Below are 68,793 nucleotides of genomic sequence, written 5' to 3'. Positions count from 1 at the left end.
CGGCCAGATGAGTGATTTTATAAGCTAGTAGTACGGTTTATTATTTCTTTAGCAGATAAGGTCATTTTACTAAGAGCGCCTAAAATGCAGTAAGCAAATAAGAAAAAAATGAAAACATCACATGTCACTGTGAGTTGTTTTCTTGAACAGAAGCTTATGCTGAGGTGACATTAATTGCCTAATGTTTTGGGTCTTGGCTGCTTTTGGACAGGAGCCTTAGATCCTCCAGTGCTTCATAGGAATAGCTTGGAGTCTTTGTATCAAGTTTCTGTGATGACTTAAAAGGAATCATTTTTTATTTTTGATAAACACACCAAAGGCCTATACTCCTAAGTTTTACTGCAGCAGAAGTTGGTCAGCTGCGTGGTAGAGTGAAAATCCTAGTTTGGAATTTGTTATTAACACCAATGACAGTGACGTGTTTGGTAGACAGAGGCCCAGGGCAGAAAGTGAGAACTGACAGGCCAGCCTCTGTCTTTAAAAGGATATTGAAATTTTTGCCTGTCATGTCCAGGGTCACCTGAGGCTCCATTGCTGTGACTGGGACTGATGGCCACATAGCTGTTGTTTGCCTTTGGTCTCTTTAGTCTTTAGCCAGGGACAATAAGGAATTAGGAGTCCCTCCTCCCTTCAGAGTTGGAGACAGTCCTTCTTCCATTCATTGCCCTTCTTTGTCACATTGATGATAGGCTCCAGAGGGTTTGCAAGCCTGAAGGCCTTTGTTACTTATTTAGCTCCAGTGTCCATGCTTTTTATAAATGCAGCAATAGGTCCGGGTGCGGTGGCTCAAGCCTGTAATCCCAGCACTTTGGGAGGCCGAGACAGGCGGATCACGAGGTCAGGAGATCGAGACCATCCTGGCTAACATGGTGAAACCCCGTCTCTACTAAAAAATACGAAAAACTAGCCGGGCGAGGTGGCGGGCGCCTGTAGTCCCAGCTACTCGGGAGGCTGAGGCAGGAGAATGGCGTGAACCCGGGAGGCGGAGCTTGCAGTGAGCTGAGATCCGGCCACTGCACTCCAGCCTGGGCGACAGAGCGAGACTCCGTCTCTAAATAAATAAATAAATAAATAAATGCAGCAATAGCCTTTGGGTTCCACCCAGGATAACCTGGAGGTGGGAGTTTTTGCATAGTGAGTGAAGGCCAACAATTGGGCCTGTCTTTTGTCTCTCTTTTCTTCCCTTTGGTCTCTATGTGCCTTTTCCACTCTGTCCTTGGTAACTAAAGACACCAAAAGTTATGTTTAGCAGTTAATTTATTAGGACTTGGGGATTTATGACTAGTTTTGTGACTTTTTCCTGAAATCTAGAACAGACTAATGAAGTAGGTTTCTAAGAGGATTTGGTTGTTTCTCTATGTTACCTGAGACAGGGAGACACAGACAGTGAGCGTAGGTTGCTTTTTGTTTTAGGTGGGCAATAGGATACCCTGCTATGAGTTGTTCCAGCAGGACTGGACTCTTCAGGGAGTGTTTGGTGAACAAACTGATATGGATGGGGTGCAGAAGACTGTGTGTCAAGTGAGGAAAGACTACTAGGAGTACAAGCTTTAAGAGGTTTGAAGAGTAATCCTGGACTAGATTGTAAGGGAGGAAAGTTGTTGGTAGGAGGTCTTTTTTTTTTTTTTTGAGACAGAGTCTCACTCATCACCCAGGCAGGAGTGCAGTGGTGTGATCTCAGCTCACTGCAACCTCTGCCTCCTGGACTCAAGTGATTTTCCTGCCTCAGCCTCCTAAGTAGCTGGGATTATAGGCCCGTGCCACCACACCCGACTAATTTTTATAATTTTAGTAGAGACAGGGTTTCAACATGTTGGCCAGGCTGGTCTCAAACTCCTGAACTTAAGTGATCCACCCACCTTGGCTTCCCAAAGGGCCACTGCTGCACCCAGATGGTATATTTCTTATTATAGAGTCATTAATTATGTTAGATTTCCCAAAATTCTTTTTTTTTTTTTTTTTTTTTGAGACAGAGTCTCGCTCTGTCGCCCAGGCTGGAGTGCAGTGGTGCAACCTTGGCTCACTATAACCTACGCCTCCCAGGTTCAAATGATTCTTTTGCCTCAGCCTCCTGAGTAGCTGGGATTACAGGTCCAAGCCACCATGCCCAGTCAATTTTTGTATTTTTAGTAGAGATGGGGTTTCACCGTGTTGGTCAGGATGGTCTCAAACTCGTCACCTCATGATCCACCTGCCTCGGCCTCCCAAGGTGCTGGGATTACAGAACTCTTTTGAATAACATGAGCATAATATATTTGATATCAGTCTTTAAGAGACTTGTCTTAATATAGAGGTGTCTGGTTAGTAAGGGGAATAACGTTAGGTTCCCTCTGGGCCCTTGGGGAATCCCTGATCATCCTCTTTTTTTTTTTTTTTTTTTTTTTTGAGATGGAGTCTCTCTCTCTTGCCCAGCCTAGAGTGCAGTGGCTCGATCTTGGCTCACTGCAACCTCCGCCTCCCGAGTTCAAGTGATTCTCCTGCCTCGGCCTCCTGAATAGCTGGGACTACAGAAGCGTGCCACCATGACCAGCTAATTTTTGTATTTGTAGTAGAGATGGGGTTTCACCATATTGGCCAGGCTGGTCTCAAACTCCTGACCTCGTGATCCCCCCGCCTTGACCTCCCAAAGTGCTGGGATTACAGGCATGAGCCACCACACCCGTCCTTCCTTTCTTTCTATTAAAAAACACAAAAACAAACAAATCTCTAATTGTAAAACAGTACTGTTTGGGACCATGCACTGTTGAAAAGACCTAATCATGGAACATTCATTTATCTTTTTTTTCAGGTTAGTAACGGCCAACCTTATATGTGCCCTTAATGTTTTAATTTCGGCCTTAAAATAACAGCTTAGGACATGTAAGTAGCTATGTCCATTAGGCTTTCTAGGTCTTATAAGGGGAATTTGGTGGAAAATATATTTCACCCTGCAATTAAAGTTTTCTTCCAGGGCCGGGCGTGGTGGCTCACACCTATAATCACGGCACTTTGGGAGGCTGAGGTGGGCAGATTGCCTGAGGTCAGGAGTTCGAGACCAGTCTGGCCAATATGGTGAAGCCCTCATCTCTACTAAAAATATAAAAAAATTAGCCAGGAGTGGTGGTGCACACCTGTAATCCAAGCTACTTGGGAGGCTGAGGCAGGGGAATTGCTTGAACCAGCGAGGTGGAGGTTGCAATGAGCCGAGATCAGGCCACTGCACTCCAGCCTGGGTGACAGATCAAGATTTCATCTCAAAAAAAAAAAAAAAGTTTTCTTATGGGTAAAAACAAAACTCCCTTTGCTCTCACCAAAGGCAGAGGAGCCCTGACATACACAGCATAAAGAAAGAAACTTTAGGATAATTTTTATGAGTCTTATGGGTTAGAGACAAAAGGAAAGCAAATGCAAATCTATGAATATAGATGGATCAAAAAGGACAATAAATTTTCATGGGAGGACAGAATTCAAAGGGGGTGAAATGCAAAGAAGTGCAAGCATAACAAGATGGCTCTTACTAGTTAGAAAAATGAAGATCTCCAGACATTGCAAATGAGGATTCCCATACTGCACAGCCTGGACCGAAGCCCTGCCAACTTCACAAGCCCCCTGTCAGGGAGGGCCACAGTGAACTAGATCTACTTGGTGTGGACTTCGAAGTCCTCACCTCTGCTTGTCACCCATCAGGCCATCAGGATGAACTGATAAATCAGCCGAAGGGAGCAAAGTCACAGTGGGTGAGGAGAATTGTTATCGAGATTTATAAGTGGAAGAATGAGAGGAAAGGGAGAGACTCGGTGATGGAAAAGAAAACTTTAAGCCTTAAAATGGTGACGATTGTATCAAGAGTTTTATTCTTTGGCCACTGTTTATTATCTTTTATTTTTTTTTTTTTGAGATGGAGTTTCGCTCTTTTTGCCCAGGCTGGAGTGCAATGGCATAATCTCGGGTTACTGCAGCCTCCACCTCCTGGGTTCAAGCGATTCTCCTGCCTCAGCCTCCTGAGTAGCTGGCATTACAGGAATGCACCACCACAGCCGGTTAATTTTGTATTTTTAGTACAGACGGGGTTTCTCCATGTTGGTCAGGCTGGTCTTGAAATCCCAACCTCAGGTGATCTGCCCACCCCAGCCTCCCAAAGTCCTGAGATTACAGGTGTAAGCCACCGTACCCGGCCTATTATCTTTTAACTTATACTGTTTCAAAATATTTCAATTTTTAGTATATACCCTAGAGGCGTTTCAGTGACAGTAGAGGAGGTGGCTCTCTAGGTACCAAGAGAATCCTGCAACCACAGAAACATGTACCAAAATCCAGGAGGTCACACGCATCCCCGTGAGCTGAGCTGGACAACAATGGAGTCCAGGCTGTTCCTTTGAATCCCCAATGAAACTGAAGTCCTGGGAGGTCATGGGCATTTGCCATGCACCATTCTAGGTCTCACATGGTGCTAGACTGTCTCCAAGCTGAATGAAGTGGTTCTTGCTGCCAGGCAGAGGGCCTGGATGTCTCGCCAATAAGCCCTTCCTTATTTCACTGATCTGCCATGTTTAATGTCCAGTCATCATGCTTGGAATGCCTAGTTGTAGTCCCCATGAAGACACATCCATGTGGCCACACATCCTGCACTCAACATGGAGGGCCTCTTGGAACGTCTCCTGAAGGAGTCTCGGAACACACACAGCCTGGAGCAATGGGCACTGCTGGCAAAGTAGATCTAATGTGTCCCTCAAGGTGAACAAAAATCTTTGAAGAGATTAGTTGATTAACAAGTGCTAGGCGCAGTGGCTCACGCCTGTAATCCCAGCACTTTGGGAGGCTGAGGCAGGAGGATCACGAGGTCAGGAGTTCGAGACCAGCCGGGCCAACACAGTGAAACCCCATCTCTACTAAAAATGCAAAAATTAGCTGGGCGTGGTGGCACACGCCTGTAATCCCAGCTATTTGGGAGGCTGAGGCAGGAGAACTGCTTGAGCCCGTGAGGCGGAGGTTGCAGTGAGCCGAGATTGAGCCACTGCACTCCAGCCTGGGCGACAGAGTGAGACTCTGTCTCAAAAAAAAAAAAAAAAGTTACAGTAGCCAATAAGTACTGATCAGGTGCAGTCCTGGGAGGGACAGTAAAACAAAAGGTGAAACAGAAGCAGCAAGAGTCCAAAGGCTGAATAATCAGGGTGTTCCATCCAAATAAGGTAATTGTAAACATTGCAAAAGCAGCAGCCAAATGGAAAGCAATCACAATCAGTTGCTCAAATAATGTGAGTGATTTAAAAGGTCCTCCCCCAAAACCTTAATAGAATAGATCTGGGGAAAGCAGTGATAGTCAATCAGGGGTCTGGGGCTGCCACAGGACTCACCAGGAGTGAAGGGGAACTGAAACCAATGAAGCAGACAAACCTCTGTCTGAGTCATGGCACCAGAAATGTTGATGGCTGTTGTAATACTTTGGTTCGTGACTTCTTCATTTAAAAGAATTTAAACAAGAAACATGCAGCAAAGGAGAAGTACAAAGCAATTTATTACAAAGGAAAAATACTATTTTGAAAGTTAAGTGCAAAATAAACTGTATACCCTGAGAGAGAGGATTCAGGGCGGGCTGCGCCTATGGATGAGACAGCATTGATTATTGCTAGAGAAACTCCCTTTATGGGAGTCTTACATGGTTATTCATAGGAGGTGGGTGGGAAGAGGGGTTACTAGTAAGCATGTTCTGGGTGGTCTTCTGGGTGCACATGTGCAGTAGCTGTACATGCATGTTCATACATCTCACGACTCATTAGTATCTTAAATCTCCACCCAGGGCTGTATTTTTTCACTATTGTCATGAGCAAAGGGTCAGTCAGAAAAGGTGAAATCAAAATGCACATGTTCTGTCAGGGTAAATTCCCTATTGGAGATAGCTTTGCTTGAATGAACTGGACTACAATGCAAATGCTAGAGCTTATTGTGTTGATTCTGTGGTCATCACTGTCACTGTGCCCCAAGCACATGGTTACTTTTTTCATTACCTATCCTTCCTCAATTCCAACACCTGCCTGAGCTTACACAGGCAAATAAATGGCTGTCATTTCAGCACCTCCTTAGAGCTTATTCAGTGAAGCCTTTGATACCCCTCAGAGGAGAAGTTTTCCAAACATGATTTTATTTTGTAAAGATTGTTTTTTCAGTCTGCAGAGCTGAGACATTGATAATTTTATTCTCAAATATTTAGAGACTTTCTTATAATAAGATTTTCACATCTTGGTAACAAATTTCACTTACAAAATTTGCCAGAATAGACAAAAGGAGAGAGACAGCAGGAGGGATCACTAAGATTTTTCTTTCCTGTGGCGTATTTCACTGTTCCTGCTTCTTTTTTCACTTCCCTGGGCCTGGAGGAAGGACAGCTCCCTTGAACCATGAAAGAAAAATGGTGATATGGAAACATCTGTCTTTATCGCCTCCCCCAACCTTTTCACTTCTGCTCTGGCTGTGCCCATTCTCCCTCCCATCCCCTGGCCCACAAGCCTTTTCCTTCTCCCAACCTCACCGAGAGCCCAGACTCTCACCTAGAGCTGCCTCCTCAGTGGGAAAAGAGTCATTACCGGCTAGACGGTAGAAAAGGAGAGAGAGAGGCCAGAGCCTGGGGCTGGGGCAGAAGGTGCAGCAGGAAGGAAGGAGGTTAGAACAAGAAAAACTTCCAAATAAGGGATGATATGTGAGTACTCAGAGGGTGACTAAGGACATCCCCAGCATCTCCATTGAGGAGGGAGGGAGGGGGGGCCTTGGGTCCTGGGGCAGAGAGGGGGGCAGGGTCTGGATGAGATGCCCCCACCCTCAACCCTGGTCCTCTGAAAACACCTCACCCAGTTACACTGAGGAGCCCCTCCAGGCCCTGGGGCCCCTCCAGGTAGGTGTATCTCAGCTCCTCTCTGGAAGGACCCCCACAACTGCCCAGCCCTGGTATGTCTCATCTCTCTGGGTCTGGTCCCCTTGAATCTTGAGTCCAGAGTTGGCTCCTTCCCTTCCTGCAGCCAGGTCAGAGTGAGGTTGGCAGGTGAGAAGCCAGCCGCTCTGCATGGCAAGGTATGGTTGCCCTCAGGGTCCTCCTTATCAGTGACCACAACTCTGGGGAGGGAGGCACTCGATATAGGAGAGAGAGAGCAGAGAGGTGGAGTGAAGGTGGGACACACTGTGACCTCCCCCTCCTCTCCTAGTCTTCCTCCACATGCCAGTGACTTCCCCTCTCCAACTCCAGGTCCTCTAAGAGCCACAGCAGGAAGGGGAGACCTGGGTCGCCACCATTCTTTGAAGAAGTCTTTCTTTCCATAAGTGTATCCACCTCCATTCCCACTGCAGCTTTAGGGTCTGCCTCAGTGCAAAGCGCTGGGTATGTACAGAGCATAGGGGTACATGAGGGTGATTCTGGAAGGTTCTTCCTTTGCACATATCTGCATGGCTCAGTTTCTCTCCTCTTCAAGTCTGTTCAAATGGCACCTTCATGAGGCCCACCATGACCACCCTACTTAAAATGCCACCTGTATTACCTTGCATTGATTGTCAACTTTCAACTTTGTATTTTCTTTTTTTTTTTTTTTTGAGACCAAGTCTTGCTCGGTCACCAGGCTGGAGTGCAGTGGCACTATCTCGGCTCACTGCAACCTCTGCCTCCTGGGTTCAAGCGACTTCTCCTGCCTCAGCCTCCCGAGTAGCTGGGACTACAAGTGCGTGCCGCCACGCCCAGTTAATTTTTTTTTTTTTTTTTTTTTTTGAGACAGAGTCTTGTTCTGTTGCCCAGGCTGGAGTGCAGTGGCGCGATCTCGGCTCCCTGCAAGCTCTGCCTCCTGGGTTCACGCCATTCTCCTGCCTCAGCCTCCCGAGTAGCTGGGACTACAAGTGCCCGCCACCACGCCCAGCTAATTTTTTGTATTTTTAGTAGAGGCGGGGTTTCACTGTGTTAGTCAGGATGGTCTCGATCTGCTGACCTCATGATCCGCCCGCCTCGGCCTCCCAAAGTGCTGGGATTACAGGTGTAAGCCACTGCACCTGGTCGACGCCCAGCTAATTTTTCTATTTTTAGTAGAGACGGAGTTTCACCATGTTGGCCAGGATGGTCTTGATCTCTTGACCTCGTGATCCACCTGCCTCGATCTCCCAAAGTGCTGGGGTTACAGGTATGAGCCACCTGCGCCTGGCCTATTTTTTCTTTTTATCACATATCACTTTGTAACTATAAAAGTCCTTTTCCAAAGATGGCCTCAACAATATCTCCCATCCCCCATGCTCTTTAGCAATGTGACCCTGCCATCCCCTATCAAGAGCTGATCCTAATCCCCCTCTTTTTGGATTTGGGACTTGCTTTGGTGACTAGAACATGAGGAACGTGATGCTGCCTGACTTCTGAGGTTCCAGCATAAGATGCCTTGTGGTTCTAACTTGGCCACTTGAAATACCCAGACCCCAGATGTGGAGCCAGAAGCAGCCAGGGCACATGGAGGAGCAGGTGGATGAGAACCCAAGTCACCTGATTCACAGCCTCAGTGAGTTCCTAGTCAACAGCCAGCACCAACTGCAGCCCTGTGCAGGAGCCTCTTGAATGTGTTGGACCAGCTGGGCTCCAGATGATGGCAGCCCCAGCCTCTGTTATATGGAGCAGAAGAGCTGCCCAGCTGAGCCCAATCAGCCCACAGAATGAGAGATAATATAAAGGTTCTTTATATATATATATATATATATATATACACACATACAAACAATTTTTTTTTTTTTGAGTTGGAGTCTCATTCTGTCACCCAGGCTGCAGTACAATGGCATGATCTTGGCTCACTGCAACCTCCGCATTCTGGTTTCAAGTGATTCTCCTGCCTCAGCCTCCCAAGGAGGTGGGATTACAGGTGCCCACCACCACGCCTGGCTAATTTTTGTATTTTTAGTAGAAACGGGGTTTCACCATGCTGGCCAGGCTGGTCTCGAACTCCTGACCTCGTGATCCGCCCACCTCGGCCTCCCAAAGTGCTGGGATTACAGGCATAAGCCACCATGCCTGGCGTTTTTATATCTTAAAATCATTTGTTATCCAGCAATAAATTGCTGGAACACATCCATATAATCCACTACTGTTATTATATTTTTCTTTATTGTCTGTCTTTCAGATTGTAAGCATCAGGGAGTAGGTGCTAGTCTCTTTTCATTAAATGATCACCAGGCCTAGAAAAATGCCTGGCACAGAAGCACTTACTAAATATTTGTTAAATGGATGAATAAACGCTGTGACCAGAATTCCTTAATACTGGGTCCGAGACTGGAAAGGGGGAGTTACTGGTTTGGTTTTGGTGCTTGTTTAGTCAGCTTGCGCTGCCATAACAAAATACCATCGATGGATTGGTTAAACAGCAGACATTTGTTTCTCACAATTCTGGACCCTGGAAGTCTGAGGTTAGGGAACCAGCAGATTCAGTTCCTGGTGAGGGCCCTCTTCCCTGCCTGGCAGTCAGCTGCCTTCTTGCCATATCCTTAAGTGGTGAAGAGATTGGGAGCTCCAGTCTCTTCCTCTTCTTAAAAGGACACACTAATCCCATCATAGGGGCCTCAATCTCTCAACCTCTTCTGAATCTAATCACCTCCTAAGATGCCAGCAGTCTCAAGGAGTTTACTGTTACGGTGGGAGCAAAGATGCTAGAGCAGGTTATAAAATTAGGTGTCATCCCAGTCAGTGGGGAGAGGACAGGAGTAATTCAGGGAAGGGGACCTGGATAGAGCTCACTCAGAGGATATGACAGGTCTCAGAATTCTATTGATAAATTCAAGTCTGGACAAAGTCAGTAATATTCTTCTGACCGAATTCCTTTCAGTCTTCCTGAGGGATGGGCAGGCTCATTCCAGAACAAAGAAGATGCCTGGGGTGAAGAAGACTAGTCCCCAAGGCCACTGGCCCAGGACACCTAGGTTCTACTGGTCACCAATGCCCACCCAGATCTCTCCTGGGTGGAGCCTTTGTCCAAGCCTCTCACAGCCCTTGCCTGCTCACCGTGGATAACAGGGCCACAGCCAGCCTCAGAGCCAGACTGTTAAGTGAAACCACTGACCCTTGCTGAATTACTTCCTTGCGGTTGAGATAAACTTCACATTTCAGCCTCATTAAAAAGAGTAATGGTAAATCCAAATGGCCTGCAAATCTATGAACAGTGGCTCAATTGATTAGCCAGAACATTTAGGACTGATAATGATACAGGAAAAAAGGCATTTTGGAGGTGAGAAGCTGAGGAGCCTGGAAACTGTTTCCATTGTTTGTGAAAGTAATCTGAGACTATGAATGAAAATACCCACCATCCCCTGACCCAGCAATCCAAGGTGGAAAATATCTTTTTTTTTTTTTTTTTGACACAGGGTCTCGCTTTGTGGCCCAGGCTGGAGTGTAGTTGTAGATCAATCATGGCTCATTGCAGCCTTGACCTCCCCAGGCTCAGATGATCCTCCCACCTCAGCCTCCAGAGGAGCTGGGACTGCAGGCACGAGCCACCCCACCTGGCTAATTTTTTGTATTTCTGGTGGAGAAAGGCCTTCACCATTTTGCCCAGGCTGGTCTTGAGGCTCAAATGATATGCCTGCCTCACCCTCCCAAAGTGCTAAGATTACAGGTGAGTCACCACACCCGGCCAACTGCCTTTATTTCTGTAAGAGATATTTCCCGGCCGGGCGCGGTGGCTCACACCTGTAATCCCAGGACTTTGGGAGGCCGAGACGGGTGGATCACCTGAAGTCAGGAGTTTGAGACCAGCCTGGCCAACATGGTGAAACCCTGTGCCTACTAAAAATACAAAAATTAACTGAGCATGGTGGCGTGCACCTGTAATCCCAGTTACTCAGGAGGGTGAGGCAGGAGAATCCCTTGAACCAGGGAGGCGGAGGTTGCAGTGAGCCCAGATGGCGCCACTGCACTCCAGTCTGGGTGACAGAGCAAGACTCTGTCTCAAAATAATAATACGTAAGGTTTGTTCCAAGGCACTTTGTGGTGGTGACAGGCACAAATAAAGCCAATCCCACACTTTCTGGGTTAGGGGAAACCGAGATGGTCTTCGGCTCTGGGTGAGTCACTCCCCATGGTCCAAGCCTGAGTGCCCCTCCCCCTCCAAGCCTCCGAGGTCTTCTGCCCAAAGCCCTCCCCCTCCACCCCACCCTTTCTGCTCCGCCCCAACAACAACGTTTTCTTCCTCAGCACTCGCCTTAGATTCCTGGACTCACGAGCATAGAGGCGACTTCCTCCTCGAAGACTTGAGGCGCCTCTGCTGGGTCCGGAAAAGAAAGAGAAACGGCCCAGCGCGGTCATTTACATAACCCAGGGCGGGGCTGCGCTCGGCGCACGCAAGCGTTTTGAATTCTGCGGCCCGGAGTTCACTGCGAGGACTGAGATCATCGGTCACCCCGCCCCGGGCTACGGAAAAATGACAAGTGTTTACTGATATAGAAACGGAATAACGGCGCTGTGGGCTGGGGAGGGCGGAGCTGCCTTTAGGCTTCTGGTCTCCAGCTGCGGGTCACTCACACCTGCCGCTGTGAAAATGCAGACCCGCGGGGCAGGAATTTCGAGTCCGGGCTGCAGTGCGATCTGGAATCTGACTCGCTTGAAACAGCACTACGGTGGATTCGGGGCCGGGTGAGTAGGGAAACGCGCCTCAGTCCCTCCCACAGGCCGCCCACGGATTCTAGGATCCGTAAAAGCTTCCTGCTGCTGCGTCACTCCAGGAATGCAGAGGCCGCCTCTGAGCAGTTCTGATGGAAACGGGCTCCGCCGCCCAGAAGAAAACCCATAACCAAGGGGCCAAGAAAAAGCCCCCCATGGTCCCACCCTTTCAGTGAGGATCCTAATTTATAATCCGAGTGTGGTCCCCATCAGTCTGCAATGACAGCCGAGCGCGGTGGGTCACATCTGTAATCCCGGCACTTTGGGATGCCACTGGCGGGCGGATCACTTGAGGTCAGGAGTTCGAGACAAGCTTGGCCAAGATGGTGGAGCCCCTTCTCTACTAAAAATACAAAAATTAGCCTGGCGTGGTGGTAGGCAACTGTATTCCCAGCTACTCTGGAAGCTGAGGCACGAGAATCGCTTGAACCCGAGAGGCGGAGGTTGCAGTGAACCGAGATCGCGCCACTGCACTCCAGCCTGGCCAACGGCGAGATTCCATCTCAAAAAAAAAAAAAAAAAAAAAAAAAAAAAAATCTGGAGTGACGTTCACTGAAATGATAGAAGATCAGCTGGGCCCAGAGCGCTGCGGCTTACAGAGTGCGGTAACAGCGCCACCTCGCGTCCTTCCCTCACCTGCCCCAGGCGGACGCGGTCACCTGTGTTGGCCTCGAGGTTGGCATACACTGGGGATCAAATGCGGAGAGTGGAGAAAGGAGGGAAGCCTGGGAGGATGTGTTGAAGAAAGGCAGAAAGAGCCGGCGCTATGGTTCATACCTGTAAAACTAGTGCTTCCGGAGGCGAGGCAGGAGGATCGTGTAAGACCAGCATTTTGATGTTGCAGTGAGCCATGATCACACCACTGCACTCCAGTTTGGGCAACAGAGCGAGACCCTGCTTTTATATACTTTTCACATTTTCTGTAATTAAGCAAGTTTTACTTTATTTTAGGGTAAAATATCTATTGTGAATTTTAAAAACATTTAAAATGTTAATTAAAAAGCCCAAATGCTCTTTTCCAACTTATCCTGAAGGAAATTCCTGTTGATGGCGCCTTTAGAAGGAGGAAAGGAGCTCTTCCTCCACAAGGCCTATCCCATCCTTGGGTTCTAGGCATTGGCCGAGTAATAAAGGCAACACTGAGAATACGATCAATGTACAGATTACTGGTTGTCATATAAAATTAATCTCACCACACCTGAGAAATGGGATGGATTGTCTCATTTTCACAGTTTGGGCATCTGAGTCCCTGAGATATGAACACCTGACATAGATTACCAAAAAATGTAGGTCTTTAGACTTAAAGGGCACACAGCCTCCTGTGAAGCTCCCCTATGCATGCGTCACACCCACAGAGGCTCTACAACATCAGGAAGAGCACCCAGGGTCAGAGCTCAGGCGAGTTCACACTCAGGTCATCCACATCCAGGGCGTGCAGAGAAGAGACGGAGGTGAGAGCCCATTCACTGCCTAGGCTGTGAGTGACAGGTGGGCGGAACAGTCAGCCAATGAGCGCAGGTCCCAGTACTCCTGGAGCTATCGACCTCATTTATCCCCTGAAGACCTGAGCCCTGCATATATCAAAAGTGTACATTCCTTGTGGAGCAGTCTTCTCTTTTGAAATGTAAACACTACTTCCCTAACTTTAAAGCCAGCCATTGTCACTCCTAGTGACACCTCCATTGGATAAGCTCCTGACTCCCACTGAAATGGGCCTCAGAGTTGCAGCTGAGCACTGGGAGCCATGGCAGGAAGTCATTGTGGGTTTGCATCTGGCCGATGTGGATGGTAGTCCTGAAAGGTAGTGTGTGACTAGGTGGGCTCTGGAGGGCAGGGATGTGCCTGGTGAGAGGAGAACAAGACAGATAGGAAGGTTCCAAAAGCAAACTTCAGGGGGCCCTGTGCCCAGCACCAGGATTTAGAAAATCTTTTTCCAGCCACTTTTGGACTGCTTTCATTCCACTTTCCTGTCCATCAGGCCATTGCAGGCGGTTCCTTCATTGAGTAAATATTTATCAAATACCTACTGTGTGCCAGGCATTGTGTTTAAGGAGCTGGGGCTGAGGTGAGAGGAACCAAACCCCCCTTGCGCTCAGGGTTGTCCCAGTCTTGCTCAGGTAGAGATCAGTAAGGAAACTGTAACACTAATGGTTGGCAGGACGTGTACACATACTTTGCAAACTCACAAGTAGACCATCATCTCTGACCTAGGAGTCACAGAACGTTCACAAGAGAGACAATGTTCAAGCTATGTTTTGAGGTATAAGTAGGAGCCCAACAGGCAGCTGGGACAAGAGAGCACTGCTGAGAATCCAGGATGTGAATTTATTTCCCTGGGCCAGGCCAAGAATCAGACTCAGCTGACTGAGGAGCCGGTGCTTCCTGGCAAGAAAGGGTGTCCCACATCTGACTATTCCAAAATCACAGCTACTCAATATTGAGACTTAAGACAGAGAGACAGAAAAAGAGAAAGGCCTGATTTGAAAAACAGAATTCTCCAGGGGTAGGGGGAGGTCAAACTGAAGTTTCTGATATAGTATGTGTGGGCAAGGCCAGAGAATTGCATTTCTTTTTTTTGTTTTGTTTTTGTTTTTGAGATTAAGTCTTGCTATTGTCCCCCAGGCTGGAGTGCAATGACGCAATCTCGGCTCACTGCAACCTCCACCTCCTGGGTTCAAGCGATGCTCCTGCCTCAGCCTCCCAAGTAGCTGGGATTACAGGTGCTTGCCACCACGCCCAGCTAACTTTTTGTATTTTTAGTAGAGACGGTGTTTCACCGTGTTGGCCAGGCTGTTCTCAAATTCCTGACCTCAGGTGATACGCCCTGCCTCGGCCTCCCAAAGTGCTGGGATTACAGGCATGAGCCACTGTGCCTGGCTAAGAACTGCATTTCTAACAAGTTTCCAGGTGATGCCAGTGCTGTTTGTCCCAGAACTACATTTTGAGAACCACTGACCTAAGGCAACCTGGTTTGATCTCTAATATCAGAAGAGGACTGGAAGAGCACTATGAGGCAGAGGAGACCCTCGGATCTCCTTGTGTACCTTCTGATCCAAATACAAGGTGACCCAGTATGACAACTATTAGCAAACTCACAGGGATAACAGAATGGGCTAAGAATGAGAATCTTTGGTGGCTCACGCCTGTAATCCCAGCCACTTGGGAGGCTGAGGTGGGAGGATCGCTTCAGCCAGGGAGGTGGAGGTTACAGTGAGCAGAAATCAGGCCACCAACACTCCAGCCTAGGCAAAAGAGTGACACTCTGTTTCAAATAAAATAAAATAAAATAAAATAAAAAGGACCGGGGCGTGGTGGCTCATGCCTGTAATCCCAGCACTTTGGGAGACGAAGGCTGATGAATCACTTGAGGCCAGGAGTTCCAGACCGCCTTGGCCAACATGGTAAAACCCTGCCTCTACAAAAAATACAAAAACTGGTCGGGCATGGTGGCACGCACCTGTAGTCCCAGCTACTCTAGAGGCTGAGGCAGAGAATCGCTTGAACCAGGGAGGCGGAGGTGAGTCAAGATCGCACCACTGCACTCCAGCCAGGGCAACAGAGCGAGACTCTGCTCTCCAAAAACAAAACAAAACAAAACAAAAACGAATGAGAATCTTGAAAAGTTGGCAAATGGCTTCAATTACGTGTCCCCCAGAATTACAAGTGTTTTTCAAAATATCACATCCTTGAGCCCACATGGACACCAGAGGGCATCCTGAGCTCACTAAAATCACAACTGTCGTATTAGACCATTAGAATCCCATGTAAAGGCCAGGTGTGGTGGCTGACACCTGCAATCACAGCACTTTGGGAGGCCGAGGAGGGTGGATCATCTGAGGTCAGGAGTTTGAGACCAGCCTGGCCAACATGGTGAAACCCCATCTCTACTAAAAATTAGCTGGGCGTGGTGGCATGCACCAATAATCTCAGCTACTGGGGAGGCTGAGGCAGGAGAATCGCTTGAACCTGGGAGGCAGAGGTTGCAGTGAGCAGAGATTGCATCATTGCACTCCAGCCTGGGCAACAAGAGCAAAACTCCATCTGAAAAAAAAAAAAAAAAAAAAGAATCCCTTGTAAAGGTTGGGTTTTGGATGGAAGCAGTGGCTCACGCCTGTAATGCCAGAAATTTGGGAGGTCCAGGGTGGCACCAAGGTGGATCACTTAAGGTCAGTTCAAGACCAGCCTGGTCAACATGGTGCAACCCCATCTCTACTAGAAATACAAAAATTAGCTGGGCATCGTGGCACTCAACTGTAGTCCCAGCTACTCAGGAGGCTGAGGCAGGATAATCGCTTAAGCCCTTAAGGCAGAGGTTGCAGGTGAGCTGAGATCGCACCACTGCACTCCAGCCTGGGCAACAGAGCAAGACTCCATCTCAAAAAAAAAAAAAAAAGAGTGATATAATTTTTAGACAATTTTTGTTTTCTCTTAATGAAGGTAAGAGAATTCTATCAGGGTGAGTTTTTTTTTCCTTAAGTTTTCACTATGAGTTTTTTTTGTTTTGTATTTTTCTCCTCGGAATTATCTTTTATTTTATGTTTTCACTTGGTTCAAAATTCAAAGGTTCAAAAGGTTAAAAGTCTCTGTCTTGGTCAGGTGTGGTGGCTTAGGCCTGTAATCCCAGCACTTTGGGAGGCCGAGGCATGTGGATTACAAGGTCAGGAGTTCAAGACCAGCCTGGCCAACGAATACAAAAATTAGCCAGGCATGGTGGCAGGCACCTATAATCCCAGCTACTCGAGAGGCTGAGGGAGGAGAATCGCTTGAACCTGGGAGGCAGAGGCTGCAGTGAGCTGAGATCTTGCCATTGCACTCCAGCCTGGGCGACAAGAGCAGGACTCCGTCTTGATAAACAAACAAACAAACAAACAAATTTAGACATTCGGATCAGGCTCGGTGGCTTATGCCTGTAATTCCAGCACTTTGGGAGGCCGAGGCAGGTGGATCACGTGAGGTAAGAAGTTCGAGACTAGCCTGGACAACTTGGCAAAACCCTGTCTCTACTAAAAATACAAAACATTAGTGGGCGTGGCGGCAGAAGGCTGTAATCCAGCTACTCGGGAGGCTGAGGCAGGAGAATCACTTGAACCCGGGAGGTGGAGGTTGCAGTGAGCTGAGATTGCACTGATTGCACTGCAGCCTGGGTGACAGAGTGAGACTCTGTCCCCCCTCCCCCCAAAAAAAACCTTAGACATTTTATGCATATGCAAGCAAATATGTGTGTGTGCGTGCATGTGTGTGTGTGTGTATATATATATATATATGTATGTGTATAATTTCCCTCTTTTCACATAAATTTTAGCAAACTACATAGGCTTTCCTTCATCTTGCTTTCTTTTCTCTTTTTGATACAAAGTTTCACTCTGTCGCCCAGACTGGAGTACACTGGTATGACCACCACTCACTGCAGGGTTGAACTCTTGGGCTTCCCACGAGCTGGGACCACAAGTGTGAGCCACAACACCTGGCTTTGTTTGTTTGTTTGTTTGTTTGTTTGTTTGTTTGTTTGTTTTTGAACAGAGTTTCACTCTTGTCAGCCGGGCTGGAGTGCAATGGTGCGATCTTGGCTTACTGCAACCTCCGCCGTCTGGGTTCAAGTGATTCTCCTGCCTCTGCCTCCGCAGTAGCTGGGAAATCCCATCTCTACTAAAAATACAAAAATTAGCCAGACGTGGTGGTGCACACACCTGTAGTCCCAGCTACTCAGGGGGCTGAGGCAGAAGAAATGCTTGTACGTGGGAGGTGGAGGTTGTGGTGAACTGAGATCTCACCATTGCACTCCAACCTAAGACTGTGAGACTCTGTCTCAAAAAAAAAAAAAAAAAAAAAAAAAAGAATGAACTACTGATAGGTGCAACAACATGGATGGATTACATAGGTATTATGCCAAATACAAAAAGCCAGACACAAAGGAGGCCATACCCTATGCATGCATTTATAGGAAGTTTTAAAACAGGTGGCCCAGCGCAGTGGCTCACACCTGTAATCCCAGCACTTTGGGAGGCCGAGGCAGGTGGATCACCTGAGGTTAGTAGTTTGAGACCAGTCTGGTGAACATAACAAAACCCCGTCTCTACTAAAAATACAAAATTAGCTGGGTGTGGTGGCCCATACCTGCAATCCCAGCTACTCAGGAGGCTGAGGCAGGAGAATCACTTGAACCTGGGAGGCAGAGGTTGCAGTGAGCCGAGATCGCACCATTGTACTCCAGCGTGTGTGACAGAGTGAGACTCTGTCTCAAAAAAAAAAAAAAAAAAGGAAAAACTGCTCTATAGTGATAGTCATCAGATCCATGGCTACTCGGGGTAGGGCAGAATCAAATATGGCAAAGAGAACTTTCTATATCTTGACAGGGGTGTGGGTGACATGGCTGTATTTGTCAAAATTCATTGATGGATTTGCTAAAGATCTGATCATTTCACTATATGTAAATGATGCAATTTAAAAATAAAATTTTAATAAATTTAATACATTTTAAAATAAAAATATTTTTGCTGGGCACGGTGTCTCCTGCCTGTAATCCCAGCACTTTGGGAGGCCAAAGTGGGCGGATCACTTGAGGTCAGGAATTTGAGACCAGCCTGGCAAAACCCTGTCTCTGCAAAAAAATACAAAACTCAGTCGGGTGTGGTGGTGTGTACCTGTAGTCCCAGCTACTTGGGAGGCTGAGACAGGAAAATCGCTTGACCCTGGGAGGTGGAAGTTGCAGTGAGCTGAGATTGCACCATTGCACTCTAGCCTGGGCAATAGAGAGAGACTGTCTCAAAAAAATAAAATAGTGTAGGGGAAAAAGGGAGGGAGAGCATTAGGACAAATACCTAATGCATGCAGGGGGTTTAAAACCTAGATGGCAGGTTGATAGGTGCAGCAAATCACCATGGCACATGCACACCTATGTAACAAACCTGCACATTCTGCACATGTATCCTGGGACTTAAAGTAAAAATAACAATAATAAAGAAAATAAATAATTAAATAAAAATATTTTAATATTAATCATAAAAAGAAGCCGGGTACAGTTGCTCACGCCTGTAATTCCAGCACTTTGGGAGACCGAGACAGGGCAGATTACCTGAGGTCAGGAGTTTGAGACCAGCCTGGCCCACATGGAGAAACCCTGTCTCTACTAAAAACACAAAATTAGCCAAGGGTAGTGGTGGGGGCTTGTAATCCCAGCTACTTGGAGGCTGAGGCAGGAGAATCACTTGAACCAGGGAGGCGGAGGTTGCAGTGAGCCGAGATTGCACCATTGCACTTCAGCCTGGGCAACAAGAGCAAAACTCCGTCCCAAAAATAATAATGAGGGAGAGGGAGAGGGAGAGGGAGAGGGAGAGGGGGAGGGGGAGGGGGAGGGGGAGGGGGAGGGGGAGGGGGAGGGGGAGGGGGGAGGGGGAGGGGGAGGGGGAGGGGAGGGGGAGGGGGAGGGGGAGGGGGAGGGGGAGGGGGAGGGGGAGGGGGAGGGGGAGGGGGAGGGGGAGGGGGAGGGGGAGGGGGAGGGGGAGGGGGAGGGGGAGGGAGAGGGAGAGGGAGAGGGAGAGGGAGAATTGGGCCAGGCGTGGTGGCTCACACCTGTAATCTCAGCACTTTAGGAGGCCAAGGTGGGAGGATCACCTGAGGTCAGGAGTTCAAGAGCAGCCTGGCCAACATGGTGCAACCTCATCTTTACTAAAAATACAAAAAATTGGCTGGGTTGGTGACTCACGCCTGTACTCCCAGTATTTTGGGAGGCCGAGGGAGGTGGACTACGAGGTCAGGAGATAGAGACCATCCTGGCTAACACAGTAAAACTCCATCTCTACTAAAAATATAAAAAATTAGCCAGGCATAGTGGCATGTGCCTGTAGTCCCAGCTCCTGGGGAGGCTGAGGCCGGAGAATCACTTGAACCTTAGAGGTAGAGGTTGCAGTGAGCCGAAATCCCACCACTGCAGTCTAGCCTGGGCAACAGAGCAAAACTCTGTCTCAAAAAAAAAAAAAAAAAAAAATTAGCAGGGCATGGTGGCGCACCCCTGTAATCGCACCTACACAGGAAGCTGAGGCAGGAGAATCACTTGAACTCAGGTGGTGAAGGGTGCAGTGAGCCAAGTCAAGCCTGGGCAACAGAGTGAGATTCTGTCTCAGGAAAAAAAAAAAAGAGAGAGAGAGAGCAATAATTAGAGGCAAGATAATGTATGAAGACATCTGTCACAACATTGTAAAGGCAAAAATGAAACAAGCAAACATTCAAATTCATTAATAAGGGACTGGTTAAGTAAATTAGAACACAATGGATTTCTCAGTTTATGTATCTTCTTTACTTTCTTTTTTTTTTTTTTTTTTGATAAGAGACAGGGCCTCGCTCTCTTGCCCAGGCTGGAGTGCAGTGGCACTGATCATAGCTCACTGCTCAAGGGATTCTCCTGTCTCAGCCTCCCCAGTAGCTGGGACTACAGGCACACACCACCACGCCTGGTGCCTGCCACCACACCCAGCCAAATCATTTTTCTTTTAAGCTTCAGGACACTCTCTGGACCCCTAATCTACTCCCTTTCAATCTATCAAATACTATCTATAGAATACTGAAGTTCATGGCCGGGCGTGTTGGCTCATGCCTGTAATCCCAACACTTTGGGAAGCCAAGGTGGGTGGATCATGAGGTCAGGAGTTCGAGACCAGCCTGGCCAAGATGGTGAAACCCCGTTTCTACTGAAAATACAAAAATTAGCCAGGCACGGTGGCAGGCGTCCTATAATCCCAGATGCTCGGGAGGCTGAGGTAGAAGAATCATGGGAGACGGAGGTTGCAGTGAGTCGAGATCACACCACTGAACTGCTAGCCTGGGCGACAGAGCAATACTCCATCTCAAAAACAAAAGAAAAAAGAAAGAAAAAAAGAATACCGAAGTTCCAAAGGAGGGTAAGCAGGCTGCACAAACAACTTTCGCAGAGTGGATACATAATCAGTGACTTGAAACACCTGCTGGGCACTCAAACTAGGACAAAGGAAAGAGAAACAGAATGAGTATATGCTACAAAAACTGGAGATAAGTAAGATTCCTTACTCATATCCTTATCTCCAGTTCTTGGCACATAATGGGCACTCAGTTTATTGTTAAGTGAATAGGCTGCTGTGGAGAAAGGTAAATAAATGGTGGAAAGAATTACAAGGTGATTAACAAATCTGTACACTAAACCCCCGTGACAGGCAATTTACCTCTATAACAAACCTGCTCATGTACCCCTGAACTTAATATAAAAGTTTTTTGGCCAGGCGAGGGGCTCACGCCTGTAATCCCAGCACTCTGGGAGGCCGAGGTGGGGGGATCACCTGAGGTCTGAAATTTGAGATCAGCAGGCTGGGGGCAGTGGCTCATGCCTGTAATCCCAGCACTTTGGAAGGCCAAGGCGGATGGATCACGAGGTCAGGAGATTGAAACCATCCTGGCTAACACGGTGAAACCCCGTCTCTACTAAAACTACAAAAAAAAAAAAAAAAAAATTAGCGGGGCGTTGTGGTGGGCGCCTGTAGTCCCAGCTACTCAGGAGGCTGAGGCAGGAGAATGGCATGAAAAGGGGAGGCGGAGCTTGCAGTGAGCCGATATCACACCACCGCACTCCAGCCTGGGCGACAGAGTGAGACTCCGTCTCAAACAAAAAAAAATAAGAAAAAAGAAGTTTGAGATCAGCCGCGCCAACATGGTGAAATCCCCATCTCTACTAAAAATATAAAAAATTAGCCAGGCATGGTGGTGCCTGCCTGCAGTCCCAGCTACTTGTGAGGCTGAGGCAGGAGAATCACTTGAACCCGGAGGCAGAGGTTGCAGTGAGCCGAGATCTCACTCCAGCCTAGGTGACACAGTGAGGACTCTGTCTCAAAAATAAATAAATAACATCAGTAAGAAGCTCACTCCCTAACCCAAAAACCCTCCTCAGATAATCACAATTGTCTACTCTCATCTACCCTGCACCCCATACTCTTCCTCTCTCCCACAGTGGCTGAAAGAATGGTGGGGAAGAGAGGAAGAAATTGCCTTAGGCCTTCTCCCTCTTCTAGGGTCTCTACCTTTCCACTATTTTCTTTTAAAAACTGTTTGCTTCTTTTTTTTTTTTTTTGGACATTGTCTTGCTCTGTCACCCAGGCTGGAGTGCAGTGGCGCAATCTCGGCTCACTGCAATCTCCCCCTGCCAGGTTCAAGTCATTCCCTTGCCTCAGCCTCCCAAGTAGCTGGGACTACAGATGCGTGCCACCATGCCCGGCTAATATTTGTATTTTTAGTAGAGTTGGGGTTTCACCATGTTGGCCAGGCTGGGCTCTAATTCCTGACCTCAGGTGATCCACCCACCTCGGCCTCCCAAAGTGCTGAGATTACAGGTATGAGTCACTGCGCCTGCCGAAAAGCTTTTACATGAGCAGGTTTGTTATAGAAGTAAATTACTGCCGGGCGCGGTGGCTCACGCCTGTAATCCCAGCACTTTGGGAGGCCGAGGAGGACGGATCACGAGGTCAGGAGATCGAGACCATCCTGGCTAACACGGTGAAACCCCTGTCTCCTACTAAAAATACAAAAATTAGCCGGGCAGTGGTGGTACGTGCCTGTAGTCCCAGCTACTCAGAGGCTGAGGCAGGAGAATGGCGTGAACCCAGGAGGCGGAGCTTGCAGTGAGCCGAGATCGTGCCACTGCACTCCAGCCCAGGCGACAAAGCGAGACTTCGTCTCAAAAAAAAAATTAGCTGGATGCGGTGGCACCACCTGTAATACCAGTTACTTGGGAGGCTGAGGCAGGAGAATCGCTTGAACCCAGGAGGCGGAGGTTGCAGTGACCTGAGATTGCACCACTGCATTCCAGCCTGGGCGACAGAAATAAAATAAAAATAAAAATAAAAATAAATAAATAAATACATTTTAAAAATGGGCAGGAAGATGTCTGAACATAAAAACACTTGACTCCACAGCGACCAAGGAGAGACAACTTAAACCTCAAATTCTCCTTTTTTCTTTTTGAGACGGAGTCTCACTCTGTCGCCAGGCTGGAGTGCAGTGGCTCTAGCTATATCCGCTCACTGCAAGCTCCGCCTCCCGGGTTCAAGAGATTCTCCTGCCTCAGCCTCTCGAGTAGCTGGGATTACAGGTGCGCCCCGGGGTTTCTCCTTGTTGGCCAGGCTGGTCTCCTACTCCTGACCTCAGGTGATCCGCCCGCTTCGGCTCCCACAAAGTGCCTGGGATTACAGGTGTGAGCCACCGAGTCGGATCTCAAACCCCAAATTCTTCAGTATGGGTGAGCCCAATCACCCCTCCCACTGCTGAGGAGAGATGCTTGGTCGGACTGGATTTAACCCAATGGGATTCAAGAAAAAGGTAAAGTCCCGCCTCCATAGCAGCTCCGGTCCAATGGGAGCCTCCCGGTATGCTCAGCTGGGAGCTGAGCCGAACTACTGCTGGACTGGGAGCACCACCTGTGATATCCACGGGACTGGTGGCCGGGGACCTGGACCTGAGCGAGAAGCACCAACCCCGGCCGCCCACCCTCTTGCACCCGCCCCTCGTCCTACTGCTGTCCTTGCTGGTGACGGTTCGTTCCGAAAGTCAGGCCAGTGAGTGCGGGACTCTGCTCCGCCCTCCATACCTGCTACTAAGTGTACCCCTCCCGGATAACGTCTGACCCCTGCAGCCTGGCAGCGAGAGTCCAGCCCTCCGGGGAGACTGAGGCCGGGTGCCACCACCACCACTGGAGGCCTGACGATGCCTTACGCGGGTGCTGAGTCGTAGGGGGACTTAATTACGTAGCACCTCTCCCCTTCCCCTGAGCCATAACCTTCCCCAAACTGTGGCCTTTCATGAGGCCCCTTGGGAGCGGTTTTTGGAGCCCAGGGAGGTCCTGGGGCGATGGAGGTTGCACTGATAAGGTCAGGCTTAGCGGGTAGGTAGGGCTTCCTCCTGAAACTGGTTATCTCTGGTAAGTAATTGTCTCATGTCTCACACTTGAAGATTAAACTTGGCTGTAGGAGTTCCTTATGCCTATAATCCTAGAACTTTGGGAGGCCGAGCTGGGACCGAGGATTGCTTGAGTGCAGGAGTTTGAGACCAGCCTGGGGAACATGACGAAAACCTAGTCAATACAGAAAATACAAAAAAATTAGCCAGGCGTGGTGGTGCACGCCTGTAGTCCCAGTTACTCTGGAGGCTGAGGTGGGAGGATCATTTGAGCCTGGGAGGCAGAGGTTGCAGTGGGCCTCATGATTGTGCCACTGCACTTCAACGTGGGTGACAGAGTGAGACCCTGTCTCAAAAAAAAAAAAAAAAAATGCCAATGATAGCAGCTATGTTTGTTAAAAATATACATATATACACATATACGTGTGTGTGTTTATATATACATACACATATATATATTTGGAGACAGAGTCTCATTCTGTCACCAGGCTGGAGTTCTGTGGCACAATCTCAGCTCACTACAACCTCCGCCTCCCAGGTTCTAGCGATTCTCCTGTCTTCAGCCTCCTGAGTGGCTGGGATTATAGGCATGCACCACCAGGCCCAGCTAAGTTTTGTATTTTTTTAGTAGAGATGGGGTTTCGCCTCGTCGCGGTTTTTAATCTGGACTTAAAAATATATTTTAACATGGCCGGGCGCGGTGGCTCACGCCTGGAATAGACTTTGGGAGGCCGAAGCTGGAGGATCATGAGATCAGAAGATCGAGACCATCCTGGCTAACACAGTGAAACCCGGTCTATACTAAAAATACGCCGGGCGCAGTGGCGGGGGCTGTAGGCTGAGGTAGGAGAATGGTGTGAACCCAGAAGGCAGAGCTTGCAGTGAGCGGACATCGTGCCACTGCACTGTAGCCTGGGCGACAGAGTGAGACTACGTCTCAAAACAGACAAACAACAACAAAATATATATATATTTTTTAACGTAACTACCAGGTGTGTTTTTTGGTATGACCTCTAATCCTCTGAGATTGGTGTAATTTTCTCATATATGAAGAACGTGAGGCCCAAAGAGTGAAAACCTTGTCCAAGGTAGTATGTCTTAGAAGAATCATCTGAGGTGCTTGTTAAAAGTAGATTATGGGCCGGGCACGGTCACTCACGCCTATAATCCTAACACTTTTAGGAGGCCGAGGAGGGCAGATTACCTGAGGTGGGGAATTCGAGACCAGCCTGACCAATGTGGAGAAACCCCGTCTCGTCGCGGTTTTTAACCCGGACTTAAAAATATGTTTTATGGCCGGGCGCGGTGGCTCAAGCCTGTAATCCCAGCACTTTGGGAGGCCAAGACGGGCGGATCACGAGGTCAGGAGATCGAGACCATCCTGGCTAACACGGTGAAACCCCGTCTCTACTAAAAAATACAAAAACTAGCTGGGCGAGGTGGCGGGCGCCTGTAGTCCCAGCTACTCGGGAGGCTGAGGCAGGAGAATGGCGTAAACCCGGGAGGCCGAGCTTGCAGTGAGCTGAGATCTGGCCACTGCACTCCAGTCCGGGCGACAGAGCGAGACTCCGCCTCAAAAAAAAAAAAAAAAAAAAGTTTTAACGTGGCCGGGCACGGTGGCTCACACCTGTAATAGACTTTGGAAGGCCGAAGCTGGAGGATCATGAGGTCAGAAGATCGAGACCATCCTGGCTAACACGCCGTCTCTACTAAAAATACAAAAAAATTAGCTGGGCGTGGTGGTGCATGCCTGTAATACCAGCTACTCAGGAGGCTGAGGCAGGAGAATCGCTTGAACCCGGGAGGCGGAGGTTGCGGTGAGCTGAGATCGCGCCATTGCACTCCAGCCTGGGTAACAAGACCGAAACTCCCTCTCAAAAAAACCAAACCAAACCAAACAAACAAAAAATCAGATTCTTGGCCGGGCCTGGTCGCTCACGCCTGTAATCCCAGCACTTTGGGAGGCTGAAGCAGGCGGATCACCTGAGGTCAGGAATTCCAGACCAGCCTGGCGAACATGGTGAAACCCCAACTTTACTAAAAATACAAACTTCAGCCGGGTGTGGTGATGCACACCTGTAATCCCAGCACTTTCAGGGGCCGAGGCGGGCAGATCACCAGGTGAGGAGATCCAGACCATCCTGGCTAACACTGTGAAACCCTGTCTGTACTAAAAATACAAAAATTTGCCAGGCCGTAATGTCACACGCCTCTAGTCCCAGCTACTCGGGAGGCTAAGGTAGGAGAATCGCTTGAACCCTGGAGGCAGAGCTTGCAGTGAGCCGAGATTACGCCACCATACTCCAGCCTGGGCGACAGAGCGTGACTCTGTCTCAAAAAAAAAAAAAAAATACAGATTCTTGAATGGACGAGGTGGCTCACACCTGTAATCCTAGCACTTTGGGAGGCCGAGGCAGGACAGAACACTTGAAGTCAGGAGTTTGAAACCAGCGTGGCCAACATGGTGAAACTCCATCTCCCATCTCTACTAAAAATCCAAAACAATTAGCCAGGTGCGGTGGCTGGTGCCTGTAATCTCAAGTACTTGGCAGGCTAAGGCATGAGAATGGCTTGAATCCAGGAGAAGGAAGTTGCAGTGAGCCGAGATGGCACCACTGCACTCCAGCCTGGGCAATAGAGCAAGACTCCGTCTCAAAAAAAAAAAAAAAGACCAGTGCAGTGGCTCACGCCTGTAATCCCAACACTTTGGCAGGCCGAGGTGGGCGGATCATGAGCTCAAGAGATCAAAGGCATCGTGGCCAACATGGTGAAACCCCATCTCTACCAAATATACAAATATTAGCTAGGGGGTAGTGGTGCATGTCTGTAATCCTAGCTACTTGGGAGGCTGAGGCAGGGGAATCGCTTGAACCTAGGAGACAGGTTGCAGTGAGCCGAGATAGCCCCACTGCACTCCAGCCTGGTGACAGAGCCAGACTCCGTCTCTTGAGCTGGGTATGGTAGAACGTCCCTTCAGTTCCAGCTACTCAAGAGGCTGAGGTGGGAAGATCACTTGATCCCAGGAGTTCCAGGCTGCAGTGAGCTATGATTGTGCCTCTGCATTCCAGCATGGGCAACGTAGCAAACAAGACCCCATCTTTTGTTTTGTTTTGTTTTTGAAATGGATTTCACTCTGTCTCCCAGGCTAGAGTCACAGCAACCTCTGCCTGCCAGGTTCAAGCGATTCTCCTGCCTCAGCTTCCCAAATAGCTGAGATTACAGGCACACACCACCATGCCCAGCTAATGTTTGTATTTTATTTATTTATATATTTTTTTGAGACGGAGTTTCAGTCTTGTCGCCCAGGTTGGAGTGCAGTGGCACAATCTCAGCTCACTACAACCTCTGCCTCCCGGGTTCAATCCAGTTAATTTTTGTGTTTTTTTGTTTTTTTTCTTCGAGACAGAGCCTTACTCTGTTTCCCAGGCTGGAGTTCAGTATCGTGATCTCAGCTCACTGCCACCTCCTCCTCCCAAGTTTAAGTGATTCTCCTGCATCAGCCTCCTGAGTAGCTGGGCCTAGAGGTGCGTACCACCACGCCTGGCTAAATTTTATATCCTTAGTAGAGATGAGATTTACTGTGTTATCCAGACTGGTCTCGAACTCTTTTTTTTTTTTTTTTTTTTTGAGACGGAGTCTGGCTCTGTCGCCCAGGCTGGAGTGCGGTGGCCGGATCTCAGCTCACTGCAAGCTCCGCCTCCCGGGTTCACGCCATTCTCCTGCCTCTGCCTCCCAAGTAGCTGGGATTAGAGGTGCGTGCCACCATGCCTGGCTAAATTTTGTATCCTTAGTAGAGACGAGATTTACCGTGTTGTCCAGACTGGTCTCGAATTCTTGACCTCATGATCCACTCGCCTTGGCCTCCCAAAGTGCTGAGATTACAGGCGTGAGCCACTGTGCCCGGCCAAGACCCCATTTTTGAAAAACAAAATATAGGGCTGGTCACGGTGGCTCATGCCTGTAATCCCAGCACTTTCGGAGGCCGAGGAGGGTGGATCACCCGAGGTCAAGAGTTCAAGACCAGCCTGGCCAACATGGCGAAACCCCATCTCTACTAAAAATACAACAAATAGCCAGGTGTGGTGGCACGTGCCTGTAATCCCAGCTACTCAGGAGGCTGAGGCAAGAGAATCACTTGAACCCGGGAAGTGGAGGTTGCAGTGAGCTGAGATCACACCATTGTACTCCAACCTAGCGACAGAACCAGACTCTGTCTCAAAAAAAAAAAAAAAAAAAAGGCTGGCACAGTGGCTCACACCTGTAATTCCAGCACTTTTGGGAGGCTGAAATGGGTGGATTGCCTGAACCCAGGAGTTTGAGACCAGCCTGGACAACATGGCAAAACCCCACTCTACAAAAAATATAAAAATTAATTGGGTGTGGTAGCACATGCCTATTGAGGTGGGTGGATCACCTGAGGTCAGGACTTCGAGACCAGTCTGACCAACATGGAGAAACCCCCTCTCTACTAAAAATACAAAATTAGCTGGGTGTGGTGGCGCATGCCTGTAATCCATGGGAGGCTGAGGCAGGAGAATCGCTTGAACCAGGGGACAGAGGTTTTGGTGAGCCGAGATTGTGCCATTGCACTCCAGCCTGGGCAACGAGAGCAAAACTCTGTCCCAAAAAAAAGAAAAAAAATTAGGCAGGCAGATCACCTGAGGTCAGGAGTCAGGAGTTCGAGACCAGCCTGGCCAACATGATGAAACCCTGTCTCTACTAAAAATACAAAATTACTCCAGCCTGAGTGACAGACCAAGACTCTGTCTAAATACATACATACATACATACATACATACATACATACGTAAATAATTTTAGACCCAACCCTTCTGAGTCAGGCTCTTAAGGGAAAAGGCCTGAGAAACAGCCCAGGTGATTCTCAGGCTCCTGGGAGCTTGGAGAGCACTGCACTGTACCCTTTTACCTCTGTCAAGAGCTGGTTTTCAGGACTTCCCTGCTGAATAGAGGGAAGTAACCAAGGGATCAAGGGAGTTGGAGGAATCAGCTCTGAACAGGAAGAGAGATGGCCCCCAAGAGGGAAGCACTAGCCATAGACAAGTGGTAGGGTGAGTGTCAGGGTTAGCCCACCACCTCTAAGTGAAAGTCAGAGCCATCTCTGAAATAAAGGAGTAGAGCAGCGTGGTAGATGGTTTGAGGCCAGGGTAAGGGTTTAATGAAAGGGTTTAAGTGGTGTTTGGAGAAGGGAAGGATGGGTCTTCCCTCCAGTGGACCATCTCAGGAAGGCACTGGGTGGTGGAACTGCAGGAGGAGTACAGAAGTGCTCCAACCTTCCTGTTCCAAGTGGGTCAGGTGAAGGCAGGGTGTGGCGGGAGATGAGGGTGGAGACAGCAGCCTTCAAGGGTCCTTGTTTAGCTTGCTAAGGAGCTTGGAAACCATCCTGAGGACAAAAGGGGAATCCTTAGAGGAGGAGCAGAGAGAGGTATGTGGTCTGATATGTATTTCTGGATAGATCACTCTGATTATATCAAGGAGGGCAGATTTTAGATGCTTAAGACTGGAGGGAGAGAGACCAGTTAGAAAGACTCTGGCTATAATCCAAGCAAACTATACTATGGGCTGGTTTGGTGGAGGTAGAGGGAATGTCCAGATTCAAGAAACAGGAAGTTAAAAATCAGCAGGGCTTGGTGACTGTTTGAAACTAGGGGATGTGAAGGGAGGCAGCACTCTAGGATAAACACCAGATTTGCCTGACTGTTTGGGAATATCCAATTCTGTTGTAGAAGACAGGAAAATAAACAGGCTGGAGGGGACTCAAAAGAAGTGTTACACATAGATAACTAAATTAGTCATCTGTAGATAGTACAACATATTCGTGTGTACAGAGATTGAAAGGGACAGAAGGACTGAAGTAGGCACTAAATATTCACAGTACCCTAAATACGTGAGATATGAGGCACTCAGGATTCATGAAGTCTCAATTTGATGGGACAGATGCACACTGCATGACCCACAGTTCAGCTGGTGTGATCATTCCACCCAACTTGCACCCTCTCCCGTGTGTTGACCCAACCCAGCACTTGGCTCCTGCTTCTCAGAATGTGTTTTACATTTATTTAATAAACCATGTTATTTGAGTATTTAAATTTGGTCCATGAGCCTTTTTGTTCCATGACCTCTCAGATTGCTTCATGCTGTTGTACCAGGAGGCTACACTGAGGTAGTTGCCCACACCTCAACCCAGTTCTGGCTTGAGTAAGCAGGCAGGTGAGAGGATGATGCCACCCAGCAGGGGTATAGGATGAGAGGCAGGTTGTTCCATGGCCAGGGCCAAGAGGAAATACTCAGTTTTGGATGTGTCAGATTTGAGGCCATATGGAACCTTAGGTGCAGATGACCAACAGGTAGTTAGTTAGTTGGATATACCCGATGTGAAGAGCAGGGATGTAGAGATTTGGGAGTCATTACTATTTAAAACAATGAGTCTAGATGAGGCCCTGCAGGGAGACAAGAGGATTCCCTTCCCATTGTTCAGTCTGCATTCCCCTTACCCACTCCTTTGGTGTCCCTAAAAAATAGTCACACAGCCTCACCACATAGGCATCCATGTGCAGTGTCTCCCAGGACAAGACTCCTGTTGGAAAATAACCCTTTCCCATCATTCTCTTTTCCTCAGCAACCCACTCTCTGCACTACGACTTCATTGCTCTTTCCCAGTCCCGCCCTGGGCAAGCCCCTTATGAAGTCTCAGGCCATCTGGATGACCACCCTTTCTTATGGTGCTGCAAGGAGGGCAGGTGGGCAGAGCCCCGCACATCCTGGGCTCAGGCCTAGGGACCTAAGAGCTTGGGAGAAGCTGGTTCTCAGACTGAAGGCCAGAGCCCAGCACCTTGTCACCATCCTGAGGAGCATCATGGCACACAACAACCAGAGCCAAGGTGATTAGGCTTGGGGACTCAGGAGGAGGCAGGAAAGAGAGAAGAGCTCAATATAGGCTTGAAGATGTGCAGCTGCATTCGTTATTGTTCAGCTAAGATGCATTAAGCTCTGCGTGGGGCACTGTGCTAGGCACTCAGATACCACCCTGCTTCACTGAGATCCTGATGCTGTCTCCTCCTGCCTGGGGAATTCATCCCTGACCCAGACCTTGTTTTCTGTACCCAGTGGTGCCAAAAGGACTGGGTCTTAGGTATTAGCAAGAGTAGGACAGAAGTATAAGACCCTCACCCTTTCCCCTAGTCAAAGAATAGGTCTCTAAGAAATAACCCACAGTCACCGGGCACGGTAGTTTACACCTGTAATCCCAGCACTTTGGGAGGCTGAGGCAGGCAGATCACAAGGTCAGGAGATCAAGACCATCCTGGCTAACACAGTGGAACCCCATTCTACTAAAAATACAAAAAATTAGCTGGGTGTGGCAGTGTGCACCTATGGTCCCAGCTGTTGGGGAGGCTGAGGCAGGATAATGGCGTGAACCCGGAGGCAGAGCTTGCAGTGAGCCGAGATAGCACCACTGCACTCCAGGCTGAGCGACAGAGCAAGACTCCGTCTCAAATAAATAAATAAATAAGCCACTGTCCTTAAGCTCTCACGCCTTCCCTTCAGGTGAAAATCGTCTTTTTTTTTTTTTTTTTTTTTGTCTTATTGCCCAGGCTGGAGTGCAATGGCACGATCTCAGCCCACTGCAAACTCCACCTCCCAGGTTCAAGCGATTCCCCTGCCTCAGCCTCCCAAGTAGCTTGGATTACAGGCGCACACCAACATGCCTGGCTAATTTTTGTATTTTTAGTAAAGATGGGGTTTCACCATGTTGGCCAGGCTGGTCTCAAACTTCCTGACCTCGTGATCTGCCCGCCTGGGCCTCCCAAAGTGCTGGAATTACAGATGTGAGCCACCGCACAGGGCCAGGTGAAAAAATCTTATCCCATCTTTCTCAAATCCAGGAAATGGGAAAAACTGGCCTTTTTCTGACATTCACCTCCTGCCACCACCAGTAGTTAATAAGAACCCTAGTGACCTGAGCAAAATATATTTCTAACCAATATCATTTTTTTCATCGAGCAAACTTTTTTTTTTTTTTTTTTTTTTGAGACGGAGTCTCGCTCTGTGGCCCAGGTTGGAGTGCAGTGGCATGATCTCGGCTCACTGCAAGCTCCGCCTCCTGGGTTCACACCATTCTCCTGCCTCAGCCTCCCAAGTAGCTGGGACTACAGGCGCCTGCCACCACGCCCGGCTAATTTTTTTTGCATTTTTAGTAGAGACTGGGTTTCACTGTGTTAGCCAGGATGGTCTCGATCTCCTGACCTTGTGATCCACCCGCCTTGGCCTCCCAAAGTGCTGGGATTACAGGCGTGAGCCACCGTGCCCGGCCGAGCAAACATTTAAGCCTAGTAAGTGCTGTTCATTTTGCTGTTACCAATAATACACCTTACAATAGCAGCTACTAGTTCTTGATTTCTTATTGTTAGGTCCTACATTAACACTGGCAAGGATTATCTCATGTAATCCTTACTTGTGTGGTAGAGACTATGCTTATGTCCAGTTGCCAAATGAAGAAAGCAAGGCTTGGAGAGATTCCATTACATTTGCCATGTAGCCAGTAGCTGGCATGTAGATCAGGGATTTAAACACAATGCTGTCTGTGCTGGGCCTTCAGGAGGGTGGGTGGGTATATGTGGCTGAACAGTGCATGCTGGGTACATGGGAGGGAGCCACTTGCTGCAGGGGAGGGAGGGTGGATGCAGCGTGACTTTAGTGGGGATGTGGATGACAGAGAAGATATGTCTTGGGGAATGAGTGAGGGTTTATCAGAGAAGGGAATTTCAGGCATTTTGGGAGGAGGTAGGAGTGGAGGTGGAGAGAGCCACCGTTTTGCCCTCTTGTAACTTTGGAGTTCTGGGGTTTTGAGTTTTCAGAGTCACACACCCTCCACAGTGGTCTGTGAGTTGTTGAGGAACCAGAGCAGCTGGGGACACTGGCACTACAACTATGATGGCCAGGACTTCCTTCTTAGCACACTTGAGTCTTTCAACTCCAGCAAAAGCCAGCCAGAACCAAGCAGAGCTGCAGAAGGGGAGAAGGGAAGGAAACAATCCTTCCTGACCTAGAGCTGCATCTACCCTCTCTGGAAATACCTGAAAGCTGGGGTGGGACCACGGCCCACCGTAGGTAGTTGATAGTTGTGGACTGGTCAGTGTGGGGAAGGTGGAGGAGCTGAGGGCACTGTGGGAGGGATGGAGTGCAGGCCCCTCAGCCAGCCTTCAAAACAATAATACCCATGTCCTAAATGAACATAGCTCTGTTGCTGACCGTCCTAGCCACTCTGCTTGCCTTTCCTCTCCCGTGCTTGGTCAGCCCTTTTCCCACTTGGTGTTCAAGTTCTGACCCAGGGCTGAGCACCCAAGGGCTCTCAGGGTAGGGCATAACCTATAGTCACCATGGAACACAGTGGAATGGTGCCTGAAGTCCTGGTGTGGAGGATGTGTGGCAGCTTGATAAGACCAGAGGCAGCCAGTTTGTCTAGGAGGTCTTTGCCACCACTTTTCCCTGTCGCACTAGCCCCTTTGGTGCATGGGACTCTCTGCAAAGCCCCTGGAGAGAAGCCATCCCAACATGCTAGGCCCTTGACTTCTTTTTTTTGTTATTGTTGTTGTTGAGACAGAGTCTCGCTCTGTTGCCCAGGCTGGAGTGCAGTGGCCAGATCTCAGCTCACTGCAAGCTCCGCCTCCTGGGTTGATGCCATTCTCCTGCCTCAGCCTCCCTAGTAGCTGGGACTACAGGCGCCTGCCACCTCGCCCGGCTAGGCCCTTGACTTCTATCCTCCAGTGTCCAGCTAACTTAGCTGAGGGATGGGCTGCCCCAGCCCCCGAGTCCCTGGAACCCTAAGCCACTTACCCCCTGGGGCATGGCACTGCTCAGAGTCAGCAAGTCCACTGTGATCCCTTTGACATGAGCATAGGTTCTCCTGTCTGGTGACGCACCAAGCTGATGCTGAGTCTTTGTGTAACCTCAGATGAGCAACTGGGGTTTGGAGGCATGTAGCAAAGGTAGGGAGCCCGGCTGGTCTCACAGAGACCCACATACCCTCTTGCCTTTCAGAGCCTCCCCACATGAAGCACCCCCCAGTCTGGATCTTCTGTGGGCTTCTGGCTTCCGCAGTGGTTGTTGTGGGAGCTGCAGGTGCCTTCCTCTGGAAGAAGTGGAGAAAGGGCAGGACAGTAGGTATGCTCAGAATATTAGAGCTGGAAGCAACCTTAAGCATCACTGGACATCAGTCTCTCTGGGAGGCTGGGGCTTGAGAAAAGAAATTTCAAGAAGAGCAGCCTAGGGAATATGAAGAGAGGGGAGTGGGTTAGGGGTCCTGTTTCCTCTCTAGCTGACTTATGTTGCCTTCTCCCAATATACATATACATTCTCTCCATCTCTCTCTGTCTTTGTCTCTCTCTCTCCCTCTCCTTCCTCCCTCATCTTACCCATGAGAAGTTTTACTTCCTGAAGTATGTTTCTTTCTTCTTTTTTTTTTTTTTGAGATGGAGTTTCGCTGTTGTTGCCCAGGCTGGAGTGCAATGGTGGGATTTCGGCTCACTGCAACCTCCGCCTCCCGGTTCAAGCAATTCTTCTGCCTCAACCTTCCAAGTAGCTGGGATTACAGATGCCCACCATCACACCTGGCTAATTTTTGTATTTTTAGTAGAGACGGGGTTTCAGCATGTTGGCTAGCCTGGTCTCGAACTCCTGACCTTGTGATCCGCCCGCCTCGGCCTCCCAAAGTGCTGGGATTACAGGCATGAGCCACCGTGCCCAGGTATGTTTCTTATAAACACCCAAGCAATGAAAACCAAATCAAAACTGGGCTCTCAAACTCCTCCTATCTCTCTTTTTTACTTTTTCTTTTTTTTTTTTTTTTTTTTTTTGAGATAGAGTCTCATTCTGTTGCCCAGGCAGTGCAGTTGCTGAGTGCAGTGGCTTCATCTCAGCTCACTGTAGCCTCTGCTGCCTGGGTTAAAGCGATTCTCGTATCTCAGCCTCCTGAGTAGCCAGAATTACAGTCATGCACCACCATATGCAAAACAAACAAACAAAAACCACCATTTTTTTTGTATTTTTAGTAGAGACAGGGTTTCACCATGTTGGCTAGTCTGGTCTCGAACTGCTGACCTGAAGTGATCCGCCCACCTTAGCCTCCCAAAGTGCTGGGATTATAGGCATGAGCTACCGCTCCCGGCTTCCTCCTATATCTCTTGATCAAACTTCAGGGGAAAACCTGCCAGATTCCCCAGGAAGGCTGCTTGGAGGTAGGTGGTGGGGTACAGGGAGGCCTGTGCCAACTTCTCATTGAACACCACTTCCAGCTTTCCTACCCCCATTTCTCTTCACAGGTGTGCTGAGAAAAGTCTACATTCCCATGTCAAGTAAGTGGGGTGGGTAGATGGGAGGGCATATGAGAGTGGGGCAGCAATTTTATGTCTGAGTTGGAAGGAAATTTAGAGTTCATTTAGTCCAAATCCTCTTTACTAGGTGAGGAAACTGAGGACACAGGACGGAGAGGTGCCATTAGCCAGGGAGTCAGAGCCAGGACTTAGAACCTGGTCCGCACCTCCTAGTTTGTTCTTAACCAATCCTCCCCACTCCTCTTGCTCTCACCTCTGACTCCCTATAGGCTACAACTAGAGTTGACTCCTCTATTTGAGGTAAGAGTGTCTGGATTTGGGATAAGGTGACCTCAGTTTGCAGGTCTCATGGGGGAGATCAGAGGTTCCATTGTTGAGAAGAGGGGACTTGGTCCACAGTGAGCAAAGGAGTCTGTCTAAATTACTATTAAGAGAAATCATCTCCCACAGTGGGCCAAGCCTGAATCCTCAGCCCTCCATTTCTTCCCTTTCTTTTGCCTTCAGATTGACAGGCCTCAGAAGTCAAAATAAGTGGTTTCCTAGACCTGGTCGAGAGCAAGTCTCTATTGGTCCCAAGTGAGTTTTTTCAGCTGTTTTTTCAACCAAACAGCACCCCATCTTCCAGTGAGGGGAAGGGAAGACTGGGCTGACAGCAGCAAGGCTGCTCATCTCACCTCTCCCCATCCAGCCATGCCAGCCGCCACACCTGGTGGGGAGAGGTGGGCCTCACCTGGGTCCCCTGGCAGTGCTCTGTGAAGGGTTTTGACATTGTACTATTATAATAAAGGTGTGTGTGAAGTATCTTTTTATGGTGACTTTCTAAGACCCAGGGAATCATGGGACCAGTTCTGATGACTCAGCCTGGTTTCCAGTCTCCTCCAGGCCCAACGGTGGTCCCCAGCACTGGTCTGGGCCTGGGAGAGCTGACCTTGGCTGAAGTGAAGCCACCTACCCTTCAGGCCTAACAGGACAGTGAGAAGGAAGGAAAGCATGCCTCAACCTCCCATCAACCCTGGGCACCCCAGGAGGGGGCCGGCTAGAATTCTAGGCATGCAGGAGGCTGACCCCTGACCTGGCTCATATCCAGCCACAAGGCAGCCAGGGACCCTAGGCACCCACCCCTTGTCTGCATCCCTCTCTGGAATGGGCCTCTTGCCCAAGCCAGAAATACACCACCCACAGTACAAATTGTAATCTAAAAACAAGTGGGTGGTGTTGAGTGGGGAAATTGTGGAAGGTGTTTTAGGAGCCACTAGGAAAATGGGCAGCAGGGACTCTCTGGACTGGCTTGGGGAGAGCGCTTTTGGGGAACCCGTAGGATGGCAAGCTGAGAAACACTGGCGTGGAGATTCCAGCCAAATCCCAGGCCTGCCCCTCCCCCTCCTCTGGGAGGCCGTCTTCTTGGCAGACAGCAGAGAGATGCATGACAAAGGTGCCGTGATGGTTCTGTCCTGGGGACTGAGATGGCTGGGGAGGGGCCTCCTCCTGTTCCGAAGCTTGTTCCTCCCACCCACACCAGGCCCCGTAATCTACCTGCCTTTTGGGCAGTTAAAGGCTGAGAAGTGAACACAGCTCCAACCCCACTGCCTTGCAGACCTTCAGGCAGATCTGTGGCAGGTATTGAAATGCACGCATACAATTAGGCTCAAAAAGTCTACACAGACGGAGATGGGCACATGAACAAAGGCAACATGACAGAGTGGGGGAAAAGACTTAAAAGACTCACGGATGCCACCAAGATGAAGACAGCTGGCCACGGGACACCCATCCCCTCAGAAGGCAGAGCCAATGACCCCAGCAGACAAGCCCAGGCAGGGCCGGCCGAGCCTGGAGCCTGAAATGAGAAGCCTTACTTAAATCGACAGAGGTCAGCGTGCCCAGTCCAGACCTGGCCTTCTGGCCTTCGAAGCTGCGGGGATCCCTGGCCCAGAGCCCCCTCTGGAGCCCCCAGACTTACCCCAGGCCCTCCACTGCGATCAAGTTTTGGGAGCAGACAGACAAACATCATCTCTCACAGACAGGCATTCCGTTGGCTATTCTCTTGCAAACAGAATCAAGCACTAGGCCAGCAGCATGAGCCTCAGGATACTCAGGCCAGGCCCAAAAAAACAGACCCTGAGGGGGAGCTTAGGGCAGCCTTCCTGCACCCCTCCACAAATCACTCTCCACCTCCTCTCCATCTTTCTGCCAGGCAGCCCCACTAAACAAAGCACATCCCTCAATCTGGGGGGCTGGGGGAGGGATGCACAATGAAGCTGGGTGCCTGAGTCCCCCAGAGGAAGGAGGAACTAGATACCTAGGTCCCTGTGGGGGGCCCTTGGTGCCCGTCTGAGGCTCAGTCTTTGAGGGGATTGCAGAGGGGGGTTGCTGGAGCTCCTTTTAGCGTCTCTGAAGGGGATTCTGTGTGAGGGGATTGGGACTGGGGGTTGGGGAGCAGGAAGTAGTCCCCAGGGGAGCCATCCAGGCCCATTCAAGGGTTGAGCACTTGTTTAGGGTTAGAGCTGCCCCCTCTGGGGACCGGGATTGTCCAGCCAAGGCCATTGTCCTGCCCCCTTCCCCCAGTCCCTCCCAGGCTTCTTTGAACCTGAAGTCAGATATTTTTTTCTCCCTACCCTTGGTTTTCCCCACCCAGGGCCTAGGGCTGGAGGCTTGGGCCTGGGAGGTGGGGGAGGGAGAACGGGGCCTACTGTGGTATTAGATGTCTGAGTTTTGGTTGAGAGGGGAGCAAGGAACCTGATGTGCAGGTTCTATAGTGGAGGGGCCCCAAGCAGGTGTCAGATCCCTCTGTTTGGGCAAAGGTTGGGAAACTGAGACCCAGTGAGTCCAAAGCCTGGTCCCTTGAAGGGGAAGTAGGGGCCAACCCCTTAGTCTGTTAGATGAGGAGACTTCAGAGTATGATTCTGGAAAAGGGGTGGGAGGGATACAGCACGGAGGCCCAGTCTGGCAGTCTACTCTTGAAGATGGGGTAAACTTGGCAGGCTGGGCAGATGGTGCCAGGCACCCAGGCTGTGGGGTGGCTGGATTTGGCCAGTATCTGGATGGGAATGCCTAGGGTTCTGGATGGGTCAGGGGGAGGACATCAGGGAGCAGCTGGCCATGTGCTTATGGCTGTTGATGCATTGAGGGATAGCTCCACACGCACATTCAATAAATTTGAGGAGCTGAGAGGGTGACTGGCCCCCCGTGAAGGCACAGTGCCAGAGGTCTTTGGAGAGGGGGTCAAGCACCTGGGTTCCCTGAAGAACATGGTGGTGTAGGAGTGATTCCAGACAGCTGGGATGTGCAGAGCCCGAGAGAGTGCCAGGGAGCAGGTTGGGAGTTGAAAGTTGGGTGTGGTGGCTCACGCCTTTAATCCTGACACTGGGAGGCAGAGGCGGGAGGATCGCTTGAGGACAGGAATTCAAGACCAGCCTGGGTAACATAGCAAGACCCCATCTCTACTAAAAATAAAAAAATTAACAGGTCGAGGTTGTCCAAGCCTGTAGTCCCAGCCACTCAGGAGGCTGGGGCAGAAGGATTGCTTCGGCCCAGGAGATCGAGGCTGCAATTAGCCATCATTGTACCCCACTGCACTCCAGTCTGGGCAACAAAATGAGACCCTGTCTTAAAAAAAAAGGTTTCGGTGGGGGACCTGTGCCGAGGTCCTGGAGGGGCGCCCAGTTGTGTCTCCCGGTGTCCCCTTCCACAGACACCACTGCCACCACCATTAGGCAAACATCCTTCGCCTCAGTTTCTCCCCCCCACCTCCCTCTCCTCCACCCATCCAGGGGGCGGGGCCAGAGGTCAAGGCTAGTGGGTGGGACTGGGGAGGGAGCGAGGGGTTGAGTAGTCCCTTAGCAAGCCCTCATTTCACCAGGCCCCCGGCTTGGGGTGCCTTCCTTCCCCATGGCGGGACACCTGGCTTCGGATTTCGCCTTCTCGCCCCCTCCAGGCGGTGGAGGTGATGGGCCAGGGGGCCCGGAGCCGGGCTGGGTTGATCCTCGGACCTGGCTAAGCTTCCAAGGCCCTCCTGGAGGGCCAGGAATCGGGCCGGGGGTTGGGCCAGGCTCTGAGGTGTGGGGGATTCCCCCATGCCCCCCGCCATATGAGTTCTGTGGGGGGATGGCATACTGTGGGCCTCAGGTTGGAGTGGGGCTAGTGCCCCAAGGCGGCTTGGAGACCTCTCAGCCTGAGGGCGAAGCAGGAGCCGGGGTGGAAAGCAACTCCGATGGGGCCTCCCCAGAGCCCTGCACCGTCCCCACTGGTGCCGTGAAGCTGGAGAAGGAGAAGCTGGAGCAAAACGCGGAGGAGGCAAGTGAGCTTCGACGGGGTTGGGATGTGGGGAGGTGGTCATGACAGGGCGCCTGATGGGGAAGTGGTCACCTGCAGCTGCCCAGACCTGGCACCCAGGAGAGGAGCAGGCAGGGGCAGCTGTCCTGGCCTGGGAGGGGTGTGTATCGACTGCAGGCAGCCCTGGCAGGCAGGGGCCAGGTGGGAACTGGAAGCTGGAATTCGAAGAGACAACTGCAGGTGAGGGCAGAGAGGCCTGGGAGAGTCGGAAGTTGGCCCAGGGTGGCTTTTGCTCTGGCCCAACCCTTGTCAGGGTCTCTCACATTTCCTAGGCCTGCCCAGGGTCAGGTCATTTATTACCAGCCCAGCACCAGACTCAGCTTGGGGTTGGTTTGAGCTCCTTTTCCCACCCTTAGTCCTGCTTGACCCTTATCAGACCCAAGATCTTGGCCTTAGGGTTAAGCAGAGCCTGGGGGTAAAAACAGTGCTTATCCCAGGATTATTGTTCCTGAAAGTCTAGGGTGTGGCTTGTTTCTGATAGGGGCTCCTGTTTGGGCTGTGTGTGTGCACGTGTGGAGCTGGGTTTACCTCCAGTCAAGTATAGGGCTTGTCTTCCCTTGACCTGTGCCTCAGGCCAGTGACTTGCCACTGTGTTAAGGTGCACACCCTGGCACCCCTTGTAGAGAGCTGGATTTTGATTGACTTCAGCCTCGGTTCCAAAGTTGTAAACAAGAAAAATGGTGAGAGATTTCTCCAGGCCATTCCTCAAATGTAGAGCTGCTGAGGGATTGACGGCATCCAGCCCTGCTGAGGACTATTAAAGATGTATCTTCCAGTCCTTCAAGGCGACAAGTGTAAGCAATTAGAGATTAAGTACTAAGCCTTGAGACCTCACAAAAAGGTGTGACTGGTTTCTGGAGTGACTGAGAAGCCCCAGCCTCTTTGCAGGAGGTCACTGCTGAGCCTTGAATGATAATGGCTGGCAATTGTGGTCCACTTCCTAAGTGCCTGGCTGTGTGCTCCGTTTATACATCATTACCTCATTAACCGGCACAAAATCTCCTAGGGGGAGGTATTATTATCCTATTTAACGGATTTTAACTGCTAAATGATGAAGCAAGGATTTGGACCGGTGTTTACTTTATTCCAAATCCCCAAAATAGAATTTGGAAAATCTAAGATAGCAGAGGGCATTTACCAGTTTGAGTTATTGGCTGAGCAGAAGTTGGGAATGAAAACAGCCTATTTGAAATTGATATGATCAAGCACCCTTTGAGGCTTCAGGACTACAAAAAGGCCTTGTTTTTTTCCTCACTAGCTGTGCTCCTCTGTCCCCCGGCAGCCTCACTGGCGTGCCCCAGGGCTCAGTCCTTCAATCTCTGCTCAGTCTACCCTTCCTTCCTCTCACCCACCCTCGAGGCTTAAATGCCATTTAGACACTAGATGACTACCGCGTTTTCTGTCTCCTGTGATGGCTCCCTGAACTGCTTCACCCCGATCACCCAGTTGCTCAAGGCCAAGCCCAGTTGTTCTCAGTTTCTTACACATCCTGCATCCTATCCTTAGGAAACATCCTGAATCAATCACAACCTAACCCCCTGCCCTCAGCCACCATCATCTCTGCTGGGATTACCGCAGTAGCTTCTCGAATTCTACTGCTTCCTCCCTACTGTCTGTGGCCAACATGTCAACTAGAGGCTGGGCATGGTGGCTCACGCTTGTAATCCCAGCACTTTGGGAGGCCGAGGCGGGCAAATCACCTAAGGTCAGGAGTTCGAGTCCAGCCTGACCAACATGGAGAAACCCCAGCTCTACTAAAAATACAAAATTAGCTGGGCGTAGTGGCGCATGCCTGTAATCCCAGTTACTTGGGAAGCTGAGGCAGGAGAATCGCTTAAACCTGGGAGGTGGAGGTTGTGGTGAGCCGAGATCGCGCCATTGCACTCCAGCCTAGGCAACAAGAACGAAACTCTCAAAAAAAAAAAGAAAGAAAGAAAGAAAAGATGAGACCAGGTGCGGCGGTTCACCCTGTAATCCCAGTCCAAGGTGAGCAGATCACTTGAGGTCAGGATTTTGAGACCAGTCTGTCCAACACAGTGAAACTCCATATCTACTAAAAATACAAAAATTAGCCGGGTATGGTGGTGGGTGCCTGTAGTCCCAGCTGCTCAGGCAGCTGAGGCAGAATAGCTTGAACCCAGAAGGCAGAGATTGCAGTGAGCCGAGATCAGGCCACCGCACTCCAGCCTGGGTGAGAGAATGAGATTCCATCTTGGGGGAAAAAAAAAGTGAGAGATCATTTCACTCGGACTAAAACAAAGTCACTATGTCTGCAACAGGATCTACCTAGCCACCAGACCAGCTTTGGGCTCTGGCAGGCCCACTTCAGGGCCTTGCCATTCTTGTCCTTTGCTCAGATAATCACTTTTTCTTCTCTTTAAAAGTGTCACTGTCCTCCATAATCTCCTTTACCCTACTCCTATAGACTGCTTTATTTATTTATTGTTATTTTTTTTTGAGACGGAGTCCTCACTCTGCCCCTCAGGCTGCAGTGCAGTGCTTGCGATCTTGGCTTACTGCAACCTCCACCTCCTGGGTTCAAGCAATTCTCCTGCCTTAGCCTCCTGAGTAGCTGGGATATAGAGGAGTGCCACGATGCCTGGCTAATTTTTGTGTTTTTAGTAGAGATGGGGTTTTGCCACGTTGACCAGGCTAGTCTTGAACTCCTGACCTCAAGTGATCTACCCACCTTGGCCTCCCAAAGTGAAGGGATTACAGGCTTGAGCCACCGCTCCCAGACTGCTTTACTTTTTTCCATAACTTCTTTTTAAACAGAGGCAGCGGTGGTAGGAAAAGGGGCGGCACGGGTCTCACTATGTTACCCTGGCTGCTTTCCAACTCCTGGGCTCAAGCAATCTGCCCGCCTCGGCCTCCCAAAGTGCTAGGATTACAGACATGAGCCACTGTGCCTGGCCATTTTTTATTTTATTTCCTTTTTTATTTTTCAGAGCAGGAGTGGAAGTTTATTATTAAAAAGTTATAGAGCAGGAAAAAAAGGAAAGTGCACTTGGAAGAGATCCAAGTGGGTGACTTGGAGAACAAGTGCCACACAGCACTTCTGTCACTCTGGGTGTCAGGGCCCTGTCCACTTTGTATAGCCGCTGGCTTATAGAAGGTGCTCAATAAATCTCTTGAATTCAAAAATCAATTAGGATACCTCTATAGTGAAAAAGATACAGTAAAGATGAGGGATAATCAATTTTAAAAATGAGCAGTAAGTACACACAAAGCACTTTATTCATTCTTATGACACCTGTTGCTTTTTTGCTGTGTTTGGGTATACACATGCCATGTCATAGTTTGTGGGGCCCTCAAAGCAAGCTGGGGAGAGTATACTGAATTTAGCTTCTGAGACATGATGCTCTTCCTTTTTAATTAACCCAGAACTTAGCAGCTTACCTATTTCTCTAATGTCAAAACGTCCTTACACTGGGGGTGATACTTGAGTGAAAGAGAATTTTGCAAGTATTAAATGAGCTAGCTTCTTTTTTTGTTTGTTTTTCTTTGAGACAGAGTCTTGCTCTGTCACCCAGGCTGGAGTGCAGTGGTGCGATCTCAGTTCACTGCAACCTCTGCCTCCCGGGTTCAAGCGATTCTCCTGCCTCAGCCTCCTGAGTAGCTGGGATAACTGGTGTATGCCACCACACCCGGCTAATTTTTGTATTTTTAGTAGAGATGGGCTTTCACCATGTTGGCCATTCTGGTCTTGAACTCCTGACCTTGTGTCTGCCCACCTCAGCCTCCCAAAGTGCTGGAATTGTAGGTGTGAGCCACTACGCCCAGCAAAGAGCTTCTAACCTTCATAACCTGACAGGTGTTCTCCTCGAGTCCAGGGTCTCTCTGTCCTTTCACGGTGCTCTGCATTCCCTGGAAGTGCCAGTTTCTGGGAGAAGAGCAGTCCCTTGTTACATGCATGAGTCAATGAATAGGGAATGGGTGAATGACATTTGTGGAAAAGTTATTTCTAGAAGTTAGGTGGGCAGCTTGGAAGGTAGAGGCACTTCTACAGACTATTCCTTGGGGCCACACATAGGTTCTTGAATCCCGAATGGAAAGGGGAGATTGATAACTGGTGTGTTTATGTTCTTACAAGTCTTCTTCTGCCTTTTAAAATCCAGTCCCAGGACATCAAAGCTCTGCAGAAAGAACTCGAGCAATTTGCCAAGCTCCTGAAGCAGAAGAGGATCACCCTGGGATATACACAGGCCGATGTGGGGCTCACCCTGGGGGTTCTATTTGGTGGGTTCCCCTCAGCGTGTTCTGACCACATCTCCTTTCTAAGGAACATTCCTGAATCTAGGCCTTTTCCTCCCCATCAAGGGAGTGTGGGAGGCACAGGGGCAGTCTCCACCCTCACCCATGAAGAGAAGTGGGGAGAGGGAGAAGATGCTTGGGCTTTGAGCTCCCTCTGGGAAGAGGTGGGAAGCTTGGATCTCAGGGTCACAAGGGCCCTGCATGCTCCCTCACTTTGCTTCTCCTTTGACTGGCCTCCCCCAGGGAAGGTGTTCAGCCAAACGACCATCTGCCGCTTTGAGGCCCTGCAGCTTAGCTTCAAGAACATGTGTAAGCTGCGGCCCTTGCTGCAGAAGTGGGTGGAGGAAGCTGACAACAATGAAAATCTTCAGGAGGTGAGGGTGGGAGGGGGATACATGGGGACCTTCCCTTTCTTGGCCTAATTTCCATTGCTTCCATCCCTAGCTTGTAGTTCTCCGTCTTTGGTGCAGTGGTTCTCAGTGGGATGGAGTAAAATTCCTCAGTTCTGCTGGGATAAGGTCCAGAGCCAACCCTTCCAGGATCCTGCCTTTTCATACCACCTGGCTTTGCTGACACATCTAGTCACAGACCCCCGTGATGCTGTTACTCAGCAAGTCCAAAGCTTGCCCTTGTCACCCCCTTCCCACCTGCACAGATATGCAAAGCAGAAACCCTCGTGCAGGCCCGAAAGAGAAAGCGAACCAGTATCGAGAACCGAGTGAGAGGCAGCCTGGAGAATTTGTTCCTGCAGTGCCCGAAACCCACACTGCAGCAGATCAGCCACATCGCCCAGCAGCTTGGGCTCGAGAAGGATGTGAGTGCCATGTCTCTCTGCGGGCTCCATCTCTTTCCCGTCACCACCTCGCTCTCCCTAGCTCTGGCTCCTCCTCCAACTGCTCTAGGGGCTGTTGGCTTTGGACAGAATGTCCAAGCAGAGTCAGGCCCATCTCAGCTCATTGTCTAATGTCACTCTCCTTTCTGTCATCCACTTGCAGGTGGTCCGAGTGTGGTTCTGTAACCGGCGCCAGAAGGGCAAGCGATCAAGCAGTGACTATGCACAACGAGAGGATTTTGAGGCTGCTGGGTCTCCTTTCTCAGGGGGACAAGTGTCCTTTCCTCTGGCCCCAGGGCCCCATTTTGGTACCCCAGGCTATGGGAGCCCTCACTTCACTGCACTGTACTCCTCGGTCCCTTTCCCTGAGGGGGAAGCTTTTCCCCCTGTCTCCCTCACCACTCTGGGCTCTCCCATGCATTCAAACTGAGGTGCCTGCCCTTCTACGAATGAGGGACAGGGGGAGGGGAGGAGCTAGGGAAAGAGAACCTAGAGTTTGTGCCAGGGCTTTTGGGATTAAGTTCTTCATTCACTAAGGAAGGAATTGGGAACACAAAGGGTGGGGGCAGGGGAGTTTGGGGCAACTGGTTGGAGGGAAGGTGAAGTTCAATGATGCTCTTGATTTTAATCCCACATCATGTATCACTTTTTTCTTAAATAAAGAAGCCTGGGACACAGTAGATAGACACACTTATCTTGGTTTGTCCTCCTTCAGTTACGGAGGTGGGGATGGGAATATCCAATGCTCATTCATACCCAAGTGAACCTGAAACCAAGGTGCCATTGAAACTCCTTAAGGTCACGCAATGTCAGAGGGAGAGCTGGGATTGCAGCCAAGTTTATTTGTACAGGGCCCTCTTAGCCTGTGACACGAGCTTTTGCCCATAGAATCAGTCACCATGTAGCTGTTACCTGTTCAGAGCTGGCTTTTTGCTTTCCCCACCCTACTCTGGAATTCTTAAATGGCTTTATACTTAGAAACCGTCTTATTTCTGTTGTACCTAAATCACCCCAACCAGAAACTTCTATTAATACTTTGTGCTTTCTTGATAACTGTAGTTTCCACTTAAGGTTTTTGCATACTCTGCCCATAAGTAACTCATTAGATACTAAAGTTTTATTCCTGGCTCTGCCACTAGTTCATTAGGGGTCTTTGCCACAGAGTCATTTCCTCCATGTAAAAAAACTTGGGCTCATTAAATCTAGGTAGGAAAGGGTGGATGTGGCAGGTTGTAATAGAACAGGTCAAGATAAGGCTTTATTTCTACTGAAATGATGCTTTGACAATAGCTTGGCTTGGTATAAGGCTCACAAAAGAAAATCACATGTACCATGTGTGGGTTAAGCAGTTTGATTCACACTGGACCAGGCCAGCCCAGTTGCCCTCTGCTGTGTCCAACCGTGGAGCGGAGCTGTGTCGCAGCCATCACACTTGGTAGACTGCTATAGCTGGTTTACTAGGCTTTCTCTTCTGATGGTATGGGTGAAGCCTGTAAATAAATCATCTATCTTTGTGAACTTAACCAAATCCCGGTTACCTTATTTAAATGGCAATAGATCTGTTTTCCCTTAAACTAGAAACTTTAATTATCTGTATTCCTACCTCCAGCTCAACCCATATATTTGCACCTTTCCAGTAAGCAGGTTGTATTTCCATCTCTCCTCTCCTTTCCCTAAGATTCTGAATTAGTTCTCCAGACCTTGCCAAGTACATTCTCCCTGGAAAGCAAGGAATATATCACAGGCCCACAAGAGGAAATACCCAGGAGTGAATGAAGCTGCTTGTTCTTGACTGATAAATAAAAGCAAAGCTCTGAAAAGCAAGGTCACTACGATTTGGTCGGCAGCAGGACTAGCCACAGAGTAGGGGAAGTTTTGGGGACAGGCCCTAGGTTTTCCCAGAATGCCACCAAGAACCTTAAGAACCCCCTCTTACATTTTCCATCAGTTGCAGGCATGGCTTTTGCAACTGATAGGTGCTCTGACTACAGATATTCTGGTGTCCATGGCAACATGGCCTTATAGCTTGTAATAGTGGGAACTTCCAGCTCACTGGCAATTTCCTGGAGGTGGCAATATCTTTGGCAGGAAACCATCTCTTCTGTCAGCTTGGCCACCAGGGTCTGCTCCAGGCCCTGAATGAGTCCACATCAATCCACCCTTCTTCCCTGTAGTCATTCCCTCCTGGGGAGGGAAGGGAAGGGGGGCATTTAGCAGACCCATTTGCTCGCTGCTGTGTCTACTCATGGGCAGGTGTGTCCGATGGTTCCTTGGTGGTGGACCTTAGGTCTGGATGCCAGACCGGCACCCTGGGCATCGGAAGTCGGCCTCCCTGGCAGCTGGATGCTGCAGCCAACACAGGCCACATGGAACCAGACATCACAGCCATCACACTGAACCCAGGCCACTGTCTCTTCCTGGGGCAGACAGCAACAAGGAGCTGCACAGGGCTCCCCGCCCCCAACTGCAGGCGGAGCCATGGGGGCGCTCACTGGGTACTTCCGAGGACGGCCACGTCGATTTCTGAAGGAAGTGACACAGACACAAGGGTTACTGGAAACCTGTAGGAGAAGGCCTAGACCTTGCCACCCTATGGCTGGTCATAGGGTGAGGCCACAGAGGCACAGTGGTCTGAGGACTAAGGTGAGCCTGGACTCTGTCCTTAAAAACACATAGGGTGGGCCTAAAAACCTCTAGTGTGAGCCTGGAAGTTCCCCATCCTTAGGCACTAGAAGAATGGGGTTAAAGCCATATGAATGTGAAGCAGGACATGCCCACTCCGATTGTTTTATAAGCACCTACCCCACCCACCTCTCATTTTCTCCTGCACATATTTTTCTTTTCCTATCAGAGCGAACCCAGGTCTTGCCATTCCATCTATTCCACCTCCCGTGCCCGTCCCCCAAGCAGGGGAACCTCCTCACAGCCTAGGGATTCAAGGAATCAAAAGGCAGTAAAACACTGAGAGGGCCAAGTGAGGACTCTACTTACCCAGTGGGAGTCAGTGGGGCTTTGTCTACACGGAGTTTCTTCCTGGGTTCCGTAAGGACCGGTGGCAGGCTCTCAGAAGGCTGACTCTCATCATCCAGTTCCGCCAACACTCGGTGAACAGATTTCCTCCGATTGCGTGGGGGTGGAGCAGAAGGGATGGTCCCCACTTCCCCAGGTGGGGCGGGAACAGGCAGGCTCCTTGGTCCACCCCAACTAGGGGAGAAGGTGAGGGGCTGGGGCCGGAGCTTGCTGAGGCTGCCGATGGAGTTCAGGATCAGTGTGGCCTTGGGGGCAGGGGAGAGGGTGCTGAGAGGCCGTTGTGGAGCCCCCTGGGAGGGCAGCATAGGCCGGAAACCAGCCCCAGCCCGGGCTTCTTCCCTAGACCGTGGGATGGTAATGGCAGCAAAGTCCTGAGGCTTGACTCGTACTTGTTGGAACATGAAGTAGAACTCCGAGGGGCTGGTTCCTGGCGGCCCTTCAGGGCCAAAGGTCAGGAGGTCTCCATCACTCAATTCCAGCCTGTGACCTCTTGGGAGTCGGACATTATTGACCAAAGTACCTGTTGATGGTGGGGGGCACCAGGCAAATACGGAGGACAAGAACAGAAATGACCAGAGTCAGGAGTGCAGAAATCTGGCTCTGTCTGGTTTCTGGGGAAGAACATAAAACTGCTATCAGATTCTCCCTCACATCCTAAACCCCTCAGCAGGTGACAGATACCAGGCAGTACACTCCTTGTCAGCTGGGAACAAGTCTGTGTTTCTTGTGTTTTCCTACAAAGGATCCCTGCCCTCACTCTCCTAACGTCCAATTTTCTTTCTTTTTCTTTTTTTTTTTTTTTTTGAGATGGAGTCTTGCTCTATTGCCCACGCTGGAGTGCAGTAGCGCAATCTCAGCTCACTGCACTCTGCCTCCCAGGTTCAAGCGATTCTCCTGCCTTAGCCTCCTGAGTAGCTGGGATTACAGGCACGTGCCACCACATCTGGCTAATTTTTTTATTTTTAGCAGAGACATGGTTTTACCATGTTGATTAGGCTGGTCCTGTACTCCTGACCTCATGATCTGCCCGCCTCAGCCTCCCAAAATGCTGGGATTACAGGCGTCAGCCACCGTGCCCCGCCCTAAGGTCCAATTTTCAAACATGCTCACTCTCCCCCAGCTCCACCTCCAGCTCATTCAGATTCTAGCTCTACCACTTACCAGCTACATGACCCTGGGCAAGCTTTTTGTTTGTTTTTGTTTTGTTTTGTTTTGTTTTTTTGAGACGGAGTCTCACTCTGTCGCCCAAGCTGGAGTGCAGTAGCACGATCTCAGCTCACTGCAACCTCTGCCTCCTGGGTTCAAGTGATTCTCCTGCCTCAGCCTCCTGAGTAGCTGGGGTTACAGGCGCATGCCACCACACCTGGCTAATTTTTGTATTTTTTTTTCAGTAGAGATGGGGTTTTACCATGTTGGTAAGGCTGGTCTCGAACTCCTGACCTTATGATCCTCCCACCTCGGGATCCCAAAGTGCTGGGATTACAGGCATGAGCCACCGCACCTGGCCTTTTTTTAAAAATTAATTAATTTTTTGGTAGAGACAGGTTTTCACCATGTTGCCCAGGCTGGTCTCGAACTCCTGAGCTCAAGTGATCCACCTGCTTTAGCCTCCCAAAGTGCTGGATTACAGGTGTGAGCCACCATGCCCAGCCCTGGACAAGTTCCTTAATCTCTTTGTGCCTCATTTTCCTTTACTGTAAATGAGGATAATATTAGTGCCACCTACATTCAATACACTTAAAATAGTGCCTGGTTCATAACGGTAAGCACTAGATGAATGTTGGCTACCATAGTCTAATAACCACAACACTCCTACAACTGACTTTACCAAGAGGAAAAGGTTTTGCCAGCGGCCAGTGGCAGAACTCAAATGTGAATCTAGGCTTTCTGAGGCTGACTCCCTCAAGTCAGGGAGAAAGACACATGCCCAGATTACTAAAAACATTATTCAACATAGAACTGCCCTAACCCAGGAACAGAGTGCCTCAGCAAAGCTGGAAACTGAATCAAGTCTAAACTTGGCCTCTAAACATCCCCTCTGTGACATCTTTCTGATGATACCCCAAGTCCTGTATGAGCTAAATGGGACCAACAAGGGTCGGTCTGGCAGAGAGCTTCTGACTGTGCATACTTCTGGTGGGAAGATGAAGGTCTGGACCGTTACCATCCATCCAATCTGATGGGAGTATGGGAGGCAGGCAGCAGGTCTTGTGGAGACCTTCCTCATTCCAGCCTGGAACTTCAACCACCCAGGGACAAAGCTGCCCTGCTTACTGCTCACCTTGGCTGCTGTGGTCTTCCAGGCTGACCCTCCAATCATCACCCCGGGGCTCGGCGTGCAGTTCGGCGTGGATCCCAGAGATGAGGCCAGGCTCCTGCTGGGGCCGCAGAGCCACATCACACAGGTCAGCCCTGTGGCCCAAGCGATAGGTGCAGCCAGCCCCGGCGGGGGGGTGGAAGGTGTAGAGATCACCGCCCCTGCCGCCCCCTATGCGCAGCAGTTGGAAGCAGGGCAGCATGGGCGGTGCCCCCTTTGCACCACCTCTTCCACTTTAGGCATCCATTTCCTTTCCCACTCCTGGGCTACGCACCGCTGGCTTAAGTTCGCTTCCCAGTCTGATGCAAACTTAAGTTGTGCTGTGTGCAGTTTCAACTTTGAGCACACTACCTGAATAGTCCAAATTCAGAGTGCAAGCAGCCTAGGACTCAATGCAAAATTGGTTGTTAAGCCGACTTGCAAATGAAAAATTCCAGGAAGGTCTCCGTGCAATGCAAACTCAGGAACACGTCCTATGGCACCTCACTTGAGCTAGATCGTCAGGTCGCAAAATATTTGGGGAGCCTCCAATCTGCAAGGCAAGGATACTTTAGGCAGCTCCTGTGTGTGTCGGTGTGGCGGGGCGCGCGCGGGGGAGGTCCTGTTATACACACGTCTACGTGCAGTACGAACACATCACCTCTGTGTAATTCGGAGAAGAGCAGCTTCTTCCTGTCAAACCTGCTTATCCTAATAGAGCACTCCTGCTTGCCTGCGCCCCGATCTTCTGGCCAATCCCTCACTCATAACTAGTTTGAACCTCCGAGGGCAATGAATCTACTGTCATCCCCCAAAAGGAAGTGCAAACGAGTCCTTAAGTACTTCAACAAATTGGACCTAAACCCCTACTTCCCGGCTTCTCTAGGTGGAATAAAAACAGGAAGGGGGTCCCCGCGATCACGCAAGTCATACCCGGCCTTTTCCCTCTCGGCCCCAGCCCCGTTTCGGATCTACCAGCGCGGTGCAGTCTCCGAGTAGCCTCCTCTTCAAGCAGTGCCAGCCTGTGCGGCGGGTCCCGGGACCCCCTGGGCTCCTCGGCCGGAGCCGATACTGCTGCAGCTGTTTGACAGCCAAGAAGCCGGGGCCAGGAGGGGCGCGGCCTCGGCGCGCGGGCAGCGCCTACCCCTCCTTCGGAATTCCCGGTCCCGAACTTCGCGCCGAGCGAGCCCGCCCCCGTGCCGTTTCTGATTGGCCAGCTTATTTGCTCTCTTCCGCGCCATTGGACGGCTCCCCAAGATCTCCCGCCTTCCGCTTTTTCTGATTAGTTCACAAGTTTTCCCGGGTTCCCGCAGTGGGGAGGAGCCGCCTGGGCGCGGAGATGCGTCGACACATTCAGTGGGCCCAGATTTAGACTGCCACTGCGCCTGCGTACACCTTTCCTCCTCCCTACAGCGTGAAATAGGACCTTAGGGCGCCCGCCTTGCGCAGGCGCGGTCAGAGGCCGAGGCAGAGGCGGGGCCGGGAGCGAGGCGTAGGGGGTGCGGTCAAGGCGCAGTAGGGGTTCTGGCGGTGGGTAAGTGACGTTCGGGAAGAGTCGGTTGGGGGCGGGAAGGGGCTGAGCGGGGGTAGCTGGGAGGGTTCAAGGGGTCCAAAGAGGAAGGGGGAACAGGGGCCAGGTGAAGGGACAGATGAAGAGATCAGAACAGCCTTAGAGCTCAGGGGCCAACTGGGTGAAGCCTCGGGTATCTAGGGGAGCAGTGGGGGGGGGGGGGGAGCAGAGCCGGCTAGCGTACAGGGGGCGAGAGCAGACTATTAAGAGATGGGGTGAGGGTGAGGACCAGAACAATTCCTTCAGAAAAAAGTAGATTAAGATGTAAAAAGGGACGGGAGTAGGGATCCCAGTTTCGGGTAAAAAATAGATTAATGAGGGTGGGAGGAAGGTCTTAAAGTGCCCACTGTGTGTTAGGACTCGAGAAAGAGGAGGCGGGCGGCAGGCATGGAAGCTGAGGGGATAGTAGAGAGAAGCTGAGAGGACAGCCGCAGGAAAGATTTGGATGAGATGTCAGGACGCTGGCTTTTCTGCCTGGGGATCTAGGCTGCTTGGATTCCCAAGGTCTTGGGAAGGGTCTAGCCCTGCATGTGGCCACATTCAGCTGGGGCCAGGCCTTGGGCCAGCACTTTAATAGGGAAGGACCCAAGAGTCATGGCCTGGTGGTGTCTGGATGGGATTCCCCCAGGCCTTGCTGAGCCATGGAGAGAACTCTGGAGATGGCGCTCAAGACCCCTGCACTTAAGGAGGAGGGTAAAGGCACTGCCCAGAATCCTGAAAGTATGAGTAAAGCCTCAGAGCCCCTCTCGGTCTGTCTTTTTCAGTAAATTCTCTCCACTTGATAGTTAGTTGCCTGGGTTCCATGAGGAACCAGGTTGAGACAAGCAAGTGAATTTGGGGTATCTCCTACTTCTTTGGGGAAGTAGGAAAAGAGCTGAGCATCGGGTGGACCTGGCTGTAATTCAAGAATTATGACTTTGTTATTGTAGGGGCTTTCTCTTTGGAAGGTGGCCTGAAAATTGAATTGGAGTGTCTTTGTTTCTCCTATTGTCCAGGGGAACATAGATGGCTGGAGACAGAATCTAGAGCCTTCAAATAATGTGGAGATGTTTCCACCTTCAGGTCAGTGGGACCAGACAAGGGGAGTGGTGGTTGTCTCTGCCTGGGAAACTGACTATCTTTGGTTTTGTAATTCTTCAGATTCCACTGGGCTGATTCCTCCCTCCCATTTTCAAGCTCGGCCCCTTTCAACTCTGCGGAGAATGGCTCCCACCTGGCTCTCAGACATTCCCCTGGTCCAACCCCCAGGCCATCAAGATGTCTCAGAGAGGCGACTAGACACCCAGAGACCTCAAGTGACCATGTGGGAACAGGATGTTTCCAATGACAGGCAGGAGCCAGGGCGGAGAGGCAGGTAGGGGTCCATCCTCGCCGTTTTCTCAGGCTGGCTTGCTAGTGATCCTTCTTCACTGGAATAAACTCCTTACCCTATTTCGGCCCTAGTTTCCAGAACGTACTCATTTTTATGTAAGCAATTATTAGTTCCTACAGTGCCTAGATAATAAAGCAGTGTGCTAGGTGCTAGGGATGAGGATAACAATAATGAATAAGACAAATCCTGACTTAAATTTGTAATTAATAAGGAATCTAAAATCCTAAGAGGGGAGATAGATTGACCATCAACTGATGGTAAAGCATAGTATGAGGCAAGATGAAGAAGTGCAAACTAGAAGTAGAGACCCAGCACTGTGGCAGTGTGGGTTCATTCTGATGAAAGAAAGCCTTTACAGAGGACATGCTATGGGAGCTGGCCATGCTGTCGTATTGTCTGTAAACATTCTTATTCTTGTTGTTTCATGTGTCTTCCCAGATGTACTGGGATATCATTCTGCCATTTTGCTCCAGAGTAGGATTACATTAGAAGCAGCAGCATGAAGAAGAAGAAGGAGTACTAGACTGGGTGTCAGGAGACAGAGACTCTATTCCTAGTTTGGCTACCAGCTAGAGGACATTTGGCAAGTCACTTAATTTCCCTAGCCTACAGATCCCTGATACTTAAAAATAAATAAATAAATAAAATAAAGAAAAGGCCAGGTACGGTGGCTCACACCTATACTCCTAGCACTTTGGGAGCTGAGGCAGGAGGATCACTTGAGCCCAGAAGTTCAAGACCAGCCCGGGCAACAAAGCGAGACTTCGTCTCCGCAGAAAATAATTAGCTGGCTGTGGTGACGTGCATTTGTAGTCCCAGCTACTCAGGAGGCTAAGGTGGTAGGATCGCTTGAGCTCAGGAGTTCAAGGCTGCAGTGACCTATGATCCAGCCACTGCATTGAGGCCTGGGTGACACAGTGATACCCTGTCTCTAAAAACAACAACAATATCCTGTGGTCCTGGGTGTCAGAGAGACAGCCGCCTCAGGAGCCATGTTCCAAGCTGGATTAAACCTCACGTGATGTTGGTAGACAATGTCTCCAAAGGCTGGCACTATGTTATTTATGTACTGTTCTCTCAGACTCCTCATAAAGTATACCTAACACTCAATAAATGCATTTTAACTAGCACCTGGCCTCACCATGTTGATACTGGAAGCTCAGCTCTCTCTATGCCTATTCCTCCCTCAAACTTCTTGCCCTTAAATCAGAATTGAGAAGTCTCTGTTCTTCCAACCTTTCCACTTAAAATGTGTGGCCTAAAAATAAAAAATAAATAAGACAAAAAAACACCAAAAAACAAAAAGAATGTGTGGCCTAATGATATACACATTTGATGTTGAATCTGCCTGTATGTAGCTCTCTCTAGGGAGATCATGTTCCATGATCTCAGCCAGACTTTAGGTCCTGTGAGTCCAGGCACTGGACTTAACATGCTCAATAGGGCTTTGATGAATGATGATGATGTCAATGCAGACATCCCCATAGCCTAGCTTTAGCACCCCCTTCACCTCCCCACACGGGGGCAGAGAGGTCCTCTTTTCCTTCTGGCTATGTTTACGCACTCAACTATCCTTCCAGCACTGGAGACAAGTCTCACCTGCACTAACCTGTCTTTGAAGGTCCTGGGAGCTGCAGGGATCACAGGCCCTGAGCCAGCAGGCTGAGGTGATCGCTCGGCAGTTGCAAGAACTGCGGCGGCTGGAGGAGGAGGTCCGGCTCCTGCGGGAGACCTCACTGCAGCAGAAGATGAGGCTAGAGGCCCAGGCCATGGAGCTGGAGGCTCTGGCACAGGCGGAGAAGGCTGGCCGAGCTGAGGCTGAGGGCCTGCGTGCTGCTTTGGCTGGGGCTGAGGTCGTCCGGAAGAACTTGGAAGAGGGGAGCCAGCGCGAGCTGGAAGAGGTTCAGAGGCTGCACCAAGAGCAGGTGAATGCAGGGGTGGGAAGGATTTAAATTCATAACGGAGAGCTGGGCAGTAGCTTCCAAGCAAAGAACAGGTATTGCAGAAAAGACCGTCCATGAGTAGTGAGTAGTGAAGTGATGAGACCTTTGGTGAAAAGAAACACACATGACCTAGAAAGATGGAGAATTTGGGTATTTTGATCTTAATTCAGGTTGCACTTTTCCCCCAAGACTCAGGTGGCCTCCCACAACTTGAAGCCCTGCTTCCTTTTCTAGTAGGAAGTAGTTTCCTTCCCTGCTTTACTCCGGGTACCAATTCATCGGGGGTATTGTGGAGGGCAGTGAGGAAGGTGGATATAAGGGGGCTATGGTGTGCTTACTCTTTGCCATCTCTGAGACTCAGTGACCAAATTAGCCTGAATCCTGCCTTCATGGATGGAACTGACAGCCTCATGGGGGATACACACATCCACTTTTAATTTAATCATAATTAATTCCAATCAGGAGGAGTGCCTTGAAGGAGAAGGACTAGAGAGCACTAACTTAGTCTGGGGTTCAGGGAGGGCCACTGTAACCAATTGACATGTCAAGGAAAGAAACCACAGGGCCGGGCGCAGTGGCTCACGCCTATAATCCTAACATTTTGGGAGGCCGAAGCAGGTGGATCACAAGGTCAGGAGTTCAAGACCAGCCTGGCCAACATGGTGAAACCCCATCTCTACTAAAAATACAAAAATTCACCAGGCATGGTGGTGCACACCTATAATCCCAGCTACTCAGGAGGCCGAGGCAGGAGAATCACTTGAGCCTGGGAGGTGGAGGTTGCAGTGAGCCAAAATCGTGCCATTGCACTCCAGCCTGGGCAACAGAGCAAGACTCAGTCTCAAAAAATAAAATAAAAAAGGAACTGGGAGAAAACAAGGGAGAAATCCTTTATAACCTTGTAGTGGGCAAGGCCTTTCTACCTGTGAGTCAAAATTCAAAATCTAGAAGCTGCAAAGGAAAAGATTGATCCATTGACTTTATAACATGAACATTAGGAATGGCAGGAGAAAAAAAAAAAAAAAGCTGTATTTATAGCTCAGATCACAAGAAAAGGGTAATATCCCTAATATAAAATGTGTGCCTAGAAATTGGTAAGGGAAACACCAGCAATCCAGTCAGAAAGTGGACAAAGGAGATTCATGAAAAAAACTTAGAAACAAGAAGCTAGGCTGGGCACAGTGGCTCATGCCTGTAATCCCAGCATTTTGGGAGGCTGAGGTGGGCAGGATCACTTGAGGCCAGGAGTTCAAGACCAGCCTGGCCAACATGAAGAAACCCAGTCTCTACAAAAAATACAGAAATTAGCCGGGTATGGCGGTGGGCGCCTGTAATGCCCCAGCTTCTTGGGAGGCTGAGGCAGGAGAATTGCTTGAACCTGGGAGACAGAGGTTACAGTGAGCTGAGATCACCACACTCCAGCCTGGGCAGCAGAGCGAGACTAAAAAAAAACAACAAGCTACCATTTGTGTTGAATAGGAGTTGGCCAGTGAATAGGCGTGTGAGGTCCAATGGTTGCTGGAGGACACTCGCCAGGACAACCGGTGGAGGCGGGGACAGGTGGAGGCCAGAAGGCTGGAGCACAGAGATCAGGGGAGCTGAGTGTGCTGCAGAGCACAGGACCCAGGGCACAAGGCCTTGGCCACTTCAGAACTTGCTACTTTCCCTTAAGAGCAATGAGCAGGCTGGGCGCGGTGGCTCATACTTGTAATCCTAGCACTGTGGGAGGTTAAGGTGGAAGGATCACTTGAGCCCAGGAGTTTGAGACCAGCCTGGGCAACAAAGTGAGCCCCCCATCTCTATTTTATTAAATAAATTAGGGCTGGGCATGGTTGCTCACATGTGTAATCCCAGCACTTTGGGAAGCTGAGGCAGGGTGGATCACTTGAGGTCAGGAGTTCGAGACCAGCCCTGCCAACATGGGGAAACCTCATCTCTACTAAAAGTACAAAAATTAGCTGGGCGTGGTGGCTCATGCCTGTAATCTCAGCTACTCGGGAGGGTGAGGCAGGAGAATCGCTTGAACCTGGGAGGCAGCATTTGCAGTGAGCTGAGATCGTGCCATTGCACTTAGTCTGAGCAACAAAGTGAAACTCCATCTCCAAAATAACAAAAAGAAAACAAAATTGTTATTTTAAGAGATAAGCAACTGTTGAAAGGTTTTAGGCAGGGAAATGACATGATTAGATTTGTATTTTATGTCTAAAAAGTTTTGTCATTTATATCCCCCAAATTAACTTTATTGTTGTATGGAGACAGGGCTAGAGGAGGCAGACAAGGAAGCAGGGTGGCCACTTTGCCCTCCTTCCCAGTCCATCCCATGACTGTTGGTGGCTCTGACACCCTTGCAACCCTTTGAGGTGCCATGAGCAAAAGACACAAAATTCCTCCTTTCCTGGAGCTTTCCTTCCGGTGTGGTCTGACAGATAGTAACACATACACATAAGCAAGATATGGTCAATGCTAAGTACTCAGGAGGACGTGAGCAGTTGATGGGGCAGAGTAGGGTGGTAAGGGTTATTAGGCCCAGCGAAGCCACCCTGAGGAGGGGCTATCACCTGGGGTCTGTGGAGCAAGGAGGGGCCGCTGGCTGGTTCTCAGCAGACTCCCTGTGGCTAGAGCGGGGAGCACTGGGAGAGCCTCCAGGGTGAACTCAGGAGGCAGGAAGAGGCCGGGTCCCCCGGCCTGCAGGTGTGGAGAGATGCCTGGGTTTTGCTGTGAATGCTGTGAGAAGCCACTGAGGGTTTGTAAAGACTAGTTAGGAGATGGTCACTGATGCCCAGGCAAAAGATGAGGGTAGCTTACCTTGGGTTGGTGGCAGTGGAGACGGAGACAGAGAGAGGTGAAGATATGTTTTGGGGGAGATCGGACAAGAACTCCCGATGGGTTGTGGGGCAACTGCAGAGAGTGAGTTACCAGCTCTCCATTTGCTATGCGCAATTGGGTGATTGGTTTGGTCATTCTCTAAGGTCACAGAAAGTGGGAATGAAGGGAACAAGGAAGGCCTCCATGTGGGGTCGAGCCCCTGCTGAGCCCCCTCTTCTTTCCGCAGCTGTCCTCTTTGACACAGGCTCACCAGGAGGCTCTTTCCAGTTTGACCAGCAAGGCCGAGGGCTTGGAGAAGTCTTTGAGTAGTCTGGAAACCAGGAGAGCAGGGGAAGCCAAGGAGCTGGCCGAGGCTCAGAGGGAGGCCGAGCTGCTTCGAAAGCAGCTGAGGTAGGTGGGCGTATGCCGACGGGGGCCCGGCAGTTGGTGATGTGGTGGGTCTGCAGGGTGCCCCACTGATGGCTGTCCCATTCCCACCCCAACCCTAGCAAGACCCAGGAAGACTTGGAGGCTCAGGTGACCCTGGTTGAGAATCTAAGAAAATATGTTGGGGAACAAGTCCCTCCTGAGGTCCACAGCCAGACATGGGAACTGGAGCGACAGAAGTTTCTGGAAAACATGCAGGTGAGTGTGCAGGAGTGCATCTGTGTGGGGACTTGGGGATCAGGTTGGGGGGCAAGTGTGGCCCTTGGAGGAGCGTGTAGAGCACAGCCCTCAGGAAAGAAAGTGGTACCCGAGGCGGCATGGAGGCCCTACAGAGGAGCTGCTTCTCTCCACCCGCAGCACTTACAGGAGGACCGGGATGGCCTGCACGCCACCGTGGAGCTGCTGCAGGTGCGGGTGCAGAGCCTCACGCACATCCTCGCCCTGCAGGAGGAGGAGCTAACTAGGAAGGTATGGCCCGACCCCCAGATCCCTCACCCTCAGCCGCATCCTACACCTACTGTCCCCTACCCTCCTCCCTGTGGTTGGGAGGGTTCGATGTGCCCCAGAACCTGCTTGGATCTCTTTCTTCCTGTGAACTCCTCCTGCTATAGCTCATGTTGCCCGGGCAGGACAGAGGAGAAACAAAGATGCCACCTCCTTCCTCTCCTCCCCCAGGAGCCCACACTTTCCTCCCGCTCCTTCTCCCTCAGGTTCAGCCTTCAGATTCCCTGGAGCCTGAGTTTACCAGGAAGTGCCAGTCCCTGCTGAACCGCTGGCGGGAGAAGGTGTTTGCCCTCATGGTGCAGCTAAAGGCCCAGGAGCTGCAACACAGCGACTCTGTTAAGCAGCTGAAGGGACAGGTCACTGCACTCTCTTTTCTTCCGGTATTCCCTCCCAGCACCTTGCTCCTTCCATAAGAGTGGCATCCATTCAACCAATGTTTATTGAGTGATTGCCACATGCTGGGTACACAGCCCTGAACAAAACCGAAATGTGGAGCTTGCATTCTAGAGCAGAGACACAGAACACGCAAGTAAACAGATAATGTTGAGTAATTATATGAGCTATATAGAAAGATTCAAGCTGGGTGCAGTGGCTCACGCCTGTAGTGCCCACACTGGTCTCAAACTCCTGACCTCAGATGATTCGCCTGCCTCAGCCTCCCAAAGTGATGGGATTACCGGTATGAGCCACCGTGCCCAGCCAAGTAAAATGCCAGCAGTCTGGGAGACCGATGCAGGTGGATCACTTGAGGTCAGGAGTTTGATACCAGCCTGGGCAACATGTGCAATCCAGTTTCTACTAAAAATACAAAAAATTAGCCAGGCATGATGGCTCATTCCTGTAGTCCTAGCTACTCTGGAGGCTGAGGTGGGAGGATCACCTGAGCCTGGTAGGTCGAGGCCCCAGTGAGCTGTGATCCCACCACTGCACTCTAGCCTGGGTGACAAAGCGAGATCCTGTCTCAAAAAAAAAAGAAAGTAGCAAGAAAGATTGAAAAGATAATGTGACAGAGAGACTGGGGGGGGTGGGTCAGCCTCAGGTAGGACGGTCAGGAACAGCCTCTCTGAGGAGGTGACAGCATCTGAGGAGGGTGGCATGGTCAGTTGGTGGGTCCTGTGGGGTGGGTCAAGGGCTACTTCCCATGTTCAAGTGGGCACATGGAACGTGGAACATGAAAGGAACACTGGACTCAGATTCTATTCTCAGGAACCTAAGCTTCTGTCACCTTGCATGGCACTGGTTCTTTTTCTTTCTCTTTTTGAGAAGGAGTCTCGCTCTGTCACCCAGGCTGGAGTGCAGTGGCGTGATCTTGGCTCACTGCAACCTCTGTCGCCCGGGTTCAAGTGATTCTCCTGCCTCAGCCTCCCAAGTAACTGGGATTACAGGCACATGCCACCATGCTCAGCTGATTTTTGTATTTTTAGTACAGATAGTGTTTCACCATGTTGGCCAGGCTGGTCTTGAACTCCTGACCTCAAGCGATCTGCCTCGGCCTCCCAAAGTGTTGGGATTCCAGGTGTGAGCCACCACGCCTGGCCCCTGCATGACATTCTCTGCACCTGCCACTTTGCTTCTAGTGCCTCCCTCAGCTTCTAGCTCTAGAGGCCCCTGCCCAGCTCCATCTCCTCCCCCAGGTGACCTCACTCCAGGAACAAGTAACAGCCCAGAGCCAGGAGCAGGCCATTCTGCAGCGATCCCTGCAGGACAAAGCCGCAGAGGTGGAGGTGGAGCGGATGGGTTCCAGGGTTGGTGTCAGCCTAGTAGAGACTCGGGGAGGGCAAGGGAGCCCTGGTCCAGGCCTTCAGCCAGGACTTAGGGAGAGCCCCTGTCCTTTGCTGCATCCTCCCCAGGGCCTGCAGTTGGAGCTGAGCCGTGCTCAGGAGGCCAGGCGCCGGTGGCAGCAGCAGACAACCTCAGCCGAGGAGCAGCTGAGGCTTGTGGTCAATGCCGTCAGCAGGTATCAGGGATGGAGGGGCTGGTGGAGTAGTGTTTCTGCCACCTTAGCTTCCTGGGCACCTTGTTGCTGAGGAGCCTCAGGCAAGAGTGGCTGGAAAGCTGGCTACTGGAGGCTACAGGACTGGGCAAATTTAGCCCTATCAATGTTCCTGTGTTCGTTTCTCTTCTGCGGCAGCCCCCTCTGCATTCACACCTGATTGCTTGTCTTGAACTCCCCACTGCATGTTGGGCTGGAGGTGAGGCCTTGCTTCCTCCTGCAGTTCAGTCTAGTAATGGCTTGAGCTAAATAGAGCACCGGGGAGGGTCTTCACTTGCAGCATTGTTCAAGGATGGAGAGTGTAGACACTTCATCGTCCTTTCCTTGTCTAAAATTTTACAGGCATTCTCTGTTTCACTGGAGAAAAATTTAGTCTTTTATTTATTTATTTATTTATTTATTTTGAGACGGAGTCTGTGTCACCCAGGCTGGAGTGTAGTGGTGCAGTCTTGGCTCATTGCAACCTCACTTCCCTGGTTCAAGTGATTCTCCTGCCTCAGCCTCCTGAGTAGCTGGGATTACAGGCATCCGCCACCACGCCTAGCTAGTTTTTGTATTTTTAGTAGAGACAGGATTTCACCATGTTGGCCAGGCTGGTCTTGAACTCCTGACCTCAGGTGAGCCACCCACCTCACCCTCCCAAAGTGCTGGAATTACGGGTGTGAGCCACCGTGCCCGGCCTAGTCTGTTTATTTAAAGCTATATACTTACTTGCTTACTATTCCATCTAAAATGTAAGCCAGTTAGTTTCCTTCTAAATCAGTTGCCAGCCTTTGTCTCTCATACCAACTTCCTAGTTGTTTCATTACCAACAATTGTTCTACAACCTTCGGAAAAACTTCTGAGGAAACAGCAAAGCTTCTTTGTGCTGGTGATGACTTCCCCTCAGCCTTGGACATTGAGATACCCAAGGCAGGTAGTTCTTAGCACAGTGTCTGGCTTGTAAATGTTTATTGTTATCATGAGGCTCTTCTTGATGGGTTAATTTAGATAAAGATAATTTTTGGTTTAGCGAAATTAAGATGCAGGATGAGTCCTTGCCCACCACTTCCTTCTCTTGGATTTGTACCTTGGGGACTAATTCAGCTTAAAAAATTATGAAACATTTCACACTTGCATGGAATTAAACTAGTTATGATGACCTACCACCTAGGTTCAATCCTTTGCGTGTGTCCCCTACCTCCAGGAGAACAGAAAGATGTGCTGCGGACAGGGTTTGACTTTGGTACCAGGCAATCACAGAAATGGTCTGTGTAATGATGCATTGCCAAAAGCCCTCCAGGCTTAAAGCAGTCCAAACTCGGATTGTTGCTGGGTTTATTAGATTGTCTCTAGGTAATTGGAGACTTTAATACGAGCTGCCATAGGTGTTGGAAGCATCTACTTGAACAATTTCCAGATCAAAGTGAACTTTGCTGTGCTGCTGGGGATGCAGCTGCAAGCCTTCATCATCATGTGTTTTTCTGTGGGTGCAGACCTGGACTCTCCTGAGGAAACCCCAAGCAGGCCCTAGACACTCCTTGGCCTCCTCCTGGGGTCTGTTTAAGCTGCTCAGTTTTCATGAGCCAGGTTGGTCCTACTTTTGGCACAGCCAGCTGGCAAAGCATGTGGGTCTGCCCGTCATTGGTGCTAAATCAACACTCCTGGGCTTGGAGAGGATAACTTTATTTTGTTTTGTTTTTTTGAGATAGAGTCTCACTCTGTTGCCCAGGCTTGAGGGCAGGGGCACAATCTTGGCTCACTGCAACCTACACCTCCTAGGTTCAAGTGATTCTCGTACCTCAGCCTCCGGAGTAGCTGGGATTACAGGCATAAGCCACCATGCCCGGCTAATTTTTGTGTTTTTAGTGGAGACAGAGTTTCACCATGTTGGCCAGGCTAGTCTCCAATTCCTGACTTCAGGTGATCCACCCGCCTCGGCCTCCCAAAGTGCTGGGATTACAGGCAGGAGCCTCTGGCCAGAGAGGATAACTTTACTCTTTGATGCACAATAGTGAGCGAAACACAGGTTGTGAGAAATAAGCTTAACAGGTTGCTTTAAAAGATAGTCATTTAATGCATTCTTGGGGCAAGGGCCTTTTAGATAATTGATGGAAGCTGTGCGTTCTTTACTTGTGTAACAGGACAGGATTAGAGGGAGTTGTCTATACTAGGCACAGCAAGTCCTTTGGGAATGAGGGGAGGCGTGGAGGGTCAATGACCTGTGCCCTCTCCAGCTCTCAGATCTGGCTCGAGAGCACCATGGCTAAGGTGGAAGAGGCTGCTGCCCGGCTTCCCAGCCTCAACAACCGACTCAGCTATGCTGTCCGCAAGGTCCACACCATTCGGGGTGCGTAGGGCAACTGCGAGCCACGTCCTGCCCCTGCCCCACCAGCTCGGACTTTCTTCTTCCTGACCCAGCTCTCTGTGATCCCACATCCTTTCACCTTCCTCCTTTCACCAGCCCTTGCATCTCTTTTTTCCTTACTCTCTGTCCCTCACTTTCTCCCATGCAAACTTCATCTCTTTTTCTCCCTGCCTTTTCCCTCCCAGGCCTGACTGCTCGAAAGCTTGCCCTTGCTCAGCTGCGCCAGGAGAGGTGAAGTTTGGGCACTTTGAGGTGGATGGGCTTTAGGGTATTGGCTACTGGGACCCCTAAAACCATGAGAACTGAGGTGGGATGGGGGCTTTGGGGTCAGGCAGCTGGGTGATTTCTCCTGACTCTGTTTCTCTTCCCCGTCCCAGCTGTCCCCTACCACCACCAGTCACAGACATGAGCCTTGAGTTGCAGCAGCTGCGGGAAGAACGGAACCGCCTGGATGCAGAACTGCAGCTGAGTGCCCGCCTCATTCAGCAGGAGGTGGGCCGGGCTCGGGAACAAGGTACACCTGGTTGCCAGGGGTGGAGAGGATGAGGAAAGACCCGGTGTCTAGGGTGCTAGGAGAGGCCTGACCCAGCACCCCCTCCTTTTAGGGGAGGCAGAGCGGCAGCAGCTGAGCAAGGTGGCTCAGCAGTTGGAGCAGGAGCTGCAGCAGACCCAAGAGTCCCTGGCTAGCTTGGGGCTGCAGCTGGAGGTGGCACGCCAGGGCCAGCAGGAGAGCACAGAGGAGGCTGCCAGTCTGCGGCAGGAGCTGACCCAGCAGCAGGACCTCTACAGGCAAGGTGTCGAGAGGGAAAGGGGTGCTTCCCTTGGACAGTGGCGTGGGAATTGCAAATCAAAGCTCCTGCTGATACGCCCCATCTGCACTTTCACCCCAGCCCTGCAAGAGAAGGTGGCTGAAGTGGAAACTCGGCTGCGGAAGCAACTCTCAGACACAGAGAGGAGGCTGAACGAGGCTCGGAGGGAGCATGCCAAGGCCGGTGAGCCTTGCCAGCGTGGATAGGGCCTTCCAGGAAGAAGGAAGTGTTAAGACATAGGTTATTATTTTCCCCTCAAAGTTTTTTCAAAGCTTCATTACAGGAAGTAATGAAGGTATCCATGAATAGCACAGATGATTTCTCACTTCATGAACACACCCATGTAGCCAGCACCAGGTTAAGAAACAGCATATGACCAGGCGCGGTGGCTCACGCCTGTAATCCCAGCACTTTGGGAGGCCAAGGCAGGTGTATCACCTGAGGTCAGAAGTTTGAGACCAGCCTGGCCAACACAGTGAAACCCCATCTCTACTAAAATTACAAAAATTAGCTGGGTGTGGTGGTGTGTGCCTGTAAGCCCAGCTACTTGGGAGACTGAGGCAGGGGAATGGCTTGAACCCGGGCGGCGGAGGTTGCAGTGAGCTGAGATCACACCATAGCACTCCAGCCTGGAGAGCAAAACTCAGTCTCAAAAAAAAAAAAAAAATAAAGAGCATATGACCAGCTCAGGACCCTCCTGTACCCCTTCCAGTCATACCCCTTCACAGAGGCCACCACCTTCCAGATGTCTAACACCAGCAATTACCCCCTAGCAAAAATTTCACACACCTGAAGAAGTTAAAAGAATTGTGGCCGGCGCGGTGGCTCACACATGTAATCCCAGCACTTTGGGAGACCAAGGCAGGAGGATTGCTTGAGCCTAGGAGTTCAAGATCATCCTGGGCAACATAGACTCCCATCTCTTTAAAAAAAAAAAATTACAAAAATTAGCCAGGCATGGCGGTGGGCACCTGTAGCCTGAGCTTACTTGGGAGGCTGATGTGGGAAGATCACATGAACCTGGGAGGTGGAGGCTGCAGTGAGCCGAGACTGTGCCACTGCACTCCAGCGTGGGCAATAGAGAAAGACCGTGTGTCTAAAAAAGAATTGTATAATGAATATATCTTCTCTAAATATAGCAGTTAACATTTGCCACATTTGGTCTCTTCTCTGTGTACACGCATATTTGTACATCTTTTGAATCACTTTAAGTTGTAATCATTTAATTTTTTTTTTTTTGAGACAGAGCCTTCCTCTGTCACCAGGCTGGAGTGCAGTGGCATGATCTTTGCTCACTATAACCTCCGCCTCCCGGGTTCAAGTCATTCTCTTGGCTCAGCCTCCTGAGTAGCTGGGATTACAGGCGCCCACCACCACACCCAGCTAAGTTTTGTATTTTTAGTGGAGACGGGGTTTCACCATGTTGGCCAGGATGGTCTCGATCTCTTGACCTGTAATCCACCCGCCTCGGCCTCCCAAGGTGCTGGGATTATAGGCGTGAGCCACCGTGCCTGACCATTTAAGTAAGTTGTAAACGTAAGTAAGTTGTAAACGTAAGTTGTTCAGCTGCATCTCCCAAAGCCAGTAAATTCTCCTATATAGCTGCAATCATCACACTTTAAGACAAGGAGCACTAATTGCACAAAATCTAACTCAGTTCATATTCAGATTTCCCCTGCGGAACTCCAGGATGGTTCAGGGATGAGGAAGATACTTAGGTTCAGATTCCTAGGCTCCTAGAGCATCAGCCCACCCCTCCAACTGTACAGAGGAGACAGATCCACAGAGCAGAACAGCCCCCACAAGCCACAGAGTTGGTGACCCAGCGTTTGTTCCTGTCTTCATGGTGCCTGGCTGCCTCTGGCCTGACCCACACCTGCCTCCCCTGTGCCTTGGCCTCTCTGTAGTGGTCTCCTTGCGCCAGATTCAGCGCAGAGCCGCCCAGGAAAAGGAGCGGAGCCAGGAACTCAGGCGTCTGCAGGAGGAGGCCCGGAAGGAGGAGGGGCAGCGACTGGCCTGGCGCTTGCAGGAGCTGGAGAGGGATAAGAACCTCATGCTGGTAGGAGACAGGACGGCAGACAGGCAGACACTAGGGCCCATCCTGGGCTGGTTCCTGGGCTAGAGGTGTGGAAAGAGGATGGTGAGGGAGGTTCTACCCGGGCTAGGTGGCGTTTAACCCTCTCCTTCCCAGGCCACCTTGCAGCAGGAGGGTCTCCTCTCCCGTTACAAGCAGCAGCGACTGTTGGCAGTTCTTCCTTCCCTACTGGATAAGAAGAAATCTGTGGTGTCCAGCCCCAGGCCTCCAGAGTGTTCAGCATCCGTACCTGTAGCAGCAGCAGTACCCACCAGGGAATCCATAAAAGGTCTTGGGCCAAGCACAAAGGGACAAGGGGCAAATGGGTGCACTTCAGCAATCTCCTCTCCAGACTCTTGTGTGATGAGTGGTGTTCTCTGTGATCCTGCGAGGCCCTTAGCCTCTTTTAGTGATGCCCAGCTTGGACCAAAGAGCCTCCTCTCTCCCAGTCCTCATTTCCTGTGTCAGCCCTGTTTCCTCTGTAACCACGAGCACCTCCCCTTGTCTGGTGCTCATCTCCTGCTATCTTCCTTCCCAGGGTCCCTCTCTGTCCTGCTCGATGACCTACAGGGCTTGAGTGAAGCCATTTCCAAAGAGGAAGCTGTTTGTCAAGGAGACAACCTTGACAGATGCTCCAGCTCCAATCCCCAGATGAGCAGCTAAGCAGCTGAGAGCCCAGGGAAAGCCAGCCTGGGGGCTGGGAGGATCCTGGAGAAGTGGGTGGGGACTAGACGAGCCCTTCCCCCTTCCAGGGTCACCCTGGGGGACACCAGCTGAGTCTAAATTCTGCTCTAAATAAAGACAACTACCGTAGGAGCCATTGTTTGGAAATGTTATCTCTGGGAATCTGGGAATTCTCCCTGCAGCCATCTCTCTTGGAGATGTGAGAAGTGGTCCCACCCATAGCTCTCTCTGGGTGATACCTTTTCAAATCCTTTTTCTAGGCAGCTTTGGAAATGTTTGGGAAGCTCCTGCTTTTCTTTATTCTCAACTTTTAAAACTCTTTTCTTCTGGAAGATGATAAATGCTAGGAGTGGGGAAGATGAAACATTCACTCATTCAACAGGAATGTCAGAGCCAGGCACTGTATTAGCCCGGGGGCCACCTGGGCCCTGAGAGCCTACATCCTAGTGGGAGAGAGAGGGCAGACGACCTAAACAGATGAACAAGATCATTTCAAACAAGTGCTTGAAGAGAAAGTATAGTACAATGATGTGATAGAAACTGACTGGGGAGAGGCCTCTGAGCAAGGGACGTTGTGCTGAGGCCTGCCTGAAGTGGGCTGCTGTGGAGGCCAGGAGGGCTCTGTAGGAAATGGTCAAGGACGCTGCTTCGAGGCCAAGATGTGACAAGTTTGGATTTTACTCTAAATCTGGGTGACAGCAAGACTCAGTATCAAAAAAAAGAAAAAAAACAGGGAAGAGAGCCAGATGCTGTGGCTCCTGTCCTGTAGTCCCAGCACTTTTTTTTTTGAGACAGTTTTGCTCTTGTTACCAGGCTGGAGTGCACTGGCACAGTCTCGGCTCCCTGCAACCTCCACCTCCCAGGTTCAAGCAATTCTCCTGCCTCAGCCTCTGGAGTAGCTGAATCCCAGCACTTTTTTGGGAGGCCGAGGTGAGCGGATCGCTTGAGGCCAGGGGTTAGAGACTAGCCAACATAGGGAGACCCCATCTATATAAAGAATAAAAGGCCGGGCACGGTGGCTCACACCTATAATCCCACCACTTTGGGAGGCCGAGGTGGGTGGATCACAAGGTCAGGAGATCGAGACCATCCTGGCTAACACGGTGAAACCCAGTCTTCACTAAAAATACAAAAAATTAGCCAGGTGCGGTGGCAGGCGCCTGTAGTCCCAGCTACTCGGAAAGCTGAGGCAGGAGAATTGCTTGAACTGGGAGGCGGAAGTTGCAGTGAGCCAAGATTGCACCACTGCACTCCAGCCTGGGCGACAGAGCGAGACTCTGTCTGAAAAAATAAAATAAAAAACATTGGAGGGCATGGTGGCATGCACCCATGGTCCTAGTTACTCCAGAGGCTGAGTTGGGAGGATTGTTGAGCCCATAGAGGTTAAGGCTACAGTGAGCTGTGATCGCACCACTGCACCCCAGCCTGAGAGCGAGAACCTGTCCTCACTCCCCAAAGGGAAGATGCAACATGATTTGGTGTACATTTTTTTTCCTGAAAGACTTACTGGATGGTCCCTTCCAGAGTGAGGTACACACATCCACACACTATGGTCAGCGATTGTTCCTGGGACCCTGACATCTCAGTTTAGTGAACTCAGGGCAAGACAGTGACTGCCCATGGTCAGCACGGCAGGTGGGTGGGTCCAGCAAGGTCACTTCCCCAGGAGGTCATGATTGAGCAGCTTCTGGATCAGGTCCACGTGGGCCAGCAGCATGCAGCAGCGGCTGTACTGCTTCAGGCCCAGGGCGTCCCCATCAGTGTACTTGGCCTGCAGCAGCCCCAAGTAGGCCTCCCACGTGTTGCCAACACAGTCTTGCTGCAGGTGAAGCAGCGCGCACAACTCCTGAGCTCAGGTAGTCCTTCTGTGTCAGCCTCCCAAAGTGCTGGCATGAGCCACCACACCTGGCCTGATATAATACATTTTTTTTTTTGATACGGAGTTTCACTCTTGTTGCTCAGGCTAGAGTGCAATGGTGTGATCTCAGCTCACCGCAACCTCTGCCTCCTGGGTTCAAGTGATTCTCCTGCCTCAGCCTCTTGGGTAACTGGGATTACAGGTATTTGCCACCATGCCTGGCTAATATTTTTGTATTTTTAGTAGAGACGGGGTTTCTCCATGTTGGTCAGGCTGGTCTTGAACTTCCAACCTCAGGTGATCCGCCCACCTCTGCCTCCCAAAGTGCTGGGATTACAGGCACGAGCCGCCATGCCAGGCCCACCTGATGTATATTTTAAGACCTCCTTTGCTGGTGGAGGACAGATTTTGTGTGAAGGGGAGGGATAAAGAGTGGGAGCAAGGGGGCCACTTGGAAGGGTGTTGGAAAGGCTTGCGGGAGATGGTGGCTCAGGATGATGGGCTGGGTTTGGACAGGGCATGGAGGGGCTTGCAGGAGGATGGGCTGTGGATGGTGGAGGAGAATAACGAAGGTTTCTTTCCTTCATGAGCCCTGGAGGGAACAGACGAGATCACGCCATTGCATAGGAAGGTGTCCCTTACTGTGGGGTAGTGAACCAGGCAGGGAACAACCTGGGAGGAATCAAATTTTATTTTGGACACGTTACTTCTGAAGGGCTAACAGACTTCCAGGCAGAAAGGCCCTTGAAG

At 50.3% G+C, this 68,793-nt stretch overlaps 3 protein-coding genes and 2 long non-coding RNA genes across 26 annotated transcripts in view; 3 read left to right on the top strand and 2 right to left on the bottom strand.

Annotated features, from left to right (window-relative positions):
• The window catches only part of LOC115896939, a 15,057-nt gene extending 7,364 nt beyond the window's left edge, over positions 1 to 7,693 (bottom strand). The window contains exons 1-4 of one of the 5 annotated variants that reach the window (XR_004056875.1): positions 6,525 to 7,693; positions 6,238 to 6,366; positions 5,334 to 5,435; positions 4,977 to 5,084 (exon numbers count right to left, since the gene is read on the bottom strand). This is a non-coding gene — a long non-coding RNA (uncharacterized LOC115896939). Of the gene's footprint in view, positions 1 to 4,937; positions 6,367 to 6,524 lie in introns of those variants that run through there. The other 4 variants (XR_004056876.1, XR_004056872.1, XR_004056874.1 and 1 more) reach the window with 4 other exon arrangements.
• A 22,489-nt stretch (positions 7,694 to 30,182) lies between these two features.
• Positions 30,183 to 35,699, top strand: LOC115896901. Of its 5 annotated transcripts, none has more exons than XR_004056824.1 (5): positions 30,183 to 30,444; positions 34,615 to 34,800; positions 34,885 to 34,917; positions 35,166 to 35,196; positions 35,401 to 35,699. It is a non-coding gene; the product is annotated as an uncharacterized LOC115896901 (long non-coding RNA). The 5 variants fall into 5 exon arrangements; XR_004056821.1 differs by having other exon boundaries at positions 30,189 to 30,444; positions 34,762 to 34,800; XR_004056823.1 differs by lacking the exon at positions 34,615 to 34,800.
• A 3,020-nt stretch (positions 35,700 to 38,719) lies between these two features.
• POU5F1 (POU class 5 homeobox 1) lies at positions 38,720 to 45,005 on the top strand. The gene is made up of 5 exons (XM_010368250.2): positions 38,720 to 39,186; positions 43,344 to 43,464; positions 43,723 to 43,853; positions 44,135 to 44,293; positions 44,475 to 45,005. Exons 1-5 carry the CDS (start codon positions 38,782 to 38,784, stop codon positions 44,739 to 44,741), a joined length of 1,083 nt encoding a protein of 360 aa, XP_010366552.1. The 5' UTR covers positions 38,720 to 38,781; the 3' UTR covers positions 44,742 to 45,005.
• A 128-nt stretch (positions 45,006 to 45,133) lies between these two features.
• On the bottom strand, positions 45,134 to 50,817 carry TCF19 (transcription factor 19). The gene is given in 5 exon segments (XM_010368249.2): positions 45,134 to 46,650; positions 46,653 to 46,834; positions 47,303 to 47,861; positions 49,623 to 50,190; positions 50,571 to 50,817. Coding segments are annotated over 4 exon segments (1,035 nt in total). The 5' UTR covers positions 49,861 to 50,190; positions 50,571 to 50,817; the 3' UTR covers positions 45,134 to 46,594.
• A 269-nt stretch (positions 50,818 to 51,086) lies between these two features.
• Positions 51,087 to 66,317, top strand: CCHCR1 (coiled-coil alpha-helical rod protein 1). 14 transcript variants are annotated; one of them, XM_030929045.1, is made up of 18 exons: positions 51,090 to 51,171; positions 52,203 to 52,269; positions 52,348 to 52,561; positions 54,201 to 54,504; positions 57,575 to 57,738; positions 57,837 to 57,972; positions 58,132 to 58,242; positions 58,485 to 58,634; positions 59,913 to 60,023; positions 60,129 to 60,235; positions 62,488 to 62,600; positions 62,804 to 62,849; positions 62,996 to 63,132; positions 63,224 to 63,412; positions 63,509 to 63,610; positions 65,335 to 65,486; positions 65,661 to 65,790; positions 66,040 to 66,317. In XM_030929045.1, exons 2-18 carry the CDS (start codon positions 52,254 to 52,256, stop codon positions 66,162 to 66,164), a joined length of 2,307 nt encoding a protein of 768 aa, XP_030784905.1. In that variant the 5' UTR covers positions 51,090 to 51,171; positions 52,203 to 52,253; the 3' UTR covers positions 66,165 to 66,317. The 14 variants fall into 14 exon arrangements, 13 of the variants coding, with proteins under 13 accessions (XP_030784898.1, XP_030784905.1, XP_030784907.1 ...); XM_030929047.1 differs by having other exon boundaries at positions 51,091 to 51,171; positions 52,456 to 52,561; positions 59,856 to 60,023; positions 65,619 to 65,790; XM_030929040.1 differs by having other exon boundaries at positions 51,091 to 51,171; positions 59,856 to 60,023; positions 65,619 to 65,790.
• The last annotated feature ends 2,476 nt before the right edge of the window (positions 66,318 to 68,793 follow it).

The sequence above is a fragment of the Rhinopithecus roxellana genome, chromosome 4 (genome assembly GCF_007565055.1).
Source record: "Rhinopithecus roxellana isolate Shanxi Qingling chromosome 4, ASM756505v1, whole genome shotgun sequence".
NCBI classification, from domain to species: domain Eukaryota; kingdom Metazoa; phylum Chordata; class Mammalia; order Primates; family Cercopithecidae; genus Rhinopithecus; species Rhinopithecus roxellana.
This window is presented reverse-complemented; position numbering and strand designations above follow the sequence as displayed.

Coding starts and splice junctions, on each gene's coding strand:
- CCHCR1 (XM_030929048.1), top strand. CDS start 51,736: ATGTGGCCACATTCAGCTGGGGCCAGGCCTTGGGCCAGCACTTTAATA. Junction 57,973..58,131: donor AGTTTCTGGAAAACATGCAG/GTGAGTGTGCAG, acceptor CTCCACCCGCAG/CACTTACAGGAGGACCGGGA. Junction 65,791..66,039: donor CACCAGGGAATCCATAAAAG/GTCTTGGGCCAA, acceptor CTTCCTTCCCAG/GGTCCCTCTCTGTCCTGCTC.
- POU5F1 (XM_010368250.2), top strand. CDS start 38,782: ATGGCGGGACACCTGGCTTCGGATTTCGCCTTCTCGCCCCCTCCAGGC. Junction 43,854..44,134: donor ACAATGAAAATCTTCAGGAG/GTGAGGGTGGGA, acceptor CCACCTGCACAG/ATATGCAAAGCAGAAACCCT. Junction 44,294..44,474: donor AGCTTGGGCTCGAGAAGGAT/GTGAGTGCCATG, acceptor ATCCACTTGCAG/GTGGTCCGAGTGTGGTTCTG.